Genomic DNA, 72,089 nt, shown 5'->3' with positions numbered 1-72,089 from the left:
ACAACAGCCGTTTTTTAAATCCTATCCAATGGTTAAAAGGAAAGGAGTAAACACGGTCACTAGTAGGTTGTGACGGCTGTCAATCAAAATGTGGAGCGGTGTATTCGTTCCATGTGTTTCCTGATAATTTGGTAAATTTAAATTTAACAGAATTTATCAACTTGTTGCCTACTGTGGTTGTTTTAATTCACATCCTTTCTAAAAAAATTAATATATTCTTAATATATAAGACTGTCAATGATCTAATTTCATGTTTTATATTTTGTTCATTGTTTATTTTGTTGGGTTTTAGTTGGAGTTGGTCAGAACTGTTTAAAAAAAAAAATATATATATATATATATATATATATGCGCATGATGCCTGCTGCCTTTGGACTTAGTGATGTTGAATTTAAATGACATGTAAAATAAAGACATGTTATGTTACATAGTGATGTAATGGTGTTTTCTGGAAGGAAAGGAACTAAAGAACAAAGAATTTTTATCAGCTGAAAGGCAGAATACAAATGTTTTTAGTAAACTAGATAAACATTATATAACAGTTTCAGGTTATGTTTTGGTGTTGGTGTCCCACATTGTCCCACACAAACTTATAATCGTCCCACATTTGGTTTGTTTGATGGTGGTCACCCTAATTACATTACTAACTTAGTCTAACATGATAATTCATACATACATCACAGTATGTCCGGATTTTGATTCGTAAACAGTTGGACGTTTTACATAATGTTATATTAATATGAAACACAAACAAACAGATCCAACTCTGAAATTGCAGTTTATTATTGAGTGAACAAGAAATTACAAACAATGCGAAATCTACGTTAATTACAATGTTCTTTTACAGAACTCGGCATAACAGCTAGCGGTTTTCTGCCTCCTGGATGCGCGCGCATCCGGTATTGTTTGTATACAAGAAACCCGTGTATAGAACTGAATGAAGAATAATATATTGATGTTTTATATTTTAATATAGGGCTATTTTCTGTCCAATTTGTGTGGACATTTTTCTTTTTTCCCCCTTTTTTGTGTGTTTGATTTAATTAGTGATTCTACATTTAAATATTGATGATTACAAGTTTGGAGGAAATGCAATTAATTGCGATTAATCACAGCAAATTGTGCGATTAATTAGTTATTTTTTTAATCGATTCCCAGCCGTAATATATATATATATATATATATATATATATATTTTTTTTTTTTTTACATAGTGCCCCTTTCTTACATTTGAGCCTCAAAATGTATGTCTCAAAATGTCCATTTCTATCCACAAAACTTGCCAGAAGTCATGGTTTAAGGGGTTATTAAAAAAAAAATCTTCCGGGGGTGCATGCCCCCGGACCCCCCGCGAGCGGCTTGGTAACAACCTCCGGCACGTAACAGCACCGCTGCTGGAAAAATGTATAGGGGAAACACTGGCCACTGTACCTGGGATTAAGACATTTCACACGCAACGCAGGCAGTCTGCCCAAGACGTGAGAACTCCTCATGCAGAGTTCGGGGGTATCGGCTTGTCAACAAATGCACGTGTATCCCCTGGTGTAACCATGACAGATTTTACGACAGTAGTAGAAGACGATACTGTTTCCCAACTGTAGAGGGGCCCCGAGAGCAAAACTTACATGGTGTTGCTTTAAAGCATGACTGGTGTGTAGTGTGGTGTGAAACATGGTTAATTGTTCAGAGATTCAGCTTCTGTTGATCATTCGCCTTGTTTTATCACACTAATAGTTGCTGAGTTAATATCTGGCCACAATGAGCCAGTTGCTCAATAGGTTTTGTGAAACATCTTATCACAATCTTGCACTCATTCATTCTCTTGCTGTTATTGTGTACATAGACCTCATCCATCTGTCCTCTCTAGTAACTCTGAAAACTACTGCTGTAATCACTGTATAGTGTTGTGAAAGTCCAGTCCATTTTTTTCTTCTTCATGTCATTCCTTTATGCCCACTGACATTCTTTACTCATTTATCAGAATAACTGAACTATTGTACTGATGCAAACTAGATTTTTACATTTGAAGAAAAATTTGAGTGGTGCTGTGCAGTATTCAATGCTAGGGTCTTCCTAATGTTTTAAGTGGGTTTGATATGCAGTTGCTGGGTTGTTCTGAGTTTTGCAGTGTGGTCACTAGAATGTTCTACGTGATTATGAGTGTTGCTATGCAGTTGCAGAGGTGTTGTGGGAGGTTTTGAGTGATTTTTCAATGTGGTTGCTGGGATGTTTTGAGTGGATGTTAATGTGTTTCTAAGCAGTTGCTATAGTTGTTTTGAGTGATTGCTAGTGTGTTGCTAAGCAGTTGCTAGGGGTGTTCTTAGTGGTTGTTAGTGTGTTGCTATGCAGTTGCTGGGGTGTTGTGAGTGGTTGTTAGTGTGTTGTTAAGCAGTTTCTATGGGTCTTTTGAGTGGTTGTAACTTGTTAATGTGTTGCTAAGCAGTTGCTATAGTTGTTTTGAGTGATTGCAAGTGTGTTGCTAAGCAGTTGCTATGGGTGTTCTGAGTCGTTGTTAGTGTGTTGCTATGCAGTTGCTGGGGTGTTGTGAGTGATTGCAAGTGTGTTGCTATGCAGTTGCTATGGGTGTTCTGAGTGGTTGTTAGTGTGTTGCTATGCAGTTGCTGGGGTGTTGTGAGTGGTTGTTAGTGTGTTGCTAAGCAGTTGCTAGGGGTGTTCTGAGTGGTTGTTAGTGTGTTGCTAAGCAGTTGCTATGGGTGTTTTGAGTGGTTGTAATTTGTTAGTGTGTTGCTATCCAGTTGCTGGAGTGTTTTTTGTGTTGGTATGGTAATTCAAAAGACTCTACCCCTAAGTCTCTGATTAATCTTTCTTGCAAGTGAAATTGTAAGCCACACACAGCTTTCCTCAACAAGACACACAACTTGAGGAATTATTCATATATGACGCACAAACGCTGCAGGACAACGCACATACTGTTAGTGCTTAGGGTTAGTGACTTCAACAAGACCCTAACCATAAGTATAAGAAATAGTAATGTTGTCTGACTTGGCAAACACCAATAATAGAAAAGTACATTCTCATTCAAAGAACAAAGTAATCACAAGTAAGTCACAACATGTGGTGTTAGTTCAGAAGCTCACTACATGCACAAGTTTCAACTGCACAGATGAAGTACTAACCCAGCTCAAGGATCTCAGCTAGTAAAGTGCTCCAGATATGACCGATATCCTTACAAACTTTATAGAACAGCTCAAGAAGTCTTGCACGTGTCTGTCTTCATGCTATTCTGGGTGCTGCTGACCCTTAACTTAGAGTGACACATAACAGCTGTTTTGCCCTGACTGACCACTGGACGGGTTCACAGAGTACGTGAAAGAGAGAGAGTAGAATTAGAAGAATGAATGATCACAGTTGTTGCTGCTCAGTGCAGCTGATCTGCATGAACTCTGGCAGCAACAGTCAATATAACAGTTGCTGGGTTGTTCTGAGTGGTTGTGAGTGTGTCACTATAAGTGGTTGCTGGGTTGTTCTGAGTGGTTGTGAGTGTGTCACTATATGCAGTTGCTGGGTTGTTCTGAGTGGTTGTGAGTGTCGCTATAAGCGGTTGCTGGGTTGTTCTGAGTGGTTGTGAGTGTCGCTATAAGCGGTTGCTGGGTTGTTCTGAGTGGTTGTGAGTGTGTTGCTACTGTATATGCGGTTGCTGGGTTGTTCTGAGTGGTTGTTGTGAGTAGGGCTGGCCGATATATTGCATGACATATTGACATTGTTAGGCGCATCTCTTCAGTAAAGCCGGTTCCTTGAGTAAATCGCCATCACCTGCTTTCAGATGGAGCGGCATTTACAACACAGAGCCGTAGTTAACTGACAAGCTGAGCCATATCGCATTAATTATCGCGGACGTATCGTAATCTAGTGTGTTGCTATATGCGGTTGCTGGGTTGTTCTGAGTGGTTGTAAGTGTCGCTATAAGTGGTTGTTGCTGGGTTGTTCTGAGTGGTTGTGAGTGTGTTGCTACTATAAGTGGTTGCTGGGTTGTTCTGAGTGGTTGTGAGTGTCGCTATAAGTGGTTGCTGGGGTGTTCTGAGTGGTTGTGAGTGTCGCTATAAGTGGTTGCTGGGTTGTTCTGAGTGGTTGTGAGTGTGTTGCTATAAGTGGTTGCTGGGGTGTTCTGAGTGGTTGTGAGTGTCGCTATAAGTGGTTGCTGGGTTGTTCTGAGTGGTTGTGAGTGTGTCGCTATAAGTGGTTGCTGGGGTGTTCTGAGTGGTTGTGAGTGTCGCTATAAGTGGTTGCTGGGGTGTTCTGAGTGGTTGTAAGTGTCGCTATAAGCGGTTGCTGGGTTGTTCTGAGTGGTTGTGAGTGTGTCACTATATGCAGTTGCTGGGTTGTTCTGAGTGGTTGTGAGTGTCGCTATAAGCGGTTGCTGGGTTGTTCTGAGTGGTTGTGAGTGTCGCTATAAGCGGTTGCTGGGTTGTTCTGAGTGGTTGTGAGTGTGTTGCTACTGTATATGCGGTTGCTGGGTTGTTCTGAGTGGTTGTTGTGAGTAGGGCTGGCCGATATATTGCATGACATATTGACATTGTTAGGCGCATCTCTTCAGTAAAGCCGGTTCCTTGAGTAAATCGCCATCACCTGCTTTCAGATGGAGCGGCATTTACAACACAGAGCCGTAGTTAACTGACAAGCTGAGCCATATCGCATTAATTATCGCGGACGTATCGTAATCTAGTGTGTTGCTATATGCGGTTGCTGGGTTGTTCTGAGTGGTTGTAAGTGTCGCTATAAGTGGTTGTTGCTGGGTTGTTCTGAGTGGTTGTGAGTGTGTTGCTACTATAAGTGGTTGCTGGGTTGTTCTGAGTGGTTGTGAGTGTCGCTATAAGTGGTTGCTGGGGTGTTCTGAGTGGTTGTGAGTGTCGCTATAAGTGGTTGCTGGGTTGTTCTGAGTGGTTGTGAGTGTGTTGCTATAAGTGGTTGCTGGGGTGTTCTGAGTGGTTGTGAGTGTCGCTATAAGTGGTTGCTGGGTTGTTCTGAGTGGTTGTGAGTGTGTCGCTATAAGTGGTTGCTGGGGTGTTCTGAGTGGTTGTGAGTGTCGCTATAAGTGGTTGCTGGGGTGTTCTGAGTGGTTGTAAGTGTCGCTATAAGTGGTTGTTGCTGGGTTGTTCTGAGTGGTTGTGAGTGTGTTGCTACTATAAGTGGTTGCTGGGTTGTTCTGAGTGGTTGTGAGTGTCGCTATAAGTGGTTGCTGGGGTGTTCTGAGTGGTTGTGAGTGTCGCTATAAGTGGTTGCTGGGTTGTTCTGAGTGGTTGTGAGTGTGTTGCTATAAGTGGTTGCTGGGGTGTTCTGAGTGGTTGTGAGTGTCGCTATAAGTGGTTGCTGGGTTGTTCTGAGTGGTTGTGAGTGTGTCGCTATATGCGGTTGCTGGGGTGTTCTGAGTGGTTGTGAGTGTGTTGCTGTATGCAGTTGCTGGGTTGTTCTGAGTGGTTGTGAGTGTGTTGCTGCTATAAGTGGTTGCTGGGGTGTTCTGAGTGGTTGTGAGTGTCGCTATAAGTGGTTGTTGGGTTGTTCTGAGTGGTTGTGAGTGTGTTGCTGTATGCAGTTGCTGGGTTGTTCTGAGTGGTTGTGAGTGTGTTGCTGCTATAAGTGGTTGCTGGGTTGTTCTGAGTGGTTGTGAGTGTGTTGCTATAAGTGGTTGCTGGGGTGTTCTGAGTGGTTGTGAGTGTCGCTATAAGTGGTTGTTGGGTTGTTCTGAGTGGTTGTGAGTGTCGCTATAAGTGGTTGCTGGGTTGTTCTGAGTGGTTGTGAGTGTGTTGCTGCTATAAGTGGTTGCTGGGGTGTTCTGAGTGGTTGTGAGTGTGTTGCTGCTATAAGTGGTTGCTGGGTTGTTCTGAGTGGTTGTGAGTGTGTTGCTATAAGTGGTTGCTGGGTTGTTCTGAGTGGTTGTGAGTGTGTTGCTGCTATAAGTGGTTGCTGGGGTGTTCTGAGTGGTTGTGAGTGTCGCTATAAGTGGTTGTTGGGTTGTTCTGAGTGGTTGTGAGTGTCGCTATAAGTGGTTGCTGGGTTGTTCTGAGTGGTTGTGAGTGTGTTGCTGCTATAAGTGGTTGCTGGGGTGTTCTGAGTGGTTGTGAGTGTCGCTATAAGTGGTTGCTGGGGTGTTCTGAGTGGTTGTGAGTGTGTTGCTGCTGTAAGTGGTTGCTGGGGTGTTCTGAGTGGTTGTGAGTGTGTTGCTGCTGTAAGTGGTTGCTGGGGTGTTCTGAGTGGTTGTGAGTGTCGTTATAAGCGGTTGCTGGGTTGCAGAATCATGCAGCTCTAGTTGTCAGTGTTGCTATGCAGTTTCTGTGGTGTTTTAAGTGGTTGTGAGTGTGTTGCTTTGTAGTTGCTGGCAACGTACTTTAACAATGAACAAGTTTTTTACTGCAGCATTTTTCTGTTTTAAATATTTGTACAGTCAAGTAATGCAAGAATGTGGATGTGGACACTGAGTATTCAAGGTGTAGGAGTGTGTGTGTGTGTGTGTGTGTGTGTGTGTGTGTCTGTAAAATTGTTGCATAATGTCTGTTGTGCAGCACACATACAAATAGAGTCTGTGCAAAACAAAGCATGAACTGTTAGAGGCCTCATGAACGAAACAACAGTCGCTTATTGAGCAATGCTCACTGCTGGGCTAGACAGGATGATCACAACATTTTAGCTTGTGTGAACTGTAAAGATAGAGTTCTTTAGACAGTTTTGTGATAAGGATTATTATTGCACATTAGGCCTATATAATTTCATAACCAGGGGTTGACAAAACATTCTTGAAAAAAATGGCAGTTAGGATGAATTTTCTTATTTTCTTATTTTCTAACTTAAGAATAAAGATAAGAATATTTTGTATTAAAACATTCATTAAAATGTTTATCTTTTTCTTAACATTGTTCTAAAGAACGATTTACATTCCTGAAAGAGAATGTTCTTAAAAATCATTGTTAATAACCTCTTAAAGTTTGGATAACCCCCAACTTGTCTTGATGATGTTTAACGAATTTATTGGCATGAATGGCACAAAAACAGTCAACCATAATTTATTTATTGTTTAATATAGTTAATGTTTAGGGAAAGGGTGCGATACCACTGTTATTGTGCCGTGTCTGGATAAAACTTTATGGTAGGTGGTAAAGTTGAAAAGATCATCTGGGTTTTACTGCAGAAATTAGTTTTCACGATTCTATGTTTTCTGCCAAATAATTTTTCAGATCCAGACTGTCTGTACTGTCATTTTGTAAGTAAAGAAATCTGATATTTGTGTTCATACGATGTCAGTAATTATATGCACGAGTTGCTCGCTATCGTTCTGATATAAGCATCAGCTCGGCAGCAAGAGACCAACAACAGTAGCAGTCTTTATAGAAACAGACACAGGACAGCAAAATGAGAATTGTAAGGCTAATCAGACAAAATATGCATCAAAGTCATTACTGTACACCTGCATTACGTGTGTCTGCACTCACTCGCACTGAATTCCACATTTGAGTGCATTCAGACAGCCAGAGACACTACTATTTGTGTCATGTTCCAGTCATGTTGTGAATAGGATTAAGAAACTTTTTTTTATTTTTTATATATATTATCAATGTTGATAACTCAATGTTGTCCTGCTTCATATTTTTGTGGAAACAGTGTTGCATGTATTTTCAGGATTCTTTGATGAATAAAAAGTTCAAAATAACAGCATTTATTTGAAAAATATATATTTTGGAACATTATAAATGTTTTATGGTCACTTAAGATCATTTTAATGATCCTGCTGAATAAAATGTCCCTGCTGAATAAAAATTACGCTGACCTAAAACCTAAACTCATAAAACCTTTTTTTTTAAAATTGATTATTAATATCATTTATTACATTTTTTGTGTGTTCAGATTTTAAAAAACTATCACATACGCCAAAAAAAAAAAAAATCAGATTTCTGTTGCCAAGCCATAAAGATTGCTATACTATGATAAATAATATTTTCATTACCAGTGTTTAGTACATTGGTTAAATAAGAAGAAGACCACAAGCAAAACAAAACAACTACAAACTACACAAAGAAACCCAGTATCTAGTGTAGTAGATGAAAGAAAAGAATAAAGTGATTTCTTGTACCTGGTCTGTTTTCGGTACCCGACAGCAACTTCCAGCGTCATGGTGTTTTCAGCATCTCTCCCTCTGAGAAACAAACGCTCAGCACAGACCCTGCGGAGGCTCAATCCCTCTTTCATCCCTTTAACACTGAATCCTCTGTTTCTTTTCCCCGCTTCACTCTCAGCTCACACACTCTCTTTCTCTTCTGATGTCTGTAAAGTGACATTTAGCTTCATCTCTGCCAGTAAAGGACTGAAAAATCACAAATCAAATCAATCTAATATCTCAGATTCTTGTCCTGGACAGCAATGAGATGTACATGAATACAGAGCAAATGGAGACTTTTTCTAAAGTCTGCTTTTTTTCTAATAAAAAGATGCTGGTAGATAATTATTATTTTTTTGCTGGAAAACATTTGTCGTCTCTAGTTTCAGAAGAGATCTCATAAATGTGAATATGATATCTCTATATGCTATGAAATGTATTTGTCATAAAACATGATTGTATTGATCTGGTAAGTCATTATAGGGAAATGCTAGCATTACATTGAAAACAAAACAAAAAACAAGATTTTTGGATTAAAATGTATGAATATGCTTTGGAAGTGTGTTTTTCTGAAATGCTATTTGTCTGTTTTTCATCATTTAAATAAACGTCTAGCTTTTCTGCAGTCCTGTGGTGTTATTCTATAGGTCAATACAAGTGTACAGGCTTCATGTAGTCTCTCATTAAATGAATCCATAACAGTATTCTGCAAATGGAAAACTACATTCAGTAACTGCAAAACTGCATGCATAATAATAAAAAAAGATGACTGGGAGGCTCATACGTGAATCTGGGCTGAACCCAATCTGCAAATAAATACTCGAGACACTTCTAGTCACGACCATCTGTGAGACAAACATCTGACCTGACCTGATCTTCTCTCTGAAGACTTCTGCTGAACATCGTAAGTACTTGTAGCTTGAACCTTTTGTGTCTCTTTTATGTGATTGAACACTTAGTAGTGATAAACTGTTGTAATTTAATATTAAAAACAATGAAACTGAAGAATTTGTCTGCTAAAAGGAGTAATGGATTTTCCTTTGCACTTTTTTCCTCCAGACCTGCAAGATGTTGCTTTTATTTTTCTGTCTGCTTTCTCTGAAAGCAGTGGCAACTGAAGGTACTACTTTTTACATTATTAAGTTTCACAGATTGGTATGAGCAGGATTTTGTGTGTCTAGTAAAAGATGGTTTAGGCTATGTTGTGTTTTGTCTTGCAGTGGGTCTTGGTGGTAAAGTGCTTCTGTTTCCAACCCAGACGGATTCAAGCTTTGTTAAACTCACTCCTGAAAAGCCACTGAGTCTCTCAGCGTTCACTCTCTGCATGCGTGTGGCGACGGAGCTCCAGGGCGAGAGGGAGATCATTCTCTTCGCCTACCGCACACCTGGCTATGATGCGCTCAATGTTTGGAGGGAGAAAGATGGCCGATTGTCCTTCTACCTCAGCGGCGGCGGAGCGCTTTTCCACCTGCCTCCTCTCTCCATCTTCCAGACTCACCTGTGCATCACCTGGGACTCTGCAACTGGGCTTGCTGCTTTTTGGGTGGATGGACGGCGCAGTGTGTTCCAGCTCTATAGGAAAGGTCACTTGATTCGTCCTGGCGGCACCATTCTGCTCGGCCAGGACCCTGATTCAGATGTGGGTGCCTTTGAAGCAGAGCAGAGCTTTGTAGGTGAAATTACAGATGTGTGCATGTGGGATCATGTTCTCCCTAGCAGTCAGATCAAGGCGTTGCATTTAAACCAGGAATGGTTTCCGACGAAGGGAAACGTGTTTGACTGGAACACCATCAAATATGAGACCAGTGGAAATGTTATAGTGGCTGAAAATAACTGATACAGATCTGATTCCTCCACGCAGTTGTGTCAGTCTTTATGATATGTTTTAATGAATACGAAGCTGTAAAGGCTAATAAATAAATTCTCAGCATCACAACGACAGTGTCTGTGCATCATTTGGAAGAAAGAGCTGAATGTTGAAAAAGGGGTTTTAGTGGTCTATGTATTAAATTTGCATTTTACAGAACCAGTCAAACGTTTGGACACTATTTTTAATGTTTTTGAAAGAAGTCTCTTATGCTCATCGAGGCTGCATTAATTTGATCAAAAATACAGAAAAAAAACTAATATTGTGAAATATTATTACAATTTAAAATAATGGTATAATCTTAATTTACTTTTAAAATGTAATTTATTCCTGTGATCAAAGCTGAATTTTCAGCATCATTACTCCAGTCTTGATCCTTTACTCCAGTGTCACATGATCCTTCAGAAATCATTCTAACAGGAGAAAATAAATAAAAATGATTTTCCCGTAATAATGACTTGGTTTCTCATTATAATGACTTATTTTCTTGTAAGAATAACTTGTAGTAATAATAAGAAACTTTCTCATATAATGAATGTGGCGATTAGAAACGTGTTTGACTGGAACATCAAATATGAGACCAGTGAAAATGTGCTAGTCGTGCAAGATAACTATGAGTAGTAACAGCATATTCACAGTGTACAAAGCTTTTAATGTTAAACAATTTTTTATTTAATTTTTTATATTTTTAATTTGGCGAAAAATGTGAATTTTTACTGAAGTACACCTGCACAGGACCTCTAAAGGATTCACAGTTATGTTGATATTTTGATTAATATTTTGTCCTGGAAAAAAAAGAAAGACAATGAAGAAAACGCTGTTACATGATTATCTTTTTGCTCCTCGGACATTATTATATATTATATTATTATAAGTACACTACAGCTTTTTCAGAACAACAGCACAGACCTAATAAAGGAGCATATCGGCCATTTGAAAAGAGCTTCATTGGTAAATATCTCAGATTGCAGCTGTTTTGGCTCTATATTACTTAATTTCAGTCTATTGACTTTTCTTGCAAAAAGGTAGGCCTACCATTATTTATTTTTTCTTTTGGTAATGTGTTTATGACAACATGATATATTCACTCTTCTCTCATAAACACCTGCACTGGATTATCTAGTTTATGTCCTTTACTCGACTCTCCAACCTCAGAAAACCTTCACTTCTACTGATGTCACTGTGTATGATTGTTCAGATAATTCATAATCTGATCCACTGCTGCTGTCTGGTGTTCACATGCAGGCGGTGCATCGTGAGAAACACAGACTCATGGCTTGAGGAATGGAAGTCTGCATTCATATAAAGTTCCAACATCACATTATTAAACCACAAACAAAACTATATGAAAACCATCAAATAAATTCCAAAAACCTTCACTGAAATATTCTGATATTTGATCACAATTTCATGAAATCATGACATTAACAGTTCTTGTGATATTGAAAAGGAAAAGACTTAAGTAAAAAAAAAAAAAAAATCATGCATTTTGCTTTCTCAAATCGCATTAAAGAGAGCATTGTTGTATTGTGGAAAAGGTTTTGTATTGTCTATAGACATTTTGAATAGGACCGTATTGGCACACAAGTGTTTATTCCTTATTTTCACCTGATCGGGCACATGTCCTCTCTCTGTGTAGATGTATGGTGACAGGGGGGCGCTTGAGCAGTTATCAAAGGGCCAGACGTCCGCTCTGCCCATGGTACCGTGACACGTCGGCGACCCATACTGATCTCTGGGAAATAGAGGCTGCTTGAAGGCTGCTTTCGGGTGGTGGAAGGAAAGATGTTCCTCATCTGCATTTATCAAACTTGGAGATTGCTCATTCGCTTCAGCCGTGCTGATAGAGAGAAACAGAGAGCTGATCTTAACGATTTAAGTGGCATTTCTGCACGGATTGTTCTGAAAATCTGTCACAATGTATTGCTTGGATTGCCAAGAGGCTGTTATTGAAGGATGGGACTGACCAAATGGAAGATATTAAAGCATGTTCACTCATCCCACATCTTTACAGATTTAGATTAGTGGTTCTCAGCTGGTTTTGCTTAATGGCCTAGATTTTACATTGGATATCAAGTGGTGTCCCAACACAATACCTACCAACCAACCAAAAAAAAAAAAAAGTGCATAGACCCAATAACATGCAATAAGCCTGGTTGCGTTTTATGAATTGTATTTTGCATTGTTTTCCCCTGCTGTTCACGGCCCATCAGACCAGACTCATATTTTTAGGTTGCAACCCACCAGTTGAGAAACACCGATCTATGTACATTAATTCTTATGAATACATTAGCAAAAACAGCCTGTTTAATTCAGAAAGAGGTAGAACAAGTCATTTAAAACAAATTTACGACTGTTATCTCACAAGAAACCTTGATGGACCTTGACTAACTTAAAAAATGCTAGAAAAGTCTTAAAGGTCCCGTTCTTCGTGATCCCATGTTTCAAACTTTAGTTAGTGTGTAATGTTGCTGTTAGAGCATAAATAATATCTGTAAAATTATAAAGCTTAAAGTTCAATGCCAAGCAAGATATTTTATTTAACAGAAGTTGACTACAGTGAACGGCTCGTTTGGACTACATCCCTTTACTTCCTTCTTTAATGATGTCACTAGAACCGTTTTTTGACTAACCTCCGCCCACAGGAATGCTCCCTCAACTCTACTGGCTACTTGCACACTTCTTATAACTTAGGCTACTGTGTTTATTCAGCTCTTACGGTGATTTTCTGAAGTAAAACTGACGCTTCATCTTTTGTGTGATGTACAATAAACTTTATTAAACTCATCAGTATATGTTTGATCATCATTCGGACCTGGTCCGAAACAGCAGACTTGTAGGCTATTAAAGGAGAACTCCGGTCAATTTTAACATTGAGCTCATTTTTTTGTACATTTGGAGTGCTGTCAATACAGAGAACAACGAAAAAATCGGTGTTGCCTACACCGAGTTATTCTATTTTTAAAATTTGCACCCTGTTGACTTCAATGGGGCAAGTACTAAACCTGCTTTTAGCCTCTTAACATCCTTGATGTGTCATTACAAGTGCACAGAAAATGTGAGTGATTCCTTCTGAGTGAACACGAGTGAGTCTGACTGCAGTAGATGTGAAAGATATGTATAAAAATGATGTTATTTAAGCCAGCGCAAATACCTTTGTTTACATCCTGTTTTTCGGTTGAAGTCCAAAGTAGTCGATTGCAGAGTTCACACGCATAGGTTTAATATCTATGATCACGCGCGTGAACTCGGCAATCGACTACTTTGGACTTCAACCGAAAAACAGGATGTAAACACAGGTATTTGCGCTGGCTTAAATAACATCATTTCTATACATTTCTTTCACATCTACTGCAGTCAGACTCACTCGTGTTCACTCAGAAGGAATCACTCACATTTTTCAACGAATTTGTGCAATTTTCTTGTTGTTAATAAACATTTAAACTGTTATCCATTGTCTTTTATGTTGTTGGGTATCACAAAACGGAATATAATACGAAAAAGTAGGTACTATCTTACAGCGGTTTGCAATTCTCCTTTCCACCACAATGCATTGCATTACGTCACGTTGGGGAGAGAATTTAATAAAGCCTGCCTTTGAGAGTGACTAGAGAGACGAGTAGTAGACGAGAGTATTCAGATAGCGCAGATTATAGATAAATAGATAAATACATAGACATAGATAGACAGATAGACAGACAGATGTAGATAGATAGGAAGAGATCAACGCTAAGAAACGCCCATATAGCTAGCATGATGCCTTCTATTTCTAGATGACAAAGACAAAGTTTACCAGTACTTCGACACTATGACAAAGGTTAGCGGTACTTATCTGAACTAACGTCATGATTCTACTAGATATAAAGAAAACGTTGATTTTTCACTCGGTGCTAGTAAATGACAGTAAAAAAGAAAGTGCCGTTATTGTGCACTGCTGCTCGTAGACTAGCTCCATTGCTCATTGCTGGGTTGCTAAATGAACTCACCAGGACACGTCACCAACTCTCCACTCATTCTCCTCGGACCATGCATTTAATTATTAAGTATTTACGACATTGTGGTGGCGTTCAAGTGCGTTTAACTCGTAAATACGATCTATACGAGATGATACTATTGGTGCATTCAAGTCATCTCGTATAGATCGTATTTACGAGTTGAACGCACTTGAACGCCACCACAATGTCGTAAATACCAGTGGGGAGCTGGGGATTTTCTCTAAGCTCCGATCTTTACGAGTTGGGGGCGTCAGTGATTAACATGGCGGAATACACAATACGTAAAGGTATTTAGCTGTGATATTGTCAGGCTTTTCTATTAACAGCTCAGCTAATCGCCAACACAGAATATGATAGTATTATAATATAACAATGCAACATGTAACGATGTGTTGGCAGTGGCTTCATAAATTAATTAAAAACATAAAAATACAAAGTACACCTGTTGTACATTTCTTTGTTCTTCATTTTCTAGAACAAGAGTTTAAGAAACTTACTGTATTTTTGTGTAATTAATTAAGAGAAAGTACTCCGCCATTTTGCTCCGACGAAAGTGACTTGAACGCACATGCCGTTATAAGCACGACTTCCCACCTCGTACGTACGAACTTCCCAGGAGGACTTGAACGCACCATATAACCATAATACTAGGCTGAGGCTACCTTTCCTCCACTTCTCCCCAACGTGACGTCATCACCTAATTGCGTAAAAAAAAAACCGTTAATGCCAAAAACGTAAAAAACTGGTCTGTAAGACCATTTTTATGACATTTTAAAAATGATATACATATCTTGAGTGATTTATGTACCCATTAATCAACAGTGGTGGTTAACCTGCAACATGGGCTTTAATATAGGGCCTATTCTAATTTTGTCAAGAATTATAAAAAAATCAGCAATAAGTTCATAATTTGTGCTAAAATATTCTAAATGTTTAGTTTTAAAAATAATTTTAAAAAGCTGGCTGGTTATGTCTATTTTGATGTTTCTGCGCAAGTTCAGCAGTTCGGGTTTGTTCCGATCAGAGCTCGTGAGTGGAGAGCGCATTTCTGAATATTCCGCTCGCTCATTCCGCAGGGTCGCTCGCTCAACCCAGAATGGCCTGAGCCTGGTTGGAAAATATGTGGAATAAGGGCTGCCTCCAACTAAAAAATGTTCTAGTCGACTAGTAGTTGTTAATTTAAGCCATTCGTGGACAAATCGCCCCTTTATTAATTTAATTACTTAGGCTATATAGGATAATAAGTAAGTAGGCTAAACTTTATTTATATAGCACCTATCACAGATAAAATCACAAAGTGCTATACATGTAGCAAATTAACTATTTTAACAAATAAGAGAGATCACAAAACATAAAACATAATAGCTCAGTCAACTGAAAGCTTGACTGAATAGAAGTGTCTTCAACTGTTTTTTAAAAGAATCAACAGAATCGGCCACACGCAGCGACAGTGGCAGGGCATTCCACAGTTTGGGAGCAACTGCTGAAAGGTGGTCTCCCCGAGTTTTAAGGCGGGTTTTTGGGACAATCAGGAGATTTTGTAGCCTGACTACGTCAGACTTCCTACTTCCGCTAATTTCATTTCGCTCCTGTAGTCAGTCTGAGATAGCAGCGTATCTTTCAGTTTTCCACCGGCCTGAAAACAGCCGGGCCAATCAACGAACAGAGGGCGGGCTGAGAGCCGTGACGTAGACGCTGATTGTACCGTGGTGGATGCGTACTTGCTCAGATTTACTTCACATAATCTGCAAAAGTCGTTCACAGCCATGTTCACTCCGGTATTTCGCTCGATGGTTTAGTTTTTGCATCATACATGTGTTTACAGTGGAAGTTAGATGCGGCTGAGCATGCGCATAACACACGCCATAACCAAACGTTATGTGATTGGCTTACGGGTAACCAATGATTTTAAACTTCAGACAAGCGCCCCCCGCGAGAGAGAAAACACTTCTCTATTATGCTATTCCAGACTCTCTCTACGAAGCAAAGTGAAGTAGCAGAGTCTGGTATTACCAGGCTAGAGATTTTGACCTGAGGAACGAAGAGTGCGGAAGGAAGAGTAAGGGGTCAACATGTCTGCGATATATTGGGGGGTCTGTCCATGTAGTGCTCTAAAAGTTAAATCTAAAATTTAATAATCAATTCTGAATTTTACTGGAAGCCAGTGGAGAATAAATAAAATCTGAGTAATGTGTGCCCTTCTGTTGGTTCCTGTTAATAGCCTGGCTGCTGCGTTTTGCACCAATTGGAGACGGCTCAGAGAAACTTTGTTAAAACAAGTAAAAAGAGAATTACAATAATCTAATCGTGAGGAAATAAAAGCATGAATGATCATCTCCATGGTAGCTTTGGCCAGTATTGTTCTCAGTTTAGAGATATTTCTCAAATGATAGAAACAGTTTCTGACCAACTGTCTAGATTCTAGAATGACCATCCAGAGACATCGATTGGTCGAACAAAACACCATGGTTTCTTAGGCTCAACTGGACGGATGAGTCCAAGGAACAGAGGTGTTGTTTAATTTGGGGTAATTTTTGTTCTGGAGCAATGATCAAAATTTCAGTCTTTTTTGTATTCAGTTGTAAATAATTGTTGTATAACCAAGTCTTAATGCATGACAGGCATTCCAATAAATCAGTTAATTTACCTAACTCTGACTCTTTGAATGAACAGTAGGCTACAACTGAATATCATCAGTATACAAGTGATAACATCGGGCATATTTTGTAGTATTAAACACATATTTATACCGACTTCATCAGGCTCCGAAAATTCTTCATAAAGAATGGCCTTCTCAGCTGCCGTAGTTGCAACTCTTGCGTCATTGTGTTCAACGCATCACCATTTCTGTTTAAAAAACGTTGTGCAACTTTTTGTCGGGGCTGAGCGCAGCCCTGGTAACTTTTGCTCTCGGGCTCCCCTTACAGTTGGGAAACAGTATTGTCTTCTACTACTGTCGTAAAATTTGTCATGGTTACACCCTATGGTTACACCAGGGGATACACGTGCATTTGTTGACAAGCCGAAACCCCCAAACTCTGCAGAAGAAGTTCTCACGTCTTGGGCAGACTGCCTGCGTTGCGTGTGAAATGTCTTCATCCCAGGTACAGTGGCATATTTCAGCATGTCATGAATATAATTTCATGGGTTTTATTATTTTTTTCAAACGCCAAAAGATCGCGTAGCTCACGTTTACAAGCCAGCGTCATTATAGTAGCTTATTGGCTACTGTTTTACAGAATGCTAATTCAATTCAATGTTTGTGTGGTAATAGCCATATATCGTCAATATTATAATATCAAGCTACCATAGATGAATCTGCAAAGTTAAAAAATCGATTTGCATTATAGCCTGAGGCAAGACACTTTCACCAGAAAAATAAATAAACAAACATGATGACTATCAGCCTGCAGTCATTATTAGGCTATTAGCCTAAAAGGTGATTTTTTCCGTCTAATCATGTATTATTTACTTGCAAGAATGTAGCCCCTACCAAACTTGTATGGCGTTTAGACATAGGCTTACTTTTTTTTTTTTTGTCCATTGCTGCTTTGGCCATGACAAAACATACGCACGTAAGCCGGAAAACAAACGCTGGTTGGCCTCTCACGTCCAAATTTGAGGAAGTGGTGGGGGAAGTGACATATGCCGTAAAGCAGTCGAATTTTGTAGTTCTTTTTGTGCTCGGGTTACTACCCGAACCCCGAAGTTACGTAGTGCCAGTAAAAGCGATACAGACCCCGTCAGGCTATGGCAGACGTGTCATTCAACCTATTGTAAGTCAATGTACCATCACAAGGGTCTTGGAAATATATTATGAAGGTTGAAAAGCTACATAGTGTTGCTTTATTAATACCTTGTAAAACATTCTTATAAATACTTTCTTCACTCTTAAAAGAGATGTGTTAAAAAACAACACACAGCATGTGTTGATGGTATTTTGACACATGTTGTGTATATTTTTAACACAATGTGTGTTAAAATGTAACTCTGGATAGAATAGCACTGGGTGGAGGAGAGTTTGTGTTTATGAAAAAAATTATAGGTATATTTTATATGGTATCCCATAAAATGCTCTAAAATAAATAAAACAATACATTCAAATAAATAAATAAAATCTTAATTCATGAAAACATACTCGGTTACCTAACGTAACCTCGGTTCTCTCTAGAAGAGGGAACGAGTATTGCGTAAGTTGCTTACGCTATGGTTAAAGTTGTCTTTTCTCGAGATCTGAAGTAAAAAATTATCCTTAATTTTGTATTTATTGTCAACGCAGTGCGGCAGTAGGGTAGTTGACAAATGGCCAAGAAAAAGTACTTTTTTTAGAAAACATAACTTTTTAAGAAAAAATACATATATTTATGGAGTATGAAAACTGCAGTTTCAGAAAATAGTAGTGGTCACTCATTTTGTCAATTAGAATCATTTTCACCATGGATAGATGAACCTGATAAACATTTCCCTACAAATGTCAATAAAACTTTTTCGCCAACCTTACAAAACTGTTTGAAATTGTACCTATTTAAGAGGAGATATTATTGTAACTTCCCTAATGCCAAACTTGACTCTTTTTTTAAAGATATTTTAAAATAAGTATATTTTTCTGTTGTTTTATGTTTGTCACACCATAGGACAAAACGTCACACTAAAGGACAAAGATAGTCATTGCATAAAAAGAGTCAGAATATATAGTGTTTATTGTAACAATAATAAAGGAGGACATTTGTTTTTTTGTTGTAACTTTATATATTCGTTTTAAAAGCTTCTTAAGGAGGTCTTGTCCTATGGTGTGACATCTGTGTCCTATGGTGTGACAGGCCAAAGTGTCACACCAAAGGACATTTCCTGTGACATTTCCTGTGACATTTCCTGTCACACCAAAGGACATTTGAGCTTTTGTGGCAGTTAATAACCATGCTAATACTAGCTGAACTGTCATTAGCAATTGGCATGATACATTTGCATAATATTAAATACTCCTGCTGTTAAAAATAAAAAATGTTATTAAAAAAATAAATTTAGGTGTGTCACACTAAAGGACAAAAAATCTTAACAACTTCAGTGGTCTGAAAACATAGTTAAATATTTGAACAATTCTGAGAGAAATACTTGCCATGTGCACTGCTCATGGGCTTCATAGGGGTCTTCAGTCACATGACCTTGAATGGGGTCTTTCAACTAAATTTAGTTGTCCATGATATTGCCCAACTTAATATCAGGTTATTGCATAACACCAAAGGACATTTTTTTCTGTGACAAACTTTATTAAATTCCTACATTTTTAGAAATGTATGTATAGGAAAAGTGATGGCCACTTAGTGAAATAGACACTTGCACAATTATGCCAGGAGTGTTCATTAAGATGTTTAAACATTATTTTTTTTATTTATAAAAGTTAATATTTATGAAATAATGTTGTCTACCGTCACACCATAGGACGATTTTGAGATTTGGCTCAAAGTTGTAAAAAAATAAAAAATAACTCAGGTATTCAAACAACAAATTCATGTAAAACAAGAAAATGTTTAACCATTTATAGTATTCTAAATGATGAAAATGTGAAATAAATTATTTTTTATCTTCTGTGACAGTGAAAAAGCCACGTCACGTCAACTACCCCATAGCAGGCTGTACTAGCGTGCTCATTGGCTGTCCTGCGGCAACTGCAGCAGCCTACCAGTGAGCCTCGCGTGACGTTATGTCCAATGAGGGAGCTTCGCGCCCTCCACGTGCCTTGCTCGCCAGAATGGGTGTGGCTAGCATGTATAAAACAGGGGCTCACAGGCTGGAATTCTGGTTTTCATAGACTGAAGCGAATAAGCTTGTGGCGCGACATACTCGTTCCCTCTTCTAGAGTAACCCAGTACGTTCTCTTACGAGAGGTTCTCTCGTATTGCGTAAGTTGCTTACGCTACGGGAACCCCTTGTCAACGCCGTGCACGCCGAGCATCACTGCATGAGTCCCAGGGAAGCCCGGGGAAAATAACATGGGAGAACAGGCGGCCAGCAACGCGGGCCAGCACATGTCATAAGCACTTCATAAGGGTACAGAGCGGCTCTGTCTGTGTATAAACCAGAGGAGAGTGCAGCCAGCAATGCGGGCCAGCACAGTACACAAGCACACCATAGGGAAATGTAGAGCGGCCTCACCGGTCCATGTATGGAAAGTGAAAGCCCTAGCGCCACAACGTGAAGAATAGGCGGCCAGCATCGCGGGCCCGCACTAATACACCAGCGCATGATGGGAAAAATACAGAGCGGAACCGCTGGTCTGTATATAGAGACTTTCATCCTTAGTGCAGCTTGCCAGAAAAGCTAGTAGTACACAATAGTAGTCCGCGCATGAACGAATGGACAGCAGGACATACATCTCACTTAGACTGATAACAGTTTAGCCTGAAAGGTGGGAACTTCCAAATTATAAAATCTCACGAATGTAGAGGGGGAGGCCCAGCCTGCCGCCATACATATGTCGTGAATAGAAATCCCGCTAGACCAAGCCCACGACGAGGCCATGCCTCTAGTGGAATGGGCTCTGATGCCCATAGGGCACTGCAGCTGTTTGGACGCATATGCAGCTGCGATAGCGTCCACTATCCATCTGGACAGACTCTGTTTTGAGGCGGCGAGACCCTTGGTGCGCCCACCAAACGAAATGAAAAGCTGACGGGGCATAGGAGGTTATCACTATCATCACTATCGGATGCTGGCAGAGCCAACAGGGAGATGATCTGCACCCTAAAGGGAGTGCCAATCGCTTTTGGGACGTAACCGTGTCTAGGTTTGAGGATGACTTTAGAGTCGTTAGGTCCGAACTCAAAACACACGGGGCTGACAGACAGCGCGTGCAAATCCCCCACGCGTTTCACTGATGCCAGAGCTATCAGAAAAACGGTTTTGAGTGAAAGGTATTTCAAATCCACGGAATCTAACGGTTCAAAGGGGAAAGCTTTCAGGGCCTCTAAGACCAAAGAAAGATCCCAGATAGGAACCGAGGATGGCCGCGGAGGGTTCATCCTCCTGGCTCCTCTAAGGATGCGGATGATGATCTAATTTCTTCCTATTGTATGGCTGCGCGTCGTCTCAGCGAACGCTGCGATAGCCGCAACATATACTTTGAGCGTGGAGGGGGACCTGCCCTTGTCCAACAGCTCTTGTAGGAAGGAGAGCACCCGCGAGATTCAGGCTCCTAGTGGCACACCATTAAGTGAACACTGACCATTTAGACGCGTAGAGTCTTCTCATGGAAGGGGCTCTAGACTGTGTGATCGTGTTTATGACCCCTTCTGGCAGATCAGCGGGTATCCGTTGATTATCCACGCATGCAGAGACCAGCGCTCTGGATGGGGATGCCAGATCGATCCACCGGCTTGGGAGAGGAGATCTCTCTTCACCGGGATCGGCCATGGGGGCGAGTGCGATAGCCTCACTTGCTCTGGGTACCAGATTTGGTTCTCCCATCCCGGGGCTATGAGGAGCACTGAGTGGCGCGTTTCCCTGATCCTCTTTATTACCTGTGGTAACAGAGAGATCGGAGGGAAAGCATACAGTGGGCGGCTGGGCCAGGTTTGGGCCAGCGTGTCCTCGCTTTTTGAGAAAAACCTCGGGCAATGAGCGTTGTCCTTTGACGCAAATAAGTCGACTTCCACCCTGCCGAACAGGCGCCACAGTAACTGGACTGTCTGAGGGTGCAGGGACCATTGTCCCGGGGGAATGTTGTCTCTGGACAGTCGGTCTGGACCGACATTTAGGTGGCCAGGCACGTGTGTGGCTTTTAGCGAGCGCAACGATTGATGAGCCCACACTAGAAGGCGTTTCGTCAGATTGCAGAGATTTCTGGATCTGACACCGCCCTGTCGGTTCACATAGGACACCACAGACATGTTGTCCGAACGAACTAGCACGTGGTGATCCCGTATATGTGGGAGGAAGTGCTTGAACGCGTTCTCGACTGCTATCATCTCCAAACAGTTTATATGGAGGCATTTCTCCTGGTCTGACCACAGGCCAAAGACTGGTTTGCCCTCGAACAGAGCGCCCCAACCTAAGTTGGAGGCATCCGTCGAGATAACTTTGTGGTGTGAGACGGCTCCCATTATCACTCCCCGCTGGTACCAGTCGGCCGCTAACCAGGGTCTCAGTGCTGAAACGCAGCTCTGAGTCACTCTGATTCGTATGCCTCTGGACGCCCAGGCTCGGTGAGGCACACGAGCGTTCAACCAGCGTTGTAGAGGGCGCATATGTAGCAGACCCAGCTGAAGCACTGCTGTATCGACAGCCGGGCCGTCATTGCCACAGAGTCCAGTTCCAAGCCCAGAAAAGAGGTTGACTGACTGGGCAGTAACAAGCTCTTGGTCCAGTTGACCGTGAAACCCAAGCTTTCCAGGTGGCTGAGAAGCACTGTTCTCTGAGAGATAAGTTCCTCCTCTGACTGTGCTAGAATCAGCCAATCGTCCAGATAGTTCAAAATTCGCATGCCCTGACCTCTCAGGGGAGCAAGAGCCGCGTCCCTGCACTTCGTGAATGTACGAGGTGCTAAAGACAGGCCGAACGGCAGGACGGTGTACTGATATACCTGACCGTCGAAGGCGAATCTCAAGAATGGCCTGTGACGGGGTATTATTTGGATCTGAAAGTAAGCGTCTTTCAGATCGAGGGAAATAAACCAGTCTCTCGGGCGAATCTGCGCGAGAATCTGTCTGGTTGTGAGCATTCTCTTCTGAGTCTTCTCATAAGAGCTTTGTTCAAATATCTCAGATCTAAAATTGGTCTGAGAGCTCCGTCCTTCTTGGGCACGAGGAAATAACGTCTGTAAAAACCTGCCTCGCTCAGAGAAGGGTGTACCGGTTCTATAGCCCCTTTGCTCAGAAGCTTCGCTATTTCTGCACGAAGTAGGTGTTCTACTTCCCCATTCACTCTCGTCTTGGTTCGCGCTCGAAAGCGCAGGGGACGGCGAGCAAACTGCAGTGAATAGCCCTCTCTCACTGTGCTCAGCACCCATTCTGACACGCCTGGAATAGCTTCCCATGCTTTCGCATGTACAGCTAAGGGCAGAATGACCTCCGGGTTCCGATAGCCGTGATGCACAGGCTCAGGGACCTGATTCGGAGGCGCGCGCGCTCTCTGTGCTTGAATACGGTGGCTCGCATACAGAGATGGCTGGCCGTTTTACACACATTGTCCCGGTGGCTTTGGACGGGGAACATATTGTGCGAGGGACGGTGCACGAAAGCGGCGCCAGGAGTGTAGTGTTTGTCAGTATGTGTGAGCGCTCGGGGGCGGGCACAGGACTTACACACGGCGAGTAACCGGCAGTGAGGGACCGTGTAACAGAGCGGGCAGTGGGTAGGTGTGGGCACGGGACTGTGGACACGTGACCTACATTCAACACTCGAGCAGCTTTTTTCCACTTTATGGGAGTGGGCTCTGATAGAGACACGGGGTTTATAGTGCTTGTGTGTAGGAGTGAGCACAGAAACGTGGGCACATTTTCTACACTTGAAACACATGCGGCATGAGCCGGATAACCAGACACTAAGCTCTTTTTGAGATTTCTCTGGGTCGCTGTGAAAACGGCGGTTGTGTGCAGGCGAGCGGGTAGATTTACCGGCTCGTTGGCTGCGAAATAAGCGTCTGCAGTAGCCATGACGACGGGGACTGACAGAGTGTGAAGCTTTGACGGTAGTCCGGCCACAGCGGGACTTAACTGTCTTTTCCTCCCTCGTGCTGCTAGGAGGACTTCGCGGGCTCGGGTTTCAGCGCGATCTTCGGTCGAGGTCCCCGCGAGGGATGCGGCCTGTTGCGGCTGGTCGAGCACAATTTAGGGCAGCCGCCCTGTCGTCGCTGCGAAGACGGAGGTCGGTCTGGACGCTGTGCGGAGCTTTGCGCAGGCTGATCACGTGGACGGCGTGCGGCTGAGCTCGAGCGTCGAGGCAGGAAAAGGTCTTCAAGAAGTTGTCGACGATCCCGTTGTCCCGCTGGGCCGAAGAGGCCGGTGGGGGAGAGCGGGGTGTTGAGAAACACGTTGCGCTCAGTTTCCCTCATGTCGGCAAGCGTCAACCAGAGGTGCCTCTCTGTAATGGTCAGTGATGACATGCACCTTCCAAGAGCCTGGGCAGCGGATTTCGTGGTGCGAAGGGAAAGGTCCGTCGCGCTGCGTAGATCCGTTATGGAAACAGGGTTCGAGCCTCTCTCGTCTAACGCACGGAAGAGATCAGCTTGGAGGATCCGTAACACTGCCATGGAATGCAGGGCTGATGCAGCTTGTCCGGCGGCAGAGAAAGCGCGGCTGACAAGGGCAGAAGTAGTCCTGCAGGCTTTAGACGGGAGGGCAGCCTTTGAACGCCAACCAGAGGGCGGGCAAAGGTGCGCTGCGACCGCCTCTCCCACAGGGGGAATGGCATTGTACCCCTTCTCGGCGGCGCCGTCAACCAGTGAGAGCGCCGCGGAGGTATGGTAGGAAACTCTCACGAGGAATGGAGCGTTCCACGATTTATAGAGTTCCGCGTGAAGCTCTGGCAGGAAAGGTGCTGTCCTTGATGCGGGTGCTCGGCGGCGGCGGGAGAGAAAGCAGCCGTCGAGCCTGTTCGGCGCTGGTTCTTCAGGCGGTGACCACTTGAGGCCAAGCTGGTCAACGTTCTTGGTGAGAAGGCGGAGAAGCTCCGCATCCTTGCCGGCTCGAGTACGGCTGGATTCCTGGACTGACGAGGAGGCGGTGGACCATTCCTCGCTGTCAGAGGCCAGGATAGAACAGCTGTCAGCGGCGGCGTCCTCTTCCCGTTCATCTGCCTCATCCCCTGAAGCGGCGGTGGCGTGGGCAAGTGGCGGCGGCTGCGCGGCCGGGAGGGGGGGCGGAGAAGGAGAAAGAGAAGCTCGAGGGAATGAGTCCGGTGAGCTTCTCGTTGCCACAACGGTCTCCGGTGGTCTCTGGGAGCGGCGCTTCTTTCTGTGCGGCCCCGCGGGGACAGGCGGAGTGACAGCTTTGTCGTTGAAAGCTTCAAGTCGAGCCCGCAGGGTCGACATTGAAAGCTCTTCGCACTCGGGGCAGCCGCCCGAAGAGAGTGCGGTAGCGGCGTGTTCGCGGCCCAGGCAGAGAGCGCAGATGACGTGGCGGTCTCCATTGCTGAGCGGGGCTCGGCACGAGCCACAGGAAAAATGAGGCATTTTTTTAAAAACGCCTCACGCTCTTTTAGGAGAAAGAAAGTGTGTGTCGCGAGGCGAACACACACAGCAGAAAAAGGATATGTCGCCGCATAGCAGGCACGGATGGCTGAAGGCGGCGAAGACGGCTGGCTTCTTCAGATGCTTCCTAGGCTTGCTGGTTGCTGAATTAAATGGCGGCGGCGGCTCTCAAGATCCAGCGATGCGAAGAGCTTCACTGAAGACATGAAAATCAGAATTCCAGCCTGTGAGCCCCTCTTTTATACACGCTAGCCACACCCATTCTGGCGAGCAAGGCACGTGGAGCCTGTCTGCTCTCTGCCGCACTGCGCTGACAATAAATACAAAATTAAGGATCATTTTTGGCTTCAGATCTCGAGAAAAGACAACTCTACCCGTAGCGTAAGCAACTTACGCAATACGAGAGAACCTCTCGTAAGAGAACTTAAAGATTAACGGGTGTTTTTTGGCAGCCAATCACATCATGCCTCTTTTTCAATGTCTTTTTCAAATGCTGCTTTCACTTGTTATTAATAACCAGATTAACTTTATTTCTGTCAGACTCTACAGAAGCTCTTATTGAGAATTAACAGGTTTTGGTGTTGAAGATTCATTGAATGTTTCATTTAAAGTCACCAGAATCATGATTAGTGTCAGCTTTATTTGGGCTCTTGACTCTTTAACATTAGTTTTCTCTGATTGCTATAAATGTGTATTTATTTTAACACATTTGAAACAGCAGAAATAATCATGAGAAAAATATGCTCAGATGATAATATTATCATCATGGACATGTAGGGTTATTAAAGCTAACAGCGAGCACCCTCCCATCGAGGTCGTGCTCGTCAGTGCGCGTGTGTACACCTGATTTTCTGTGAACGCGTCCAGGTCAAGTCAAGTCAAGTCATCTTCATTTATATAGCGCTTTTAACAATGTAGATTGTTCCAAAGCAGCTTTACAGAGATAAGCGTATAATTTAAGGTAACAGAGATTGTTTCGGCTTTACAGCAGAGTTAAGTTATTTCCATCTAAAGTTAGTTTTGATTGATTTGCTTCCGTCACAATGATCATTTGTTATTAAATTAGGGGCCGCTAAGACGACACCGTTCTCTCTACACAGACTTTAAACGCGAAGATGTGAGAAACGCTGATGGCGTTCACATGCGCATTTAGAATGGGTTCTATAGTTATGTGCGTTTGAATATACGCGGTTTGGAATTCCCTACAAGCCAAGCCTAAACAAAGTACTTGTCTTTCCTTATAAATTTTGATAAAGAATTTTATTTTATTTTGTTGCTTTGGGGTAGGAACGCGAAACAAAATTTCCCGACAACGCCTTATCTGTAGAGTGGTAGTGGGATCCTCCATAGGGAGAGACTAGTGGAGTATGTCCACGCCATCTCTTCAGCATCGATCAACACCATGGACTCGGAGGTAGCTAGGCTTCCCTGGCTAATCTACCCATAGTAGATAGCAGTAACCGAGGAATTGGAAGCTTGTTAATAGATTTTCTCTCCGCCATCACGCTTCATACAATCTCAGGCGAACTTCAGGCGTGTCGTGTGAATGTGATTGTAACGTGCGCGAGTCGGCGCGACGAGGGAGGGGGGGGATCTGTGGCGTGTGCACCTGTCCTGTGATTGACAGTCAGATCTCACCCCCCCCCCTCCCCCGCGCTGATTGTACCCGATGATCCGGGAGCGGTGGATTTTTGCAAAACAAATAACACGCTCCAGGTGGAGTTAGAAGCTCGGGTTTTTTTCTAAAACCACATTATTTATAGTGTCGATTTCACTAAATATGATAAAAAAAAAGTTGCCGAAGGCAGCTTTAAGCTCAGCAAGAGTTAAATATTTGAACGATTAATGTGAATATTTAAAATATGACTTTTAAAAGGATTAGCATACAATTAGCTTAAAATTAGTTTTTAAAGGAGCTATGTGGAGGTTTTTACTTAAAAAAATCTTTAAGATATAGGTGTTTTCATTTGTACATGTATGGGCCAACCATGATGTAATAAAAAGAATGACACATTGACTGTCCACCACGATTGCCTCTAACAGCCTGTAGGCTCAATTGTGTGTGGAGGAGTCGGGCCCGAATCGGCGCGAAAATTCACAAAATGTGACGTCATGCGCGTTCTTGTCTACTTGGGCTTACATCCGTACGGCACGGCAGCCATTATTAGTAAGCAGCGGCAATCGGTAGTGTTTTCAAATGGTGTTTTCTTTCCTCAAACATTATGCCGGTGAATCTCTATGAGCCGTCAGTGGTTGCTGCGGCAACCCTGGTTGATGTGGTCGTGCTCGTATGAGCGACGCGTGTGCGCACCGAGAACGAGCATGAGACTGGCTGTAGTTCCTCTAACGGCCACTGGTGTCAGTAACCGTTAGAAATTTCAGAACCTACGCAATGCTCCTTTAAATACACAGTTCGTAATAGGACTTTACAGTCTATGGTATCAAACAGAGCATATATTGACTTAGTTTCATAAGTCACATTCCAGTCTTCTCCAAAAACTCCTGCAACACAAAATAGAGATAAGTAGCAAATCTTGAGTTATTTGTAAATGAAACTCAATAATATGAACAATTTGCTGCTGAAGAGATGACACACGCACACGCGCACACACACACACACACACACACTCTCACTCTCTCTCTCACTCTCTCTCTCTCTCTCTCTCTCTCTCTCTCTCTCTCTCTCTCTCTCTCTCTCTGAGGGTGTTGCTGTTGTAGAAAGCAGAAATGATCACGCTGACACAGAACTGTGAAAAACAAACACCAACCATTTAACGGTGCTTTAAGCGATTTCAGCCATTTAGTAACATGCAAAATAACTGACAGACTGAAACTGTTTCTGACTGGTGGACTGGGGATATTTGATTAAACATCTACTTTATTAAGTTAATGCATGATTTAAAAACACAAAAAAACATTGCTTATAGCACCCTTTAAATGACTGTGACTCACCAGAAGTCACGAGCAGAAAGATGAGAGGAAAACTCATTCTGAACTTCATCGCCATTATAACAATCAAAAACCTAACAGAACATTACAGTTAATGCAGTGTATGTAACAATCACTGACAGTCTAGTATAACATTATACCATATTAGACCATATGTGTCAGAAAACACAAAAACGCACATCCACTTAAGGATCAAAAGCGATCATATAATATTTAACCCTGTGACTCTTGCTGGATTAAAGAATAGCAATAAAGCTACTAAAAAGGTTTGTTATTGTCTTTGGTTGGTAGAAAGGAATAATTCTTTAATGCCCAAATGCTGCTCAGAAACTGTTTTGCTGACTCACTATATCACCCAAACGCCTGAGGAGATAAAGAGTGGTTTGAACAAGTTAAAATGCTAGACTGTGGTTACAGTGAACATTGATTGCATGCTAAGAGAGTGCGTCTCATGCACGCTTAAAGCCTTTTCCTCTGGACTTCACATTTCCCTCCATTTGTTTTTTTATCATAGTAACATCAGATTATTGTGTCTTCAGCTTTCTAATGATAAAAGTCAACACAGAAGCTTTAAATGAATGTCATATTGACGTCAAAGTGTTGATGTCAATTTGATGTCAATATTTTGACCTTCATTTCACCCTCATTTTGATGTTATTTTGATGTCAATTCAACATTTATTTGACGTCAAGATGTCATGATGTTGATCCCAGCAGGCACAGGATATAGACTACAGCATCGGTCAGTCGTTGGATTTTGGTTGAAAATAAAAGTCGGGTTGACGTCTAAATCCAATGTTTGTTTGACGTCAAGCTCCAACGTTAGGCAGTCGTTGAATTTTGGTTGGAATAAACCAAACAAAAAGGTGAAATGCATGGCCGTACACTTATTACCAGCTTCACTTAAAACTAACCAGATTTACTTTATTTAATTTCCATTTTAATGAAATCAATAGTTGTATTTTATAGTCACCATGATGGTGGTTAGCATTTGCTTTAGTTGTGCTCTTGACCCTTGACTCTTTAATATATAAAAAAAATCTCTGGCTGCTATAACTGTGTGTTTATAAAACACAGTTGTTGTAGCTAAAAAAGCCATGAGATCAGGAGATGTTTGCTGTTTATTGATGATGATGATTATATCATCATGTAATTGCCTGAATCCCTGATCTAATTCAGTGTCTAATGCTTTGATTATATAGGACTTGTTTTATTCATAATAGAAGTCATTTGATTCTACAGCATATCTAGCAGTGTTGTTTATCAAATAATATACTTGGTTTTTAATAACTATTTAGTGCACAAAAAGCTTTCATCTATGACATTACTTAGACACACACAGACATCAAGAAACAGCATATGAATCTCAACAATGGTGACAATCAAACAATATCCAGATAATCAGATCAACTCCAGCTGCATAATCTATTAATGCCGCAATGCATGCTGGGAGATATGGGTGAATTTTGATTGGTGGTACCCAGCATGCACTGCAGCATGAAGCATTTCATTGATTGTCACCATTGTTGAGAGTGTTAGATTTTGGTGTATTTGGCCGAGCAGTCGTTTGGGTGGCTCGCCAATGTATTAGATTTCTCCAATACATAAAATAAGTAAGCTTGACCAGAGTTCTTGTGGGGAGAAGAATTTATTGAAGGTTTGTAGTGTAGCAGTCCTTCAGCAGCGATGTTAGCATGTCGCCCTTCAACAATCTTAACCCAACGTTCTGTGTCTGAGACAGAACTTTATACATGAAGACAAAAGGGCTACAAACAAAGGAAAACTGTGAGGACCTCCCACAGGAGATTGATCTATACTACAATCTACCTTGAGCAATGTGGTTTCACACCCATCAGTTTCTATGGGCCATTTGTCTGTATGGGCCATATGACTGTGGGCCATTTCGTTCACACAGCCACTGTTTTCAGTTGATTAAATCTAAGTCACAATGTAAATGAATCTGATGACTGAAAATACAAAATCTATCAAGAGTCATACACTGATTCTTGTTAGCTAAGTAATAATGTAGAAGAAAAAGTTTAATGCACTAAATGTTTTTAAAATCCTTTATTAATTAAAAACAACAACATTGTTCTCATGCTGTAAAATTAAATGGCTTCTATTTATAATACATTAAAATCACAAGTCCTATATAATCAAACATTAGACACTGAATAAGATCAGAGATTCAGGCAATTACATGATGATATCTTCATCATCATCACTAAACAGCCAACATCATCTGAACTCATTTTCTCATGGCTTTTTTAGCTACAACACATGTGCTTCCGGAATTTAAATAAAGTAAATCTGGTTAGTTTTAAGTGAAGCTGGTAATAAGTGTACGGCCATGCATTTCACACTTTTTGTTTGGCAAAATGACATCAGCAGAGGTCAAAATCTTGACATCAAATTGACATCGACACTTTGACGTCAATATGACTTTCATTTTTGACCTATTTCTTGACGTAATTTTGACATCAAGGTGCCCGCTGGGAAGCTGAGTCACTTGCAATGCAAGTGATCGTACTCGGTTACCTAATGTAACCTCGGTTCTCTCTAGAAGAGGGAACGAGTATTGCGTAAGTTGCTTACGCTACGGGAAAGTTGTCTTTTCTCGAGATCTGAAGCCAAAAAATTATCCTTAATTTTGTATTCATTGTCAACCCAGTGCGACAGCCGGCAGACCATGGCAGGCTACATTAGCGTGCTCATTGGCTGCCTCAGCAGCAACTGCTGCAGTCTATCAGTGAGCTCCGTGTGACATCGCGCCCATCCACACCCCTCTAACCATCAGGATGGGTGTGGCCAGCGTGTATATAAGGAAGGCTCACGGGCTGAGAATCTGGTTTTCACAGTCTGCAGCGCAAAAGCTCGTGGCGCGTTGGCAGGTTCCGCAATACTTGTTCCCTCTTCTAGAGAGAACCGAGGTTACATTAGGTAACCGAGTACGTTCTCTTATGAGAGGTTCTCTCGTATTGCGTAAGTTGCTTACACTACGGTAACCCATTGTCAACGCCGTGCGCGCCGAGCATCCAGTGCATGAATCCCAGGGAACCGGGGAAAAACCACATGCTGGAGCTGGTGGCCAGTCGGAGAAACGGGCCAGCACATGTAACAAGCACTTCATATAACATAAAGCGGCACCGCCGGTCTATGTATCAATATAGGCAGTGCGGCCAGCAGCGCGGGCCAGCACAGTACACAAGCACATCATAGGGGAAAATGGAAACGGTCCATGTGTAGAGATAATAAAAGAATCCCAGCGCAACTGTGAGGGACAGGCAGCCAGCGGCACAGGCCAGCACAGGTACACAGACGCGTTATGGGGATAAATAGACAGCGCGGCACAGCCGGTCTGTGTATAGAAGAATTCTTCCCTTGGTGCTATATACCAGAAATATTAACAGTACTCGAACGTAGTCTGCACATGAGCAACTGGGCAGAGCATATGTATCACTTAAACTGATAGAAGTTTGGCCTGCAAGGCAGGAACTTCCAGGTTATAAAACCTCACAAATGTAGATGGGGAGGCCCAGCCCGCCGCCATACAAACATCGTGAATGGAAATCCCGCTGGACCAAGCCCACGACGAGGCCATGCCTCTAGTGGAGTGGGCCCTGATACCCATGGGGCACTGTATGTGTTTGGAGGCATATGCTACTGCGATCGCGTCCACCCTCCACCTGGACAGGCTCTGTTTCGAGGCGGTGAGACTTTTGGTGCACCCTCCGAACGAAACAAAGAGCTGCTCGGAACACCTAAAGGCAGCGGAGCGCGTGATGTAGACTCTCAGCACCTGACGGGGCATAAGAGGTTGTCACTGTCCTCGCTATCGGACGTTGGCAGAGCCGACAGGGAGATGACTTGCGCTCTAAAGGGGGTACCAATCGCTTTGGGGATGTAACCGTGTCTCGGTTTGAGGATGACTTTGGAGTCATTCGGACCAAACTCAAGACATGCGGGGCTAACAGATAGCGCATGTAGATCACCCACGCGTTTTGCTGAAGACAGAGCTATCAGAAAAACGGTTTTGAGCGAAAGGTATTTCAAATCCACAGAGCAAAGCGGTTCAAAGGGAAAAGCCTTTAGGGCCTCCAGGACCAAGGACAGATCCCACATAGGAACCGAGGGGGGCCGCAGGGGATTCATCCGTCTAGCTCCTCTGAGGAAACGGATGATGAGCTCATTCCTTCTTAATGCATGGCCGCGCGTCGTCTCCGCGAATGCTGCAATAGCCGCCACATACACTTTGAGCGTGGAAGGGGACCTGCCTCTTGTAGCTGTTGTGCATGGATCCGAGCTCTTAGTAGCGCACCATTTAGAGAACACAGACCATTTAGACGCGAAGAGCCTTCTCGTGGAAGGAGCTCTAGACTGCGTGATCGTGTTTACGACCCCTTCTGGCAGGACAGCGGGTATCCGTTGATTATCCACGCATGCAGAGACCAACGCTCTGGATAGGGATGCCAGATCGATCCACCGGCCTGAGAGAGGAGATCCTTTCTCACCGGGATCGGCCATGGGGCTAAGTGCGACAGCCTCACTAGCTCTGGGTACCAGATTTGGTTCTCCCATCGTGGGAATATGAGGAGCACTGGAAGATGCATTTTCCTGATCCTCCTGATGACCTGTGGTAACAGGGAGACCGGGGGGAAAGCATACAGCGGGAGGCTGGGCCAGGTTTGGGCCAGCGCGTCCTCGCTCTTTGAGAAGAACGTCGGGCAGTGAGCATGTCTTTTGACGCAAAGAGGTCGACTTCTGCCCTGCCAAACAGGCGCCAGAGTGACTGGACTGTCTGGGGGTGCAGAGACCATTCCCCCGGGGGAATGGTGTCTCTGGACAGTCTGTCTGGGCCGACGTTCAGGTGGCCTGGCACGTGCGCGGCTCTCAGCGAGCGCAATGAGTGATGAGCCCATACGAGAAGGCGTTCTGTCAGTTTGCAGAGGTTTCTGGATCTGACACCGCCCTGCCAGTTCACATAGGACACCACAGACATGTTGTCCGAGCGGACTAGCACATGGTGATCCCGTATGTGTGGGAGGAAGCGCTTGAGCGCGTTCTCGACCGCTATCATCTCCAAACAGTTTATGTGGAGGCATTTCTCCTGGTCTGACCACAGGCCAAAGACCGGTTTGCCCTCGAAAAGAGCGCCCCAACCTAAGTTGGACACATCCGTCGAGATAACTTTGCGGTACGAGACGGACCCATTGTCACTCCCCGCTGGTACCAGTCGGCCGCTAACCAGGGCTTCAGTGCTGAAAACGCAGCTCTGAGTCACTCTGATTCGAATGCCGCCGGAAGCCCAGGCTCTGCGAGGCACTCGGGCTTTTAACCAGCTTTGCAGCGGGCGTATACGCAGTAGACCCAGCTGAAGTACTGCTGCAGCTGAGGCCATACAACCCAGCATCCTCTGAAATGTCTTGAGAGGTGCGGTGCTGCCCGGCTGGAAAGACGCGGCCAGGCGTCGGATACAGCGTGCATGCTGTGTCGACAAGCGGGCCGTCATTGCCACAGAGTCCAGTTCCAAACCCAGAAAAGAGGTTGACTGACTGGGCAGAAATGAGCTCTTGGTCCAGTTGACCGTGAGACCCAGGCTTTCCAGGTGGCTGAGAAGCACTGTTCTGTGAGCGATGAGCTCTTCCTCTGACTGTGCCAGAATCAGCCAATCGTCCAAATAGTTCAAAATTCGCATCCCCTGACCTCTCAGGGGAGCGAGAGCCGTGTCCATGCACTTCGTGAATGTACGAGGTGCTAAAGACAGGCCGAACGGCAGGACGGTGTACTGATATACCTGACCGTCAAAGGCGAATCTCAAGAATGGCCTGTGACGGAGTATTATCTGGATCTGAAAGTAAGCGTCTTTCAGATCGAGGGAGATAAACCAGTCCCTCGGGCGAATCTGCGCGAGGATCTGCCTGGTTGTGAGCATTTTGAACGGCTTTTTCGTAAGAGCTTTGTTCAAATATCTCCGATCCAAAATCGGTCTGAAAGCTCCATCCTTTTTGGGAACGAGAAAATAACGTCTGTAAAAGCCTGACTCGCTCAGGGAAGGCGGTACCGGTTCTATAGCCCCTTTGCACAGAAGTGTCGCTATTTCTGCCCGAAGTAGATGTGCTACTTCCCCATTCACTTTCGTCTCGGTTCGCGCTTCAAAGCGCGGGGGACAGCGAGCGAACTGCAGAGTATAGCCCTTTTTACTGTGCTCAGCACCAATTCTGACGCGCCTTGAATAGCTTTCCACGCTTTCACGTGTGCAGCTATGAATGGAATTAGAATGGCCTCCGGGCTCTGATTGCCGCGTATCGTGAGGCGCGAGGGCGGCGTCGGGGCGAAATGTTTGTTAGTATGTGTGAGCGCTCGAGGGCGGGCACAGAACTTACATTTGAAACATGACCGGTAGTGAGAGGCCGTGTAACAGAGCGGACAGTGAGTAGGTGTGGGCACGGGGGGGTGGACACGTGACCTACTTCTAACACTAAAGCGGCTTTTGCCCACTTTAAGAGAGTGGGCTCTGTGAGAGACACGGGATTTATGGTGCTTGTGTGCAGGGGTGAACACAGAAACGTGGGCATATTCACTACACTTGAAACACATGTGGCGTGAGCCGTGCAACCAGACATTATACTCTTTTGAGATTTCTCTGGGGTGCCATAAAACGGTGTTTAGGTGCAGGCGAGCGGATTGTACAACGCGCTCATTGGCTGCAAAATATCATCTACAGTCTCCTTTTTAAGGGGACTGACAGAGCGAAATGCTTTGAAGACTCATATGTTTAGACGCTCATAAATACTCAAGTACCATGAGTAGTTGTGGGCACTGTTTGTGGGCACGTTCCTACATTTAACACTCGAGCGGCTAAAAGGATCATTTTTTGGCTTCAGATCTCGAGAAAAGAAAACTTTCCCGTAGCGTAAGCAACTTACGCAATACGAGAGAACCTCTCGTAAGAGAACGTGTCAGCGCCTTATTACATTGTCTGCTATATATTTGCCTCTTATTTATTAAATACAGGTAATTGGTTGTAAAACATTGATCAAAATTAAGATACAATTTGTACAAAATGAAAATCTTTTAAAAAGAGACTTTCTACAAAACAAAAATCATGTTTTACCAACTCCATATCTTTCTCATGCTGCATGCTCACTGCATGCTCACTTTCATAATCAACATTTATTAAATTAAAAAAACATAATGACGTCACATATTTTCCAACCCAGCCCTCGGCCCTGTTGCAACGGTCGTTGTTTAGGTACCTTAAACGCGCACGTACAGTCTCGGAGTCATCGCTGCAACCAGGAGATGAAGAGCTGAGATCCACATAGCACATCTTCGTCTCTGCCACCCCAGGATGCTAGCGCGGCTAGCGCGACCAGCGCCGTTGCTAGGAGGGCGCCAGCGCCTCTGCCTCGCGAGTGGATGATAGCCCTGAAGACGCCTAGCAATGATATACCTTTAGTGGTAGTATACCTTTAGTTAAGTTATACCTTAAGAGTCTTCGTAGCACGATAAGTTATTGGAAACGCAGCCCAGGTATGATGCGTAATGGAGATTCCAAAGCGCTCTTCTTTGGTCAGAACCAGGCGCGTCGTTAGACATGGGCATCCGGGGCTGAAGCCCCGGATGTTTTTTTTTTAGCCCAGGATCTCAAAAAATTTAATTTATTGATAATTATTATTGTTTTTTAATACTTTTGTATTTATTTTAAAAAATTGGCCGGGTCTTTTAATCTATTCTTCGGAATCAATCATGTATTAAAGACTATTAAAATGTGTTCAAGCAGCGTCAAGTTCGCGCGAATGGAGCGAAGGGGTGGGAACGTCCGGCCCGCAAAACAGTTTGATGCGGCCCGCGAGTCAAGTAGCGCGAGTCACCTGCGCGCCGCATCGGTTTCAAGTTTCTCACTGATCAGCTTCGGGGCGCATAAAAGGATCGGAACGAAGACAGCGGAGGACTTTACTGTGTGTGTGTGTGTGTGTGGTAGTCGTCCACGAGGGGCTGCTGCTTTTACTTTCGTTTTGTCATTTGCGTATTAAAGTGGAATGTGTGGCCGACTAAAAAATTATTTTTCTTTCTTCTAAATTCTTTTAACTATAAGCAACCTAATTTGTCTAGATCTGTATTATTTCCATTGTATAATGAGCTTAAATATTGCTGCGCAGTCGAGTGATTTATTTAGTCTGCTTGATTAACATTATTACAATGTATTCCTATTTATCTCTGTAGCCTGTGTTCGAATATTTCACCAGCATCAGCCTTTTCACAGTTTGTATCACTCCGCTTGTCTGTGTTTGCGCAACTTGCATCATTAAGCCAGTAGGTGGTGACAAGTGACTGTCTTTATGAGAGAACAATTGAAATTTAATTGAACTGATTTAATAGTGCCAAAAACATTGATTAACTCAAGAAAGAAACAAGTTGCTGAAACCAAACTTTAATGCTAAAAAGTTTACATCTATGCAAAATAATCCTTGAAAGATTTCTCATTTAAGGCCATTCCTGTTTGGAATATGTGATTGTGTATTGTCAGCTATGCAGAAACATTTTGCATTTCCATTTTCTAGTGTGGATCATTCATTTCAACATTTATCCTCATTCTCATGTTTAAGAATCTGTTATCTGCTTGACAAATAATTTATGTATGCTATACTGCCCACTGACATGCTTTTAAAGCTATTGTTATCAAAAAATGTTGGCCTTCAAACACCTTAAAATGCACATATGTAGGTCCGAGAAATCAAAATTTTCTCGGGGGAGCATGCCCCCGAACCCCCCTGACTACCTCACATTTGAATGTGCGTGTCTGTGAGGTAGGCCTAATATGGGCTGGTGTGGCTACAGTGCCAGGACTGAATTTTTTAACCAGTCTGCCCCCTGCATATAGGCCTAAAATATGTTATTCTCTGTATCGAATCATGTTATCTTGTAACCCACCCCCAGCCCCTGATGTTTCCGGCTCAGCCCCTGATGTTTTTAAAACCTAGAAACGCCCCTGGTCAGAACCATGGAGAGCGATCGCGGATAGGTCCCGTCAAAACTTTTTACAATGCAACAAAATATTTAAAGAGCATCAAGCTATTAAAATCTATATTATGTATACGCACAGATAATATAACAGTATAGGCCTATTAGTCAGTAATTTTTATTTGGTTAAACAGTGATTGGATAAGGTTTTTAATTTAACGTTTTTAATTTAAGGCCCACCCACAATAGGTCTAGCCAATCCACAACTGGAATCCTGGCGCTGTGCCTTAGCGCTTAAGTAAATTTAAAATAAAAAAAAAATTGTCTGGCCAATCCGATGCCCCTGCACACGTGGGGCCCCTAGGCTGCAGCCTACGCAAGCCTGTGCATTAATCTACGGCACACCTATAATAAGTGTTTATATTCGGACTATTTTATGTTGGTTCGGGACTTCGGGTCATACCGCAGCGGAGTAGCCCAGTACCTGCGCGACTCATCATAGACATTAACAGAGAGAAGTAGATCCGGCAAAAATGTTCTTCCGCAAGACGCGTGCATGTAGTTTTGTTTATTAACAGGCTAGAGCGGCAAAAGTTACGGACAGCAGCTTTAAAGTAAAACCTAAGGCTAAGATTTTTGGATTAAAATTTATGTGAATATGCTATTTCTGAAATGCTACTTATCTCTTTTTCATCATTTTAAATAAACTTCTAGCTTTTCTGCAGTCCTGTGGTGTTACTCTATATAGTATAGAGCAGTATTAGATACACTGCCGATTTTGCAGGTTTTCCTACTTACAAAGCATGTAGAGGTCTGTAATTTTTATCATATAGGTACACTTCAACTGTGAGAGACGGAATCTAAAACAAAAATCCAGAAAATCACATTGTATGATTTTTAAATAATTAATTTGCATTTGATTAAAATCGGCAGTGTGTCAAATACTTGTTCTCCCCACTGTAAATACAAGTGTACAGGCTTCATGTAGTCTCTCATTAAATGAATCCATAACAGTATTCTGGAAATGGAAAACTACATTCAGTAACTGCAAAACTGCATGCATAATAATAATAAAAAGATGACTGGGAGGCTCATACGTGAATCTGGGCTGAACCCAATCTGCAAATAAATACTCGAGACACTTCTAGTCACGACCATCTGACCTGATCTTCTCTCTGATAACACCTGCTGAACATCGTAAGTACTTGTAGCTTGAACCTTTTGTCTCTTTTATGTGATTGAACACTTAATAGTGATAAACTCTTGTAATTTAATATTAAAAACAATGAAACCGTGAAGAATTTGTCTGCTAAAAGGAGTAATGGATTTTCCTTTGAACTTTTTTCCTTCAGACCTGCAAGATGTTGCTTTTATTTTTCTGTCTGCTTTCTCTGAAAGCAGTGGCAACTGAAGGTACATCATTTTACATTTTACACAGTTTCACAGATTGGCATAAGCAGGATTTTGTGTGTCTAAAGATGGTTTATGTTGTGTTTTGTCTTGCAGTGGGTCTTGGTGGTAAAGTGCTTCTGTTTCCAACTAAGACTAACAACAGCTTTGTTAAACTCACTCCTGAAAAGCCACTGAGTCTCTCAGCGTTTACTCTCTGCATGCGTGTGGCGACGGAGCTCCAGGGCGAGAGGGAGATCATTCTGTTCGCCTACCGCACACCCGAGTACGACGAGCTCAACGTGTGGAGAGAGAAAGATGGCAACTTATCCTTGTATATTCAGTCTAGTCACGATGCAGCGCTTTTCCGCCTGCCTCCTCTCTCCACGTTCCAGACTCACCTGTGCGTCACCTGGGCCTCTGCGACTGGGCTTGCTGCTTTTTGGGTGGATGGACGGCGCACTGTGTTCAAGCTCTATAGGAAAGGTTACTCGGTTCGTCCTGGCGGCACCATTCTGCTCGGCCAGGACCCTGATGAAAATGTGAGTTCCTTTGACGCAGAGCAGAGCTTTGTAGGTGAAATTACAGATGTGTGCATGTGGGATCATGTTCTCCTAAGCCGTCAGATCAAGGCGTTGCATTTAAACCAGGAAGGGTTTCTGACGAAGGGAAACGTGTTTGACTGGAACACCATCAAATATGAGACCAGTGGAAATGTTATAGTGGCTGAAAATAAGTGATGCAGATCTGATTCCTCCACACAGTTGTGTCAGTCTTTATGATATGTTTTAATGAGTTACAAAGCTGTAAAGGCTAACAAATAAATTCTCAGCATCACAACTACAGTGTCTGTGCATCATTTGGAAGAAAGAGCTGAATGTTGAAAAAGGGGTTTTAGTGGTCTATGTATTAAATTTGTATTTTACAGAACCAGTCAAAAGTTTGGACACTATTTTTAATGTTTTTGAAAGAAGTCTCTTACGCTCAGAGACTGCATTTATTTGATCAAAAATACAGAAAAAAAAACTAATATTGTGAAATATTGTTACAATTCAAAATAATGGTATAATCTTAATTTACTTTTAAAATATAATTTATTCCTGTGATCAAAGCTGAATTTTCAGCATCATTACTCCAGTCTTGATCCTTTACTCCAGTGTCACATGATCCTTCAGAAATCATTCTAACAGGAGAAAATTAATAAAAATTTTCCCGTAATAATGACTTGGTTTCTCATTATAATAACTTATTTTCTTGTAATAATAACTTGTAGTAATAATAAGAAACTTTCTCATATAATCAATGTGGCGATTAGAAACGTGTTTGACTGGAACATCAAATATGAGACCAGTGGAAATGTGCTAGTCGTGCAAGATAACTATGAGTAGTAACAGCATATTCGCAGTGTACAAAGCTTTTAATGTTAAACAATTTTTATTTAATTTTTTATATTTTTAATTTGGGAAAAAATCTGAATTTTTACTGAAGTACACCTGCACAGGACCTCTAAAGGATTCACAGTTATGTTGATATTTTGATTAATATTTTGTCCTGGAAAAAAAAGAAAGACAATGAAGAAAACGCTGTTACATGATTATCTTTTTGCTCCTCGGACATTATTATATATTATATTATTATAAGTACACTACAGCTTTTTCAGAACAACAGCACAGACCTAATAAAGGAGCATATCGGCCATTTGAAAAGAGCTTCATTGGTAAATATCTCAGATTGCAGGTGTTTTGGCTCTATATTACTTAATTAAAGAGTTCACGGGAGCGCCAGGACGCATGCGCGAGAACTGAGCTTAAATACCATAGATATCATATAAAGGCTAGATGTCTCGTCCGCGCTGCTGGCCAATGGAGCTCGACATCCGCACACGGCGGCCATCTTACGACAGGATGCTCGCTCACTCATAACATGGTGCATGTACTTTTAAATAACCATAACTTGCTCAATTTTCAACCGATTTTCAAACGGTTTGGTTTGTTATAAACGTCAGAGATGTAGCTATTATACTGCATACATATGAATAATTATGTTCAAAATGTTTAAGCATTCAGAATTATAGCCACGTTAATAACGTTTGTAAGAAACCAAACCGTTTGTAAATCCGTCCAGATTTCAGCAAGTTACGAGCATTTTAGTTGGCGTATGTCACTCACCTTCCGTCCACAGCATCAGGGAGCAGCAGCGCAGTCTCCTGACCTAAGATGGCCGCCAAGTGACGACACAGCTGACTCCGCCTTGAGCCATCTAGCCTTTCTATCCACAACTTTCCTGCGAGTCTTAATGGGCGTCGCCATGACACTCGATACTTCCTGTTGCCGGTATCTCAGTTCCAGTTTAGCGTAACGCTTAATGAAGCTTGCACACAAGGGATACTCGCGTCGCGGTACAAACGGGTGAAACTGATTACTGACAAGTAGTAATGCTGACAGATTAAGCAATGGCTCCTTGTGGCTCAACGTGTACCATTGTCAGGTGCACAAAACACGCGAAAACTGAAGGATTTTATGAATGGGACCTGTTTCCAACATAAACGGACCCTCTACGCAGATAGAGTGTTTCTTGTAACGCTACTTAGAAAAAACTGCAGTACAACTGTATATATTTTTAAGTGGTATGTTTATTGTTTTCAATAATTTGAAAATTAATTCGAGAATTAACTTGAATGTGCAGCAATTTGTACAAATAGAGAGTATGTTGGCCTATATTTGTTATAGTCATTAAATAAGAGCATTTAGTTTCATATTTGTTCAAATATTATAATGCAATTTTTTTCCATCTATGTTGATTATGAAAAGTGAACACCATGATCATCTTCATCTTTGCAGCAGACACTGACACAAAACACTAGTTTATTAATAAAAATCAATGCACGCGTTTCACTGGTTTTACAAATGCACATCTTGCTTATTGCACGCACACTCGGCACACATATGATGTCAAAATAACGAGATATTGTGTTGAAATAACATTATTAATAATAATAAATCTTTAATAATATTTGATTGAATGCCGAATGTTGTGCTTGTTCAATTTAATAACATTAATACTTTAATTGTGATCATTAAAATAATTGAATATTAAATATTAAGTGGCCAATTTTTGCTCATTTCTTAAAAGTATTTATATATATATAATATATATAGCACCCCCTCAGCACACGTTAAAAAATTATCTGCCGCCGCCCCTGGTTATAACGGCCCACGTATTAAAAATGATTGGGTCTAAATTGGGCTCGGGCTCATAATTACAGTTAATGTGTCGGGCCGGGCTCGGACACAACGGGCTCAGGTAGGGTCGGGCTTGATTTTTTGGGCCCTATCTAAGCTCTACTCCTCATTATCCAAGCAAATTGTTTGGGTTTGTTGAGGCTCTCTGATAGCGGTATCTTCAGGCTAACGTAAACCGGAAGTTCGATACCGGCTTGTTCTACGTTGCCATAGCGATCACGGGAAAGGTCAGAGTTCGGGAAAGTCTATGTTAAATACTCCCAAGGAGTGAGCAGTCAGTAACAAGTAGTAGTAGAAGAAGAACGCCGTAAGCTCAGTTCTCGCGCATGCGTCCTGGCGCTCCCGTGAACTCTCGTCAGAGGCCCACATTGAGGAACACTAATAGTTGGATAAAGTCGTTATTTTTGTTGTTTTTCCGCACAAAAAGTATTGTCGTCGCATGATAAACTTAATGTAGTGCCACTGTAGTTACTTGGACTATTTTAACGATGTTTTAATAACTATTCTGGGTCGGCGAGTTTCGGTCACACTGGAAGCCTATGGAGGAGTCAAAATTCTGTCAGATTTCATCAAAAATATCTTAATTTGTGTTCCGAAGATGAACGAAAGACTTACATGGCTGGAACAACATGAGGGTGAGTAATTACTGACAGAATTTTCATTTTTGGGTGAACTAACCCTTTCATTTCAGTCTATTGACTGTTTTCTTGCAAAAAGGTAGGCCTACCATTATTTATTTTTTCTTTTGGTAATGTGTTTATGACAACATGATATATTCACTCATCTCTCATAAACACCTGCACTGGATTATCTAGTTTATGTCCTTTACTCGACTCTCCAACCTCAGAAAACCTTCACTTCTACTGATGTGGCTGTATATGAGTTCACATAATTCATAATCTGATCCACTGCTGCTGTCTGGTGTTCACATGCAGGCGGTGCATCGTGAGAAACAGACTCATGGCTTGAGGAATGGAAGTCTGCATTCATATAAAGTTCCAACATCACATTATTAAACCACAAACCTATGCAAACAAAACTATATGAAAACCATCAGATAAATTCCAAAAACCTTCACTGAAATATTCTGATATTTGATCACAATTTCATGAAATCATGACATTAACAGTTCTTGTGATTAGGGATGGGCATAATTAATCGACGATCGATAATCGATCGTTAAGAATTTCGTCGATCACGTTTATTTGTTATCGATTAATCTAATGCAGGTTGCGTTGCGTAGTGTGAGTCTTGAAGCAATCGAATTAGCGCGGAGGTATGCATCCCGGCAACGTCAGTCCCCTCAGAGCGGGTGTTTTCAGCGGCTGACTGGCTGTCACCAGGTTGCGGTCGCATCTGATCCCAGATCATGTCAACATGTTTATCTTTCTCAACAGAAATCAGTGGACTGGTGCAGAAGTTCTATGGGAACTTCATGCGTTTTCTCAGATCGGATAGCTATCTGATTTATCAAAACGATTCCATTTACACCCGGTCATATAAATGTGTTTTTGCAAAACGGATATAAATCCGATCTTGAATTCCCGCGCTACATATTTAAATTGTTGCACGTCCAAAGCAACTGATATGAGCTGCATTTTATTGATCATCAGCGAAAATTTCTAAATCAAAGACTGCAACAATATTGCGGCAACAGCCCTGGTAAGATCATTTCGGTTCTTTACTTTTAATGAAGATGATTGTGTTTTGACGAATGACTTTCACTTTGATTTGCGATAGTTTGCACGTTGGCTTGAATAGATGCTCATCTGTGGTGATGCGTGTTCCAGTAACGCCGTCATATCTGGCTATAACATGACATATAGCCCAGCAAGCAATAGCCGTCTTTTCAACGTCTGGGTTAAATATAGACCCGATATAGTCCGGCTATGTGTAACCCACTTTTAGCCCAAATAACATTTAATCTGGATAAATGTATTTTTTTCCAAAATAACTTGTGAGATGTATGATATTCCATCATGTAAGCAAAGTCTACCGTGATTACAAGTTGTTTGGCTTACTTTATTTTAGGCTACATGTTATAGGCTGTGCGTAGCCACGATTTAGCTCGTATTCAGACCCGGCTATGCGTAACCCAATTTTAGCCCAAATAACATTTAATCTGGATAAATGTATTTTTTTCCAAAATAACTTGTGAGATGTATGATATTCCATCATGTAAGCAAAGTCAGATGTGATTACAAGTTGTTTGGTTTGCTTTATTTTATATGTTCTATGTGTAGGCTGTGCGTAGCCACGATTTAGCTCGTATTCAGACCCGGCTATTGTAGCCCACTTTTAGTCAAAACTGATTAATTGTAGCCTAGTTTTTTTGCCAGGCAGTGCATGAAATGGTTGATATTCCATCATGTTCGCATTGGTAATGATATCTACAAGGTTCAATGTGACATTTTACGACATGGTCGATCTGTTGTCACGATTTAACTCCAAATTGGACGGGCTATATGCGGTCTGCTTTAGCCCACCTGGCGAAATCAAAGCAATCTGGTCTACGTACGGCTTGGCTATAGCCCTGATTCAGACCAGCGAGCTAGTATAAGAATATTAGTCTTAAAAATGTTTTCGCTCACACAGCTTAATGTTTGCTGTCACACATAAACATAACATTCATACACAATCTACGATATGACTGTCATTTCAAATTAAATAAAATGCAATTGCATTTCTCAACCGCTAGATGGCACAATCGAAACACTACTGAGACATGACTACTGGGACTGGGACCATAGACAGTATATAAACACTGGGACTACTGGCATTGCGCGACTAGATCACTTTAGCCAGATCTCGCGATAAACATTTCCTCCATTTTCCATTTTATTTTACACGAGGCTGCTGTCAGAGAGCAACGGGCGAGCAACACTCTGAAAACCTTCAAATTTCTACTTCGGTCTTGTAAGTATGCGTGTTATTTTTGTTATGTTCATTGTTTAAATTAGTTAGTTGTTATAATGTGTAGAAACCGTGACATTTTAACATTACCATTGCAGAGTACTATTTTTCTCCAACAAGTTAACGTTACTTGCACGTGTTATTGCAACTGTGTGCCCTTAATCTAAAATGTATCTAAATTCAAGGTGGTAAGCATGAAACTATGAAACTTATCATTACTATTTTTTATTACTATTAAAGATACCAATATATTTTTGTTTTTAGATTGGAGTAAGAAATAATAGTTTTTGATTTAATGCAAATTTTCAAAGTATACTTTACATAAAACTTAACAGCAACATAGTGCAACATGAAAAGAAATTATAAAAAAAAAATTTTCCTTTCCAATTAATAAAAGGTAGTGGCAAACAGTAAAGTCTTTAAACTTTAGTTAAAAGAATTAAAATATGCAGCATACATTCAGTTTTCAGTGAATTTGTTTCAGATATATGGTGCATAAAAACCGCAATGCTGCTTCTCCATGTTTTGTTTTGACTTTTTTTTTTTAATTTTGACTTATAAATTTGATATAAAAGTAGCTGGCTACTGTCCCAGATGACCTGAGAGGTCTGCTCTGGATGGTTCATAATGCATCAGAAGATTAGAAATTTACTTTGGCCTTAAAATGTTAATTAATTTAATAACCAGCTGTAGTATTTTGATATGAGTTCTTTGACAGACATATAGCCAGTGTAAAAACCTCAGAACTGGAATGATGTAATCCACTTTATTCGATTTCAAGACACTGTTTATTGCAAATTATCCAGCAATCGGTCAACAAAGTACAGCAATTGAATATACAGAACACTTGTCAATGACTACCATTAAATGTCTTGTTACCAACATTCTTCAAAATATATATTTTTTTGTGTGTGTTCAACAGAAGAAAGCCATACATGTTTGGAACCAAGTGAAAGTGAGTAAATGCTTACATGATTTTTTTTTAGTGAACTACCCCTATAAGTATCTTTTTATGTTCATTAGAGTTAGGCCTATATGAGTAAGTGATAAAGAATGATTTATAGGGATAGTTCACTTTGAAATTAAATTTTGGCATGTTTTAGCTTACCTTAAGGGCATCCAAGATGTAGGTGTCTTTGTTTCTGAAGAAGTTTCAATTTTGATATTTTTAGGTCAAACTGTTCTTGTCTGTCTGTCAGTCATATAATGCAGGTCTATATGGTCACTACCTGAAAGAGCACGATTTGTTATGATTTCTCTTACATTGAGCGCGCTTTTTGACGTGCCTACATTTGTAATTAAAAAAATTTGGTCAGCAGGAAAAATTGTCTAACGAACAGTTCTGTTTAAAAATACGTACTGAAATCGAACCGAAAGCCTCGTACAGAATGGTTCAATACGTGTATCGTTACACCCCTAAAATATATGTGTGTGTATATATATATATATATATATATATATATATATATATATATATATAAATAATTAGTGCATCACCATTATGCAGGCAAAAATGTTTAATTATTGATATTAATTTATTAATAATATTGATATAAATTATATAGTCTCAATCTATATTCCGTTAACTCTATATTGGCCAGCTCTAGTGTGCATCCTAGCAAAAGTGAATGACTGTAATTAGTTAAAAATGATTGTCAACAATGCTTTTCTTGAGCAATAATTTTTTTCTTTTTCTCATTTGGCAGACGCAGTGATGACCAACTTTCCTTCGGCGACTGAATGGGAAATAAAAAATGCAATTTCTGGTCATTTTAAACAAGCACCAGGAAGAGATGGGGGTGGTGGTTTTGGATATAAAGCTAATAATTCATTCTTAAAAATTTAGTATCTTAAGTTGTTTTACATATTTTCCAATATTTTATTTGTTAATTTTTATGTTTGAATGTTGTCTAAGTTGTTAATATAATTGTTCTAAATAAATCCTTTATATTCAATTAGTTTGGATGGATTTTCATTTATGAGAACCTGTTATATTTGAGTGAAAAGAATCCTTATGCCTCATTTTGTTGTCTATTACATGTATATGTAGTGTAATTGATGACTAGTCTATTCTTGGGCTACGGTTAGACGTCTATTAGATTTTCACTGACAGCCCAAAATCAGCCTTGTTTTAGCCTAGACCCATATTGCCTGTCTATTAGACGTATATATGTAGTCGTTTAATAGCTGTCTAATTGATGACTAGTCTATTCTTGGGTTATGGTTAGACGTCTATTAGACGTATAAATATAGTCATTCAATAGCTGTCTGATTGTCTATTCTTGGGCTATGGTTAGACGTCTATTAGACGTATACATGTAGTCATTCAATAGCTGTCTATTCTTGGGCTATGTTTAGACGTCTATTAGATTTTCACTGACAGCCCAAAATTAGCCTTGTTTTAGCCTAGACGTCTGGGCTGTGTTTAGACGGCTATTAGACGTCTATTAGACGCAAAATTGCTTGCTGGGAGCCTAGGCCTATAAAACGCTCTCACATGTTTATTTCTTAGCATTTTTGGGATAAGTCAAATTTACATATGTAGTTTCAACAACCAGATGCATTTACTCTTGTCCAGTTTCGTCTGGATTGCGTCTCAGATCTCCTCCTGAAGTGGTTTGAGCGATCGGGTTTAAATCCGCCTCGAATGCGTTTCGGAGGGCATTTACATTTGGTCTTTTCACGATCGGATAGTTATCCGATCACAGAAAACGGATGAAGTGGCCATGGGTCTCTGTTTAAGAACGCCGGCTCGCTGTTCCGCTGTTTTAGAGCACTGCAGGGCATCTTCAAGTCTAACGTTACCGAACGTGCAGTTTCACTGCCACAAGTTGATCTTCTTGTAATAAAGATCTCATCGAGGACAAACAAACTGTATTTTTGTATTTTCATTGCATTTTTAATTTATAAAAAGTTGAAGAAATAATGAATTTCAATATAAAAATATGAATGATTAATCGATAGTCGATCGTTAATTCTCCCGACGATCGACTAAGAAAATTTAATCGAATGCCCATCCCTACACTGTAAAAATAAAAGGTGCCTGGAGGAACCTTTTGGGGTTCTTCACTTTGCCACACCGGCGGAACCGTCTGTAGATCCTCTAGGCACCCTTTAAAAAGGGGCGGTTCTCTGAGGAACCACACAGGTTTCCTGAGGAACTCTTATATTAGGCTCTGTGTGGAACCACTTTGGGTGCCTCCAGGAACCAAATTTCATTTTTTTTTTATATTTAATTTCATGTTGTTACTATGGTTACCTTTGACTTCTATTATAATAAACAAATTGAACCAAATACAAAATAAGAATTGTTTATTACATATTTGATATTCATTTTTATACATACACTTCCATGCACATGGGGAAAAAAGCTAACTATAGCTTAATATCAATGAATACACAAAAAAATAGTATAATACATAAGCAACATAATCAACCATGTATATACAATAGATAAACAAGAAAAGACATCTCAACAAAATGCATGGAAACACATATGTTCCATGAAATAAATCAATGTAAAAAAATTACATTTGAACTAATTAAAAAATGTCCATCATACTTAACTTTAAAACATTTGTGTTTCAGTACGATGGTTAGTCTGACATCACTGTTACCAAGTCCAAAAGCTCTATCAGATGCCAAAAACAAACAACAGTGCTAATATACACTGATTGTGCTGTAACCTTAATCTCTATACTGAAATCTCTGATGGTTAGTTATTCAGCTATTTTGAATCATAAAATGTTTAAGTCTGGGATGCCGTTAGACTGGAGACTGTAATGTACACTGTGGCTTTTGAAAAGCTTAAATGTGTGACTTGAATCAACAGTGTTCATAAATGGTTGTTGAGTATTCTCATGAAACAAGATAGAGGAAGTAGAGGCTTCGACCTGGAAACAGTATTAAGGTGCAGTAAAATGATCTGTTGTTCTGTGAATGTTCACTGGTGAATTCAGTCATTTCAATATGAATTCACAATCAGCAATTTCGTTTGTGGTCAAAAATGTCACTATGGGACCAAGTTGGTGTGAGGTACTTAATGAGTTAGAAAAGTGAAAAGGTACAGCATCGTTTTCCGTTTGTTTTTCCTCTTTTCTGGTGGATGGTCCAGGCACTTCAATGATTTTCAGGTCTACAGGAGGATTTTTATTCTTGTTCAAACTTGTATTTCAGCTTACCGAGATCCCTGCAAAGTACAAAATTTACTGTTAGTAATGTTATTAAAGTGATAGTTGTGAAACTTAAATAATTTCCTCAGCCTTGTGACGTTCCAAACCTGTTTGACTTTCTGTCTGTGGACCCCAAAAGCAGATCTCAGTCATAATGCAACCCCAGTCACCGGTCGCTTACACTGCATGAAACACAAGCAGAAAACAAATGTGTAAATCATTCATGAAACCATTTTATGTACTCTTGTCTAGTTCAATTCAATGCAACAATTTATGTAAAAATGGTTAAGCTCCAAAAATGTCCCAGAAAAGATACTAAAAATAATCAATGAGTTCAAATGTGTTATGGGTTGTGTTGTAAGTCTTCTGAAGCCTAATAGCTTTTTCCTTTTTTTTTGTCGAAAGACTAAACTTGAAGTTATAATTCAGAGTTAAAATGTCTTATATTCAAATGCAAATGATAAAGATATAAGAAAAAATGCATAGCATTATTTGTGAACCAAACCTGGGATATTTTACATGAATGAGATTTGAGATCATGAGAAAAGATTTTCAGAGAATAACTGATTTAAAAAACACAAGTACACAGTCAAACAATACAATTTCACACAGAGAAAGTTCATAGTAATAAAGTACTGCATGTGGTGCAGGTAACTTACTGTAATTCAATGTTGCCACTGAAATGTTCAGATTATTTGTTCTGGGGAAACAAAAGAACAAAGCTGATTATTCACAACATAATATTTATTGACCAGTAAATGGCTTTAAAATGGTATTTGAGAGAATGAGGGCACCTGTAGTAAGTAAAGTTAAGTTAGGCTAAACAAAAACAGAGCAAACTATAACCTGTTTTTGTTATTCATAACAAACGCCAAGAATCAGAGAATTTTCTAAATTAGTTAGGCTATATCAGCAATTTGAAGACACAGTTGTACAAAATATGTTGAATTGAATGACTAAATCAATCTAAGACAATAAGTCAATCATTTCCATTTGTTCATAAGATCAACGTAGTTAGCATCGCGGCTAAAACCTTCATACCAGATATACTGTGCAATAAACGAGTGGTAAACACTGTAAAAACGTAGTAATGTATAATAAATTTAGTTTATTTATATGTGTGTTTAAATATATAGTGAGTAGACTCTGTATTTATATTTATTTGGCGAGTTTACAAACCTTGTAATGGAGAGCCGAATAAACGGCGGAAGCTTTGATGAGAGGAGCCGTTACTTTCAAACCGATGACGTCGATCAGCTGAGCTTTGTTGCGCGCGAGCATCACTGAAGCGACGACAGCAGAGGAATAGCAGCAGTTTCGTGACAGAATAACACCTTTCTCCTCCTGCTTCTTCTTCTTCATATAATATTATTATTATTATTTAGTGTTGTTGTTTAAGGTTTAAATTACTTAATAAAATAGGCCTATACTAAATATATGTAAGCTACCCAAGTGAAAAAGACTAGGTTACTGTTAAATGTATTAAAAATGCATTAAAGTATATTTGTATTGTAGGTCTACTAAAAACACACTGAAGTACATTTTTAATACATTTAATAGTACATCTTTTTCACCTGGGTATGTATACTGAATCAAACTTGCCTATAATAATAATAATAAAAATGCATTAAAGTATATTTGTATTGTAGGTCTACTAAAAACACACTCAAGTACATTTTTAATACATTTAATAGTACGTCTTTTTCACCTGGGTATGTATACTGAATCAAACTTAAGTAGCCTATAATAATAATAATAATAATAATAATAATAGGATAATAATTATAATAATAGAATAATAATCTAATTCTGGCCTCACTGAACCATTGGGTTCCTCCAGATGCTGGCTTTAACATTAGAGATCTTCCAGGAACCACTTAAATGTTAAAAGATCTTCCAATAACCCTTTTATCGCATTTAAGTTCCTCTATTTTCCCCCAAAGCACTTCGAGGTCTCATGGTAATGAAAAGGTGACTCCAGAACCTCTGAAGTAAATACAAAGTGCTTAAAGGATCCTGTAAGTTCCAGCAAGAACCTCAAAGATTGTCAATGCTCCTCCAGTAACCCTACTATAGGAAAAAGAGCTTTGAGGCACCAAAATTACATTTTGAAGTTCCTTGAGGATCCAACAGGATACTTGAGGCTCCTTTAGTTTTTACAGTGTACTTGTGATATTGAAAAGGAAAAGACTTAAGTAAAAAAAAAAGAAAAAAATCATGCATTTTGCTTTCTCAAATCGCATTAAAGAGAGCATTGTTGTATTGTGGAAAGGGTTTTGTATTGTCTTTAGACATTTTAAATAGGACCGTATTGGCACACAAGTGTTTATTCCTTATTATCACCTGATCGGGTACATGTCCTCTCTCTATGTAGATGTATGGTGACAGGGGGGCGCTTGAGCAGTTATCAAAGGGCCAGACGTCCGCTCTGCCCATGGTACCGTGACACGTCGGCGACCCATACTGATCTCTGGGAAATAGAGGCTGCTTGAAGGCTGCTTTCGGGTGGTGGAAGGAAAGATGTTCCTCATCTGCATTTATCAAACTCGGAGATTGCTCATTCACATCAGCCGTGCTGATAGAGAGAAAAAGAGAGCTGATCTTAACGATTTAAGTGGCATTTCTGCATGGATTGTTCTGAAAATCTGTCACAATGTATTGCTTGGATTGCATAGAGGCTGTTATTGAAGGATGGGACTGACCAAATGGAAGATATTAAAGCATGTTCACTCATCCCACATCTTTACAGATTTAGATTTAGTGGTTCTCAGCTGGTTTTGCTTAATGGCCTAGATTTTACATTGGATATCAAGTGGTGTCCCAACACAATACCTACCAACCAACCAAAAAAAAAAAAAAGTGCATAGACCCAATAACATGCAATAAGCCTGGTTGCGTTTTATGAATTGTATTTTGCATTGTTTTCCTCTTCTGTTCACGGCCCATCAGACCAGACTCATATTTTTAGGTTGCAACCCACCAGTTGAGAAACACCGATCTATGTACATTAATTCTTATGAATACATTAGCAAAAACAGCCTGTTTAATTCAGAAAGAGGTAGAACAAGTCATTTAAAACAAATTTACGACTGTTATCTCACAAGAAACCTTGATGGACCTTGACTAACTTAAAAAATGCTAGAAAAGTCTTAAAGGTCCCGTTCTTCGTGATCCCATGTTTCAAACTTTAGTTAATGTGTAATGTTGCTGTTAGAGCATAAATAATATCTGTAAAATTATAAAGCTCAAAGTTCAATGCCAAGCGAGATATTTTATTTAACAGAAGTCGACTACAGTGAACGGCTCGTTTGGACTACATCCCTCTACTTCCTTCTTTAATGATGTCACTAGAACCGTTTTTTGACTAACCTCCGCCCACAGGAATGCTCCCTCAACTCTACTGGCTACTTGCACACTTCTTATAACTTAGGCTACTGTGTTTATTCAGCTCTTACGGTGATTTTCTGAAGTAAAACTGACGCTTCATCTTTTGTGTGATGTACAATAAACTTTATTAAACTCATCAGTATATGTTTGATCATCATTCGGACCTGGTCCGAAACAGCAGACTTGTAGGCTATTAAAGGAGAACTCCGGTCAATTTTAACATTGAGCTCATTTTTTTTGTACATTTGGAGTGCTGTCAATACAGAGAACAACGACAAAAATCGGTGTTGCCTACACCGAGTTATTCTATTTTTAAAATTTGCACCCTGTTGACTTCAATGGGGCAAGTACTAAACCTGCTTTTAGCCTCTTAACATCCTTGATGTGTCATTACAAGTGCACAGAAAATGTGAGTGATTCCTTCTGAGTGAACACGAGTGAGTCTGACTGCAGTAGATGTGAAAGAAATGTATAGAAATGATGTTATTTAAGCCAGCGCAAATACCTTTGTTTACATCCTGTTTTTCGGTTGAAGTCCAAAGTAGTCGATTGCCGAGTTCACGCGCGTGATCATAGGTATTAAACCTATGCGTGTGAACTCTGCAATCGACTACTTTGGACCACCGATTTTTGTCGTTGTTCTCTGTATTGACAGCACTCCAAATGTACAAAAAAATGAGCTCAATGTTAAAATTGACCGGAGTTCTCCTTTAATAAATAATGGATACATACAAGCAGATGACAAATACGTTATAATAACCGTAATTAAACTACTAAACTATACCTGTTTCATCTCTATACAGCACTCTGACTCTGTAGGCATTATTGTCCGACTCGAAATGAACGCCGTTACTGAGAGTTTCTGATATTATCATCATTCCGTGAGATGAATTTTTCCTGACAGACTGAGCGCGAGCTCATGAAGCTCTGCCCCCTGGGTCGTCCAGCAGCACCTCATTTGCATTTAAAGGGCACACACTAAAACAGCTCGTTTTTCTGAGCCCCAAAAAATGTCAATTTAAACATGCTGTAAAAAATTATCTGTTGGGTATTTTGAGCTGAAACTTCACATTCACACTCTGGGGACATCAGAGACTTATTTTACATCTTGTGAAAAGGGGCATAATACGGGACCTTTAAGTTATGGTCCCTTTATAGCAAGTTAAAGACATTTACATTGGACATTGGATTGGATAAAGTCATCAAGACCCTTTAAAGGTCAATCATATAGTTTAATTGTGAAGCATCTCAGATCATTTACCTTGGTCTGCTCCCATGTCTTCCTCTCAGTGTCTTCATTTTAATTCCCGCCATCTCTAGAGTCGGTTTTGTCTGCACCCTGGTCAGTTTTGTTGCGGTCTGAGCGTTTCTTTCAGGGAATAAGTATTTTTGAAATGGAAAATTAATGCACTTAGATAATTTATATATTAAACAATAACATGGTTTTACCTTTATAATAATACAGGCAGAAATTAGAGAGGACAAACCATCTTCTTTTCCATAATTTCAGTCCACTGCTATCCTATAGAAAGATATATTTATGATCACACACACATCTCTGATAAATATAACCTTGATGTATTTAAAATGCAGCTACACTTCTAAGATGACCATGTTTTTAATTTCTGAATCTGTATTTTATATATTTTTGTGGCCCTTAAAGTAAAACATGTGTTGGTGGTATAACAAAAAAAGGGAAATGACATCACAAAGACCCCTGCAGAATGTCAAGGTCAGAAACTCTCTAAAAATATCAGATCATTTGATATTTTAATGCTTTAAAAATAAATTGTTATTTTAATATTAATTTTTCTATATAGCTTTAGTCTTTAGTCTTAGTTAAGGTAATTTTAACTTATTTCTTGTTTATTTGAGTTTTTCATCTATTTAATTGTATTTTATTTCTGCTTTATTTTAAATTCCCCAAATCTATCACCAAACTTTTTAGTTTACAATAACAACACTGGCTACAATATTTTTTTGTGAAATATATGAAAACAATGTTACATTTAAACTCGAAAGTTTTCAAGGTGCAAGAAAAATATATCAAGGTCATTATATCAAAGATTTTGTTGAAAAATGTAATACTTTTTTTTTCATACTGTACGAAATCAATGTGAATACAAATATTTATGTATATTTTCCAAACCGGGTTTTTGTCTTATCCCGAATCACTACGGCCAGGGGCGGATTAAGGTGGTCAGGGGCCCCTAGGCTACTCTTTGTGTGAGGCCCCCCCCTAAAAATGTATTTAGTGCCATACATGGTCCACACGCAACTACGGTGAACTGGCATACACACATTGAGAGAGCCACTAGTTTCCTTTACATTCCTTCAAGTGGTGGCCAATTCACATACCCAATCACCTGCTTGTTTTTAAAAAAAAAAGTTTCTTATGGGTCAATTAGGGTCTTTTTTTGTTCGCGCCAGGCACGGTGTTACAGGCCCACCCAAAACTTTTCTTCAAAAAAAAAAAAAAAAAAAACCTTTTAAAGGGGCCATGTGTCATGTCTGGCAAAAAAAATCAAGTCATACTCCACATTCCATACCAGATGGGGGCAGTATACCTCCAGAAAGTGAATTGGTCTACTCTAGAGTAACAAACGAGAAACGGCATAGTCTCTATGCTCCGCCCCTACCTTCTTAGCTGCACATATACAAGTGAAAATAGGGACAACATCTATTTAGAGTGTTACGCTGCCCGCCTGAAGCTAATTTAGCAGCATATATCAAGTTTGATTTTCATTAGCAATACCACTTCTAGCTAAGTTATCATTAGTCACCAAAAAACATTCGGTCTCATTACACCTTGCAATGTTTTCCGTTACGTTTCGTGCGTCCAGGGTGTGTAAAGCAGAAGCAGCCTGGCCAGCGGCGGAGTATGCGCGATCCGTGAGTGCTGAAGACGTTCTGCACGGCTTTGATGGGTGCGCAGGAGGACACAAATGGGCGGCGACAGCTTCTTCCAGTGGCGGGAGCTTTTTCCTCAGCGCCGTCAACAGATAGAGCTTTACTAAAACTGTATACACCGCCGCCGACTTGAGCTGCAAAGAAGCTCTGGCCGCCCTGTCAAGGACGCTTGTCAAAAAGTACGGGGAAACTTGACCGCTCTAAAGATAGTGAGTGAGTGCGCGCGCGCGGCCGGGGCTCGCTCTCGCTCTCTCTGCTAACGTTAGTTCTTTAGAGGCAGAAGAGCGCTCGCGCGCCTAAAATGTCATATTTTGGCATGAACGTTCACCCGCCAGTGTGGCGGATAGCCTTTTGAGATATACTCGCCAAACAGAAAATCTACCCGCATATGGCGCTTGGCGGGTGTTAGTTTTGGACCCTGCGTGCGTCTATTTGGGGTTCATTATCATCGACATTTCAAGCTTCTTAGGTAATGTTACATTTTAGCATCAGCTTGGTAGAGACGGGCTCTGGTAGATAACAGGTGAAAACCAGATCGGATCTGTGGGTAAGTTAGAACTAATTATCAAACGCAGCTACGGTTAGCCATCGCTAACATTAGCACGTTTATCGAACAGCCTTCGATACATTTCTATGTTATAACTTCCCGAAAAAACTACACAAACATATAAAACAAACTTCTAGCGAAATACTAACAGCATCTTACTTGCCAATCCAAAAGAAATGTTGCAAGTTCGGAGTCAAACCTAATTTCTTTCATGTCCATCAGTTGTCTCCAGCGATGGAAAGCAGGGTTTACTCGGGTTCGGCTCCTTTTCTTATCTGATTTTATTTGTGCTTCAGAGCGCGGTTTTTCCCTGCAGCGGGTGGTAGGGGTCTCTTGCCAAGGGCTTCAGCCATCCTTCCGCTCTCTTCCCTGAACTGAAATGTAGTAGTGAGCTGTACTTTCCACACGATTGACATCAGGTTCAAGTACGCCCACAAGCCGTGGGAGTTATTCGTGTATTGCATGTTTGGCTGGTGGTTATGTTGCCCGTATACCGCCTCCCATGGCCGAAACTGGTATTACGACACCTGTCGGGCCGTGGCTAGTAATGCTAATGCTAATTAAGGTTGATATCTCTGCAGCACTATAACTTGACATTTTTTTAATGACATCATCGCCCTTCAATTCTTCTCATTCTTTTGATGCGTGTAGCTCATTTTTGGGATATTTTTACCTCAATTTTTACACATGGCCCCTTTAAAGGCTGTGTTGCAGGGTTAATTTTTCAACGAATTTGACATTTCTAGATGACAAAGACAAAGTTTACCAGTACTTCGACACTATGACAAAGGTTAGCGGTACTTATCTGAACTAACGTCATGATTCTACTAGATATAAAGAAAACTTTGATTTTTCACTCGGTGCTAGTAAATGACAGTAAAAAAGAAAGTGCCGTTATTGTGCACTGCTGCTCGTAGACTAGCTCCATTGCTCATTGCTGGGTTGCTAAATGAACTCACCAGGACACTTCACCAAATCTCCACTCATTCTACTCGGACCATGCATTTAATTATTAAGTATTTACGACATTGTGGTGGCGTTCAAGTGCGTTTAACTCGTAAATACGATCTATACGAGATGATACTATAACCATAATACTAGGCTGAGGCTACCTTTCCTCCACTTCTCCCCAACGTGACGTCATCACCTAATTGCGTAAAAAAAAAACGTTAATACCAAAAACGTAAAAAACTGGTCTGTAAGACCATTTTTATGACATTTTAAAAATGATATACATATCTTGAGTGATTTATACCCATTAATCGACAGTGGTGGTTAACCTGCAACATGGGCTTTAATATAGGGCCTATTCTAATTTTGTCAAGAATTATAAAAAATCAGCAATAAGTTCATAATTTGTGCTAAAATATTCTAAATGTTTAGTTTTAAAAATAATTTTAAAAAGCTGGCTGGTTATGTCTATTTTGATGTTTCTGCGCAAGTTCAGCAGTTCGGGTTTGTTCCGATCAGAGCTCGTGAGTGGAGAGCGCATTTCTGAATATTCCGCTCGCTCATTCCGCAGGGTCGCTCGCTCAACCCAGAATGGCCTGAGCCTGGTTCGAAAATATGTGGAATAAGGGCTGCCTCCAACTAAAAAAATTTCTAGTCGACTAGTAGTTGTTAATTTAAGCCATTCGTGGACAAATCGCCCCTTTATTAATTTAATTACTTGGCTATATAGGATAATAAGTAAGTAGGCTAAACTTTATTTATATAGCACCTATCACAGATAAAATCACAAAGTGCTTTACATGTAGCAAATTAACTATTTTAACAAATAAGAGAGATCACAAAACATAAAACAAAATAGCTCAGTCAACTGAAAGCTTGACTGAATAGAAGTGTCTTCAACTGTTTTTTAAAAGAATCAACAGAATCGGCCACACGCAGCGACAGTGGCAGGGCATTCCACAGTTTGGGAGCAACTGCTGAAAGGTGGTCTCCCCGAGTTTTAAGGCGGGTTTTTGGGACAATCAGGAGATTTTGACCTGAGGAACGAAGAGTGCGGAAGGAAGAGTAAGGGGTTAACATGTCTGCAATATATTGGGGGGTCTGTCCATGTAGTGCTCTAAAAGTTAAATCTAAAATTTAATAATCAATTCAGAATTTTACTGGAAGCCAGTGGAGAATAAATAAAATCGGAGTAATGTGTGCCCTTCTGTTGGTTCCTGTTAGCCTGGCTGCTGCGTTTTGCACCAATTGGAGACGGCTCAGAGAAACTTTGTTAAAACAAGTAAAAAGAGAATTACAATAATCTAATCGTGAGGAAATAAAAGCATGAATGATCATCTCCATGGTAGCTTTGGCCAGTATTGTTCTCAGTTTAGAGATATTTCTCAAATGATAGAAACAGTTTCTGACCAACTGTCTAGATTCTAGAATGACCATCCAGAGACATCGATTGGTCGAACAAAACACCATGGTTTCTTAGGCTCAACTGGACGTAGGGCTGGGCGATATGGCAAAAAAAAAAAATCTAGGTTTTTTCATAAAGTTTGACCGATTCACGATTTCGATTTCGATTTTTTTTTTTTATTGTGTAACTAGTCAACTTAAAACATTACCACAACATGACTTAAGTAACATTAAAGGGACTCTGTGTAGGAATTTCTCCCATCTAGTGGTGAAATTGTATTTTGCATTCAAACATATAATGCTCTCTAGCGCCTCACTTTTTCAAATGCACGTTGCATCTACGGTAGCCCTTATGTACCAAAAAGCTATGACAGGATGTCTTATAATAGCACTTCGAGTTTTTATTTGGGTGAACAGGTTTGTTATTTAAAACAAACTGAAACAACAACAAAAAATGACTGACTGTGAAAAACATTAACTCTTAAATCTGATTTTAAAATCTGGTTTTAACAGAAAAGAATTTTATTTGAAAATTGCAGTGATAATTCATTCTCTCTCTTCCAGCGCATGCGCGCCTTTCTCTCTCTCTCTCTCTCTCTTGCTCTGCATCTCGCGCACGCACCTCTCTGTGTCTCTCTCTCTCTCTTGCTCTGCATCTCGCGCACGCACCTCTCTGTGTCTGTGTCTCTCTCTCTCTCTTGCTCTGCGTCTCGCGCGCACCTCTCTTTCTCTTTCTCTTTCTCTTTCTCTTTCTCTTTCTCTCTCTCTCTCTCTCTCTCTCTCTCTCTCTCAATTCAATTCAATTCAAATGAGCTTTATTGGCATGACTGTGTAAAAGTAGCACAATATTGCCAAAGCAATAGACATATACAAACATATACGTACAGGTTGATATATAAAATGAAGAAAAAAAATAATACATTTCAATATTATGCATAAATATATAACAATAAAAAAAACCAAATAAAAATAATAAGTACAGTACTCTGTAAGTAATTGTAATTACTGTTACTATCCTGTGAATCGCTCGCTCTGCGTCTTGCATGGCAGAGAGGACAGGAGCAGCATTTTAATTCAGTTAAACACAGATATTATGTTGCTTCTCTAATTTTACATGCAAGTATAGCCGAAATCATTTGTCTTAATGGGTCGCGTTTCAGTAACTATTTCATATTAATTCCGTTGTTTCCGTTTCCCCCCGTGATTTTGTCTATATCGCGAATATTAGACGATCCCCCATTTTTCAGCCTATTTTTAGGACAAAAACCTTGTCTAATATTCGGGTATACGGTAATAAAGTACACAACCAAGCAATGAAAAAAAAAGCTTGTAATTAAGACCGTAACATTGACTTACCTGTCGAGAAGAAAGCAGGCAACTTCAGCGTCTCTTTTGAAAGCTTTCTCCTGCATTAGCTGTCCCGACATTAACCCTTGTTTTTGTAATCTCCGGTCACGTTTCCTTTTACGGTCTATTTTGGACTTTTTCGACGATGAGGACTTCTTATCCTGTGACTCAGCATATGTATGAATGAACGGTGTATAAATAACCGTGCAGTGCAGCCTTTTAAACTTGCCGCGGCAGTGAAGCGCCTCTCACTGCTCTGCTCCTCCACTTCTGCTGGCTTCAGTCACGTGATGCTGGCTCTGAACGAAAACGCGTTGTGGAAACGCGTTGGCCTAGTACTTTTTGTCCCTCTCTGCTATTATATTTTTTCAAGATGGCGGAACTACATGGAAGCCTCCGTGGACTTACCCGTCCCATGTATATAAAGATAATAAATTCTTCGTTTACGAGGATTAGTCTTATCATTGGCATAGGTATTTGTACTCCATTGAGGGCATATTTATGAATAAAAATATTGATTTTAGATAATAAAATACCTAAAAAGCTACACATAGTCCCTTTAAGTAACTCTTTGTAAGTAACTTGAAAAACCATTTGGTTAAGGAACATTGTATTTTTAATGGCCTTGCCATACTTGGTCAACAAGGTGTAAATAAATGTAAAACAAATTCACGAGTTAAATATCTTTGCAGAAGATTTGAATGAAATATGAAAGTAAATATTGTGCAATTTGAATGTAACATTAAATACTTCTGAATATATAGTAAGAAAATAACCATTTTAACCAATGTAAACATTACATCAGTCAACTCAAAAAGTTATGCAAATTTTCAACAATAAAAAAAAAAACACCTTGTAGACCATCGTGCAAACATAAAGCATGCTAATAAACTGCGCTGCACAAGTGCGCATTTAAAAGTTCACGGCACAAAGCGAAGAAATGTCGAGCGCACAAATCCTAGTGTGTATAACAGTTTATTGATCATTTGTTTCTTCACAGTTTTAAATTCCAGTTATTGTGCGTTTGATGCCGATTTAGTCCTTGTGATGCGTGATCAAACAGGCACACGGTAGCGCGAGTCGTTTAAAAACCGCAACAAACTCCAACAAAATAAAGTCATTTTATGCAAATCCACAGCCTTTTCTCTACAGATCAAGCATTATAATGTGAATATCATATTGGAGAGAGTTTTACCGTGCATGTATGCTGCTGTAACCGGACGAGGCGCGCGCGCTGTTTGAATACCGAATGGAGATTATGACAGCCGCAGAGGAGGGAAAACGAGTTTTCGTAAACTTTAATGATGTAAATAGACTTAACAACATACTCACATTAAGCTATGAAATAGCCTAGGCTTCAGATTAATTTGTCACCCAAAACTGACGTGAAAAAAGCGGGAGGCGCCGAAAAGCGCGCTGTTTGCATCCCTGTTGGAAAGGAATGAAAAATGCATCTCTTTGCCATCTGTAACCATGGTGACAGTAGGGGTTCAGCGAAAAATCGGCAGCTGGCAGCAGGAAGTAGCTGCCACTGGCAGCTGACGTCAGCTGCCGCTAATAACCGGAAGTCGGAGGTGGATGCCGCTTTTAGCAAGGCAAATAAATTATTATATCAATGTATATATATAATTTTAGTACTTATTTAAATAAATTACTTAAATTTGTAATTATTTTGTAATTGGTTTAAAAAGGTTTATCAAATATAAATTAAGTAACGAAGATCATAGACATAGTACAAAAAACAAACATTAAACTACACTTGAAATTATTAATTTGTACGTGTATAAATATAATTTGTGTACATGTTTGTCAAAAAATGAAATATATACATAAATTAATGCCTATATAATAATATTGTATATTTTTTAAACGTACATAAACATTCATTAAACAAATAATGAAAGTCATGTCTAAAAGAAGAAAAAAAAAACATTTTCTCAATGACCTTAATTTAAAAATCATATTTTTCTATCATTTAAGTTCAGTTTTACATTTGTAGTATTTCAATACATTCTTGTCTTTGTTTTATAAAACAGCTGTAACTTTGAAAACAGGCTTGATATTTGTTGTTCTGAAATCGGAATGAACAACAATTCTGAACTAGATGTTAAAGTTCATAAAAAACTAAGTTGGCTTGAAAAAGAAAGTTTGAAAACGTTTTACAATGTTCTAGCATGGTTTAACATGATTTACAATGTTTCTAGTGTTAGGGTGTAACATCTTAAAGACCCAGGACCAGATATGATGAAAGAAGACCAGGAGTCATGAGGTTCAATCAAATAAGTAAAAATTTACTGAAGAATAGTTTCATCGGTAGAGCCAGCCGTCAAAGTCTCACGGGGTCGCAAGCCAGAGACTCTACTGTACACAAAATCTCACACCAGTTATACCATTTCCAAGGGCATGATTGACATCAGTAAATACAGGTTGGCTACTTCTCATTGGCAAAAGAACAAAGTTAAAACAATTCTACACTTATGGATAGATAGGAGGGTAAGTCGACATTGTCATCCGAGTCCAAGATGGTCCGCTGATGACCTCGGAGGTCGTAGAAAGGCGTCTTGGGGTCAGCTGCTGCATATCACAAGACCTGCACAGAACATTCAACACACACACACAATGGAATCGCAGCTCCTCCAAAAGTAGCACAGATAATGTTCACTAAAGAAATACACATAAAAGTACAATTCTGTGAATCAGATCACATAGTGTTTAACCCCTGTAACCTTAAGATTAGTAAGAAAGACAGATGTTAGAAAAAGATAGATAAGTTAGGTATAAGTAGATAAGATAGATATGTTATGGGGAAACAAAATCACCGTAATAACTTACCATTAGCATGAATACACTGCAGTCCACAGATCCCAACTGAGCTGGAACATCATGGAAAAAAAAAAATCTAAATGGAAAACCTAACATTTTATTTATACACTTAAGATAGAAAAGAAATCAAAATTGTTGTAACATGAAATCAATACCTTATTTTTAACAAGCTTCCAAGATCCCGGATCCATCTTTATTGCAACTGAGCTTAAAAAGAAGGGGGGAAAAGTTAGTTATTTTACACACACGAGAGATAGAGAGAGATGAACTCCGTGTTGAACCACTTAGCCATGTTGCAGCAGTAGACAGTAGCATACCTGAACTAGGGAGCAGGTGTAATTTATTTTTTAAATGCCATTGTCTATGCCTATCTAAAGCCAGAGAACAAAGTGTTGAACTCAACCACTGGACTAATATGTAAAACTTTGAAACCCCGTTTCACAGATAGGGTTTAGATTATGCCAGGATTAGGCCTTAGTGCAATTAGGACTTTTATAAATATGCCTTAGAAAAAACATTACTGTTGTGAATCTTAAAAGAAACAATGGCACTGATATTTTAAGATACACAAGTGTAATTTGCTTTCAGTTAAACATGCATTTTAGTCTGGGACTAGTTTGAGCCTTGTCTGTGAAACTGGGGGTGAAAGTTATATGGAAAAAGTGAACTGTTCCAGTATATTTTGAATAGCCTAGATATATATAAAATAATTATCTATATATATATATATATATATATATATATATATATATATATATATATATATATATATATATATATATATATATATATATATATATATACAAAACATGATCAAACTAAGAAAATAAACAGACACTGAAATGTCAAATTTTCGATACAATCTAGAATTTGTATAAAAAAAATAAAAAGATAAAAAACAGAATGCCTTTTGCCTGCTTTGATCAAGACAGGATATAATATGTGAAATGTGTGAAAACATACCAGTGAGTTTGGTTGGTTTTGCAACTGGAAATCTGGGGTTTCCTTCATGGCGCATATGTTTGTCCATCCCCAGCAATCTGTGACAGGCTGTGGTTAACTTGGTGAAACTAAAAAACAGAAGTTTAGAATATGGTGAAGTAAATTTGATTAAAATGGTGTTTTGTATTAAAGCATAAGTTAGATCATTTGGGATATGTTTTGTTAGCTTTGCACGTGTATCATAAAGGCTGAGCTTGTCAATTCCAATAAATCAGCATGAGCTTTATTCTAATCAATAGATTAAGTTAACATGTTAACAAACGCTAATATTTAATGATAATGGTAACGTAAGTTAGTATTTGAAGTTAATGATAGCCCCTCACAAACCAGGAGCACACGGTGCACAAGCTGCGTTTCTACAAATGATTAAATTAACCAATTCAACTTAAGTAGTCACAGATACACTGTCTCTAACATAAAAGTTAAACTCCAACGTACAGAGCAACAATTATTTATTAATCTGATAATATACGAACTTACCGAGCCAAATACCACCGCCATTACTGAAGATTCACCGGCGCCACCATTGGCTGCTGTCGCTTGACTTCCAGGAAAAGGTGATTGGTTGCTACTACGTTGGACGATACTGATTGGCTGTCACGAAATGGCAGGTCCCTCCTAATATGGCAGGGCTTCCGGCTGTCAACGGCAGCTACTTCCTGCTGCCAGTGGCAGCTACTTCCTGCTGCCAGCTGCCGATTTTTTGCTGAACCCCCTCTCCATGGTGACGTGCCGCCCGTTGTGGCCCTGTTGCGCGGGGACGGCGATTGTGGTTCCGTCCCGGGTTAACATTAGCCTGGGTTTCCCCATACTGCCTTGAGCAGCGCGATTTTATTCACGCTGCAAGGTAATAAACGTCTCAAAGAGAAAGTGGTCTGACGTTAGCCAGGCTAGGTTAACATGGTGACGGCTGTGATTATTCTGCCATTGGTGCAATTACAATCTTTTTTTTTTTTTTTTTTAAATCGCGATACCTCGATTTAATAAAAAAATAAATCGTCTTAAAACGTAAATTCGAATTAATCGAAAAAATCGAAAAAATCGCCCAGCCCTAACTGGACGGATGAGTCCAAGGAACAGAGGTGTTGTTTAATTTGGGGTAATTTTTGTTCTGGAGCAATGATCAAAGTTTCAGTCTTTTTTGTATTCAGTTGTAAATAATTGTTGTATAACCAAGTCTTAATGCATGACAGGCATTCCAATAAATCAGTTAATTTACCTAACTCTGACTCTTTGAATGAACAGTAGGCTACAACTGAATATCATCAGTATACAAGTGATAACATCGGGCATATTTTGTAGTATTAAACACATATTTATACCGACTTTATCAAGCTCCGAAAATTCTTCATAAAGAATGGCCTTCTCAGCTGCCGTAGTTGCAACTCTTGCGTCATTGTGTTCAACGCATCACCATGGCTGAGTCCCAATTCGCCTACTTATACTACGACCTAAAAGTATGTACTTTTTTTGTGATGAAAAAGTACATACTTTTGAGTGTGTAGCAAAAAGTATGCACGTTCTGGGACATACTTCGATGACGTCATGCAACGTGAACTTGAACGTGGTTGCCCATGTGGTTGCCTAGTTACGCACACCGCGACTGTTAACAAAACATTTAACATTTCATTCATTTTTATATATCCAATATAATTTTATTTACTATTCCCATCTTTTTTTTTCCACAATACATTTACAATGTGTTTACCAAATTGAGGAGTGAAGCAGGGCGTCGTCGTAGATCAACCAAACGCAGGTCGTTTGTGAGGCGGCTGGTTCTGACGTTCATGTGCAAATGTGTGTAACGAAAGCTAGCGCTACTTATTTTCTGAGTTAAAATATTTAAAGTTTATAGTGTAACTATTGTTTAACGTATTTTATACTTAATCTTATACTTATGTTGTATAATACTTAAAAATACCCCGATGAAAATGAACCATGCTTTTACTATAGTAAAAGTGTAGTAAGTTTCTTTGGTTGGACTGATAAAGTTAACATATGTACAGCCACAGTATTAACTTACTACAAATAAGTCAGACAGAAACATCAAAAGAAATACATAAAAAAAGACACTTGCATGACACTGTACTATAGCCTTTTTATTTATTGTTTTGTAGCCTGCAATGAGGCGCTCGGTATCTTCATCGGACCCTACAAGATAAACACGGTACTTTTTTGGCACAACATAAAGCCATTAATATTACGAGACAATAAAATATAACTTTAATTAGGGTTAAACATTTGAATTCTTACACTTAAAAACTGAGGGCGCATCTCCGTTGCTGCATCCGACTGCCAGGTTTACATCACCGCAAAGCTCCTCCCTCCCGCACGCAATGGGTTGTGGGCAATATTAGCCGTTAGAGTGTGCATTGATCTGCACTTCGAATTCTAACCGGAAATAGTAGACCATCCGGGTATCTTTGGAATACTCATTTCAACATGCTACGATTTGGGACGTACTAATTCTAGTTTCGCATACTATTTAGGACGGATAGTATGCGAATTGGGACTCACATTTCTGTTTAAAAAACGTTGTGCAACTTTTTGTCGGGGCTGAGCGCAGCCCTGGTAACTTTTGCTCTCGGGCTCCCCTTACAGTTGGGAAACAGTATTGTCTTCTACTACTGTCGTAAAATCTGTCATGGTTACACCCTATGGTTACACCAGGGGATACACGTGCATTTGTTGACAAGCCGATACCCCCAAACTCTGCAGAAGAAGTTCTCACGTCTTGGGCAGACTGCCTGCGTTGCGTGTGAAATGTCTTCATCCCAGATACAGTGGCATATATTTCAGCATGTCATGAATATAATTTCATGGGTTTTATTATTTTTTTCAAACGCCAAAAGATCGCGTAGCTCACGTTTACAAGCCAGCGTCATTATAGTAGCTTATTGGCTACTGTTTTACAGAATGCTAATTCAATTCAATGTTTGTGTGGTAATAGCCATATATCGTCAATATTATAATATCAAGCTACCATAGATGAATCTGCAAAGTTGAAAAATCGATTTGCATTATAGCCTGAGGCAAGACACTTTCACCAGAAAAATAAATAAACAAACATGATGACTATCAGCCTGCAGTCATTATTAGGCTATTAGCCTAAAAGGTGATTTTGTCCGTCTAATCATGTATTATTTACTTGCAAGAATGTAGCCCCTACCAAACTTGTATGGCGTTTAGACATAGGCTTACTTTTTACTTTTTTTTTGTCCATTGCTGCTTTGGCCATGACAAAACATACGCACGTAAGCCGGAAAACAAACGCTGGTTGGCCTCTCACGTCCAAATTTGAGGAAGTGGTGGGGGAAGTGACATATGCCGTAAAGCAGTCGAATTTTGTAGTTCTTTTTGTGCTCGGGTTACTACCCGAACCCCGAAGTTACGTAGTGCCAGTAAAAGCGATACAGACCCCGTCAGGCTATGGCAGACGTGTCATTCAACCTATTGTAAGTCAATGTACCATCACAAGGGTCTTGGAAATATATTATGAAGGTTGAAAAGCTACATAGTGTTGCTTTATTAATACCTTGTAAAACATTCTTATAAATACTTTCTTCACTCTTAAAAGAGATGTGTTAAAAAACAACACACAGCATGTGTTGATGGTATTTTGACACATGTTGTGTATATTTTTAACACGATGTGTGTTAAAATGTAACTTTGGATAGAATAGCACTGGGTGGAGGAGAGTTTGTGTTTATGAAAAAAAATATAGGTATATTTTATATGGTATCCCATAAAATGCTCTAAAATAAATAAAACAATACATTCAAATAAATAAATAAAATCTTAAAGGTCCCATTCCATGGATTATTTTTATTATTTTATAATGTTTCCTGGGGTGCCCTTATAATGTTAGTATGTTTTTTAGATCAAAAATTGTTATAATTTAGAAATAAAAGGCATATTTCCTAGCCTGATTTCATTGCCTGGTTTGAACACTCTGTTTGAAGGGGCGTGTCTGCTGTGAGACTTCAGTGTAAACACCCTCTGCTGTGATTGGCTGACATGCTTGCATATGAAATATCTGGGATTACATGTGGAACTATCTGGAAAACTTTTACTATTACAGCTATCATACGTTTTTACTAATACAGCTATCTGGATTAACGAATCGCGAGAAGTTTTTTTAAGTATTTAGATCTATTCCCATCACATAAAAGGTTGCAGTTATGAGCATTGAGCAGATGACTGTTGATCGCGTGAAAGATCTTAGGTGTGTTCGACATCGGCTGCGGCTGGATGCAACCGATCGGCGAGAGTAGCCGCGTGCAGGCGGGGAGGAGCTGCAAACGGAGACGTGAAGTCGGACACTTTCTGGTTCCCGTAGTCATAGATAGTGACCGCTCACGTGGTGTTTGCATACTTTACCACAGCTGCAGTGAAATAAATGCAATATTTGCCAAATAATGCACAGATGTTTCAGAGACATTTTCATTCAATACTTTATGTAGCCTACTGCTTCATCCAGCGTCTGTTTGAACAAGAATAAAGTTCAACATAAGCTACTATCAATGAAGTGGAGTCTACGTTTTTTAAGCAGTTTTAATTTGATAAACATGACACAATATAACATGACAACGACATGAAAAGAGTGTTCACTGTTATTATAAACTGATTTGAGAGCTTTAGAGGAACTAAAGGTTTTCGAATAAAAACGAAACACACGTGATCGTTGTCATGCAGTGAATCTGGCCAATCGTGGAACAGCTGTGTCGTCATCAGCCCTCCTGCAGCCCAGTGCAGCCGCTCTTGAAAAGCTGCGCTGGCTGAGTTCTCCGGCTACTCTCAAATCGCTCTCGCGGTACTTTGATGGCATATGTCACAGTCACGTGGCGTCGGCGCTGTATCAAGTCGGACAAAATTTCTAACCGGCATGCACTGCTTTAAGTCAGCCGCCGATCGGTCTGCGCAGAGCTGCATGAAGTCGAACAAGCCTCTTATCATTGCAACGCAGTTTCTGCACTCTCTAATGATTTCACCAATGCAAACATGAGGCATATAAATACAGTAAGAGATTCGTTGTGCAGTGTAACAGCGTCATTGATTTCATAACGAGTTTTGGCAAGTGTCCAGATAAACTCGCGCTGTGTCACCGACAGCAGCTTGGCCGATTGGAAAGGGATTGTTCTTTGATCGCTTTCTGTATATTAATCACAGTTTAATTAAGATTATTTTCATCCTACTAAGAGAAACGAACGATGTGAAGAGTGATCGCTACTTCCATTTTAAATCACTACTTACCGCTTGCTGGAATATAGTTGAAATTGCCCCCTTCGTCAGTATGAAACGCTGAGAGAAGCCTGTGCTTGATATTATCCCAGGTTAGAAAAACAGTCCGTGGTGAAATGGACAGAGCAAACTAACAACTTCGAATTAAACTTTTGCGGTATCCGATTATAGATAAACATCAACCACGTCTGTTGACATTTCGCCATCAATACGCCTGTGTTCCTGTGGGCGGAGCTTAGTCTAAACACGGTTCTGGTGATGTCACTAAAGCAGGATGTAGAGGGGTGTAGTCCAGTCGAGCCGTTTTTTGTAGTCAACTTCTGTTAAATAAAATATCTCGCTTGGCATTGAACTTTGAGCTTTATAATTTTACAGATATTATTTATACTCTAACAACAACTCGGTTACCTAACGTAACCTCGGTTCTCTCTAGAAGAGGGAACGAGTATTGCGTAAGTTGCTTACGCTATGGGTAAAGTTGTCTTTTCTCGAGATCTGAAGTAAAAAAATTATCCTTAATTTTGTATTTATTGTCAACGCAGTGCGGCAGACAGCAGACCATTAGGGTAGTTGACAAATGGCCAAGAAAAAGTACTTTTTTTGGAAAACATAACTTTTTAAGAAAAAATACATATATTTATGGAGTATGAAAACTGCAGTTTCAGAAAATAGTAGTGGTCACTCATTTTGTCAATGACTTCACATATTTTTTTCACGTTTTCACTCAACAGTACTGTAAATGTGTCCTATGGTGTGACATTTAAAAAGTACTAAGAAATTATATTAAATAACATAAAAAAAATAAAAAAAAATACTTGAGATAGAATTGTTCACATTATTAAAACATTATTTTCTTAAACTGATATTTATTTTACATGAAAGTACTAATTAGAATCATTTTCACCATGGATAGATGAACCTGATAAACATTTCCCTACGAATGTCAATAAAACTTTTTCGCCAACCTTACAAAACTGTTTGAAATTGTACCTATTTAAGAGGAGATATTATTGTAACTTCCCTAATGCCAAACTTGACTCTTTTTTTAAAGATATTTTAAAATAAGTATATTTTTCTGTTGTTTTATGTTTGTCACACCATAGGACAAAACGTCACACTAAAGGACAAAGATAGTCATTGCATAAAAAGAGTCATAATATATAGTGTTTATTGTAACAATAATAAAGGAGGACATTTGTTTTTTTGTTGTAACTTTATATATTCGTTTTAAAAGCTTCTTAAGGAGGTCTTGTCCTATGGTGTGACATCTGTGTCCTATGGTGTGACAGGCCAAAGTGTCACACCAAAGGACATTTCCTGTGACATTTTCTGTCACACCAAAGGACATTTGAGCTTTTGTGGCAGTTAATAACCATGCTAATACTAGCTGAACTGTCATTAGCAATTGGCATGATACATTTGCATAATATTACATACTCCTGCTGTTAAAAATAAAAAATGTTATTAAAAAAATAAATTTAGGGGTGTCACACTAAAGGACAAAAAATCTTAACAACTTCAGTGGTCTGAAAACATAGTTAAATATTTGAACAATTCTGAGAGAAATACTTGCCATGTGCACTGCTCATGGGCTTCATAGGGGTCTTCAGTCACATGACCTTGAATGGGGTCTTTCAACTAAATTTAGTTGTCCATGATATTGCCCAACTTAATATCAGGTTATTGCATAACACCAAAGGACTTTTTTTTCTGTGACAAACTTTATTAAATTCCTACATTTTTAGAAATGTATGTATAGGAAAAGTGATGGCCACTTAGTGAAATAGACACTTGCACAATTATGCCAGGAGTGTTCATTAAGATGTTTAAACATTATTTTTTTTATTTATAAAAGTTAATATTTATGAAATAATGTTGTCTACCGTCACACCATAGGACGATTGTGAGATTTGGCTCAAAGTTGTAAAAAAATAAAAAATAACTCAGGTATTCAAACAACAAATTCATGTAAAACAAGAAAATGTTTAACCATTTATAGTATTCTAAATGATGAAAATGTGAAATAAATTATTTTTTATCTTCTGTGACGGTGAAAAAGCCACGTCACGTCAACTACCCCATAGCAGGCTGTACTAGCGTGCTCATTGGCTGTCCTGCGGCAACTGCAGCAGCCTACCAGTGAGCCTCGCGTGACGTCATGTCCAATGAGGGAGCTTCGCGCCCTCCACGTGCCTTGCTCGCCAGAATGGGTGTGGCTAGCATGTATAAAACAGGGGCTCACAGGCTGGAATTCTGGTTTTCATAGACTGAAGCGAATAAGCTCGTGGCGCGACATGGCAGGTTACGCAATACTCGTTCCCTCTTCTAGAGTAACCCAGTACGTTCTCTTACGAGAGGTTCTCTCGTATTGCGTAAGTTGCTTACGCTACGGGAACCCCTTGTCAACGCCGTGCACGCCGAGCATCACTGCATGAGTCCCAGGGAAGCCCGGGGAAAATAACATGGGAGAACAGGCGGCCAGCAACGCGGGCCAGCACATGTCATAAGCACTTCATAAGGGTACAGAGCGGCTCTGCCTGTGTATAAACCAGAGGAGAGTGCGGCCAGCAATGCGGGCCAGCACAGTACACAAGCACACCATAGGGAAATGTAGAGCGGCCTCACCGGTCCATGTATGGAAAGTGAAAGCCCTAGCGCCACAACGTGAAGAATAGGCGGCCAGCATCGCGGGCCCGCACAAATACACCAGCGCATGATGGGAAAAATACAGAGCGGAACCGCTGGTCTGTATATAGAGACTTTCATCCTTAGTGCAGCTTGCCAGAAAAGCTAGTAGTACACAATAGTAGTCCGCGCATGAACGAATGGACAGGACATACATCTCACTTAGACTGATAACAGTTTAGCCTGAAAGGTGGGAACTTCCAAATTATAAAATCTCATGAATGTAGAGGGGGAGGCCCAGCCTGCCGCCATACATATGTCGTGAATAGAAATCCCGCTAGACCAAGCCCACGACGAGGCCATGCCTCTAGTGAAATGGGCTCTGATGCCCATAGGGCACTGCAGCTGTTTGGACGCATATGCAGCTGCGATAGCATCCACTATCCATCTGGACAGACTCTGTTTTGAGGCGGCGAGACCCTTGGTGCGCCCACCAAACGAAATGAAAAGCTGACGGGGCATAGGAGGTTATCACTATCATCACTATCGGATGCTGGCAGAGCCAACAGGGAGATGATCTGCACCCTAAAGGGAGTGCTAATCGCTTTTGGGACGTAACCGTGTCTAGGTTTGAGGATGACTTTAGAGTCGTTAGGTCCGAACTCAAGACACACGGGGCTGACAGACAGCGCGTGCAAATCACCCACGCGTTTCACTGATGCCAGAGCTATCAGAAAAACGGTTTTGAGTGAAAGGTATTTCAAATCCACGGAATCTAACGGTTCAAAGGGGAAAGCTTTCAGGGCCTCTAAGACCAAAGAAAGATCCCAGATAGGAACCGAGGATGGCCGCGGAGGGTTCATCCTCCTGGCTCCTCTAAGGATGCGGATGATGATCTCATTTCTTCCTATTGTATGGCTGCGCGTCGTCTCAGCGAACGCTGCGATAGCCGCAACATATACTTTGAGCGTGGAGGGGGACCTGCCCTTGTCCAACAGCTCTTGTAGGAAGGAGAGCACCCGCGAGATTCAGGCTCCTAGTGGCACACCATTAAGTGAACACTGACCATTTAGA

General features: G+C 40.4%; 3 protein-coding genes and 2 long non-coding RNA genes across 7 annotated transcripts in view; 2 read left to right on the top strand and 3 right to left on the bottom strand.

Moving 5' to 3' along the window:
• The window catches only part of plekha4 (pleckstrin homology domain containing A4), a 25,499-nt gene extending 17,297 nt beyond the window's left edge, over positions 1-8,202 (bottom strand). Inside the window, exon 1 of one of the 3 annotated variants that reach the window (XM_081352868.1) lies at positions 8,081-8,202. In XM_081352868.1, the coding sequence (XP_081208994.1) occupies positions 8,081-8,196 (116 nt within the window). In that variant the 5' untranslated portion in view covers positions 8,197-8,202. Of the gene's footprint in view, positions 1-3,137; positions 3,255-8,080 lie in introns of those variants that run through there. The other 2 variants (XM_081352871.1, XM_081352869.1) reach the window with 2 other exon arrangements.
• A 726-nt stretch (positions 8,203-8,928) lies between these two features.
• Positions 8,929-10,034, top strand: LOC308682896 (C-reactive protein-like). Its single transcript, XM_081352872.1, has 3 exons — positions 8,929-9,008; positions 9,164-9,224; positions 9,325-10,034. The coding sequence occupies exons 2-3, from the start codon at positions 9,173-9,175 to the stop codon at positions 9,939-9,941; spliced, it is 669 nt and encodes a 222-aa protein (XP_081208998.1). The 5' UTR covers positions 8,929-9,008; positions 9,164-9,172; the 3' UTR covers positions 9,942-10,034.
• A 28,389-nt stretch (positions 10,035-38,423) lies between these two features.
• Positions 38,424-39,191, top strand: LOC308682852 (C-reactive protein-like; the record flags this gene model as incomplete). The annotated part of the gene is made up of 2 exons (XM_081352794.1): positions 38,424-38,475; positions 38,569-39,191. The coding sequence occupies 2 exons, from the start codon at positions 38,424-38,426 to the stop codon at positions 39,189-39,191; spliced, it is 675 nt and encodes a 224-aa protein (XP_081208920.1).
• Positions 39,192-47,903: 8,712 nt separating this feature from the next.
• On the bottom strand, positions 47,904-50,029 carry LOC308682626. The gene is made up of 4 exons (XR_014029173.1): positions 49,958-50,029; positions 49,438-49,478; positions 48,886-48,960; positions 47,904-48,795 (listed from the first exon to the last, which is right to left on the bottom strand). It is a non-coding gene; the product is annotated as an uncharacterized lncRNA (long non-coding RNA).
• Positions 50,030-61,785: 11,756 nt separating this feature from the next.
• LOC308682369 lies at positions 61,786-63,513 on the bottom strand. Its single transcript, XR_014029137.1, has 4 exons — positions 63,111-63,513; positions 62,303-62,354; positions 62,157-62,197; positions 61,786-61,914 (listed from the first exon to the last, which is right to left on the bottom strand). It is a non-coding gene; the product is annotated as an uncharacterized lncRNA (long non-coding RNA).
• Positions 63,514-72,089: the final 8,576 nt, after the last annotated feature.

This window comes from Scardinius erythrophthalmus (assembly GCF_964197995.2).
Source record: "Scardinius erythrophthalmus genome assembly, chromosome: 22".
NCBI classification, from domain to species: domain Eukaryota; kingdom Metazoa; phylum Chordata; class Actinopteri; order Cypriniformes; family Leuciscidae; genus Scardinius; species Scardinius erythrophthalmus.
This window is presented reverse-complemented; position numbering and strand designations above follow the sequence as displayed.

Coding starts and splice junctions, on each gene's coding strand:
- LOC308682896 (XM_081352872.1), top strand. CDS start 9,173: ATGTTGCTTTTATTTTTCTGTCTGCTTTCTCTGAAAGCAGTGGCAACT. Junction 9,225..9,324: donor GAAAGCAGTGGCAACTGAAG/GTACTACTTTTT, acceptor TTTGTCTTGCAG/TGGGTCTTGGTGGTAAAGTG.